Consider the following 72,089-nt stretch of genomic DNA (forward strand, 5'->3'; position numbering starts at 1 on the left):
CAGAAACTCAAAAGTTTACAAATCAGCTGTAAAGACAGTACTAAAAATCCTACCAGTTGTCTGTCAGGATCTTCAAGCATCTTTAAAAATGTGGCTCTTGAAAATTCACCAATGAAGCCTGAACCAAATCTCCACAGGTCACTGTTTCCCTTGCACTACTCTGTTGTGAGAAGAAAATGCATGAAATGTTTGGAAAATAGCATAGCATTTAGATTCACAGAGTATGTTCCCCTGAAATTGCCTGGATAAAGGCAGGGCAGCAAGAAAGCCACAGCCACAGCAAGGAGGCTGAGGTCTCTCTTCTGAGAAGGAAGACAGCTTGAATTTTAAAGGGACTTCAGATAAAACAAGCAATAAAATAAAGTAATGATTCCTTGCCACTTCTCTGGCTGATGAGTGAGCAGGGAAGGGGCAGGGAGGGCAGCCTATGTAGGGGTACTTAGTCCAGAAGGTCTGGAGGGAGGATGCCCCGTAACATCCACGAGGGGCTTTCTGCGTGCCACAAACGATTTGATGGAAGTTTTATACTGGAATAACAAATTCAGAGTTGAACATATATTAAAAAGAAACCCTCTTCCTTTTAGTGGAACAGTGGAATAGTCTCTCCCCAAGGCAGAGAGGTCAGAAAAGCAGTGCCTGGTGGTTTGCTGATGGGAACAAGTGCTTGGGGCAGGGAAAGAGCAGTTGGATGGGGGGGCAGCAGGCTCTTCTTTGTACCACTTCTTTTGTACCTTATGGAAGGAGTCTTTATTCTTCTCTGAGAAGTTTTTAGCTTTTGTGGTATTTGGAGAGAACAGTTAACCCATAACCGCTGGCAGCAACTGACCACGAAGGGGCTGTGTTAAAGGGGAACCGCTGAGAACTCTCTAAATTGCATTTCCTCAAAATGAAACAGGATGGGATTACAACATCTCCTTGGCATGGGCCTAAAACCAAAATGATTCTTCACTGACTAAATAATTTAATGTGCTGGTTAGACTACAGCCTGCAGCCTGAGATGGAAAGGAGGCTGGCTTTTCCTTAAGTTCTGTCCCTTGCTCTCACAAGAGCTTGGAACAGGGCTAACACAAAGTAATTCCTTCCATTGCCACCCTTGGACTCCAGTTTGATTACTCACTGCATTAGTTCAGCAATTCAGTAATTTGAACCCATTGGTTTATTGATTTAGGCTTAATTGGAACCCAGATGCAATCACTGTGTCATTCCATTTTTAATTAACTTAGCAAAATTGTAGCAGATTAACCCGTGCTGCCTTATGAGTAAACTCTCTTGCTCCATTTTGATAAAATCCATCACACCAGGTTACTCTGTCAGACTGCTCCGTGGGTCAGGAGCCCAAGTACACATATAATTTAGAATAAGGTATTTCCAGGCTACTCGATTCTTCCTTCAGGTTAGTATGAATCCCTCCTATAATACTTTGAGAGTGAGAGCAGCACAGAAAGGAGCACGGAAAACAAAGCTGAACAGAGGGAAAACACCTGTTTTCTCATACTACTTATTTTTCCAGAAACACAGTATAGAATCACGTAATTATTTCTAACTTAACTACTGACAGGTAGAAAAGGTTCAGAAATATGAGTTAGGCATGGACAAAATAACTGTTCTTACTGGTAGATGAATTTCCAGGTGTCAGACTATTCACTAGGGTGGTCATAGTTCATATTTGTATGGTACCTTACAGTCAGCTCTGCCTTCTGTCACGTTTGATAAGGAAATAACCTACTTACTGTATTGAAATTTCAACTGCGAGCCTCTGTAGAGAGTAATCATACATTTTTAGGGCATTTTCCATTCTGGCTAGCTGGTGCCAGTATTGAACGTTTCAACTAGTTGCCCATGCTTTTTGCAGCATGATCATACCTTTTATTTCTTTCCCAGCACGTTTTCCATTAGCTGTTGCTCACGGAAATCTCCAATACTGGATGCCCAGGTACAAAATAAGGCTGCAGAGTCCAGACCCACGGACCTCTTTTCTCACTGTCCCCACTTGTAAACAGGGAGCTCCTATGCTGGGCGCACCCTTCGGGCACTGTCTTCTCCTTCAGTTTCCCTGGCCCTACGAGTACTATATTTACATCTGGTACTCCTGTTTGTATGAACCAGAGCCAAAACAACTCACCATAGGCTGAATACATGCTTTTGCAGGTGAAAAGCTCTCTGAATTGGTTCTCAAATTTTATTTCTGAATTGAACAATGCATAGAAAGAAGGAGGATAATGGGTGTATTGTTTGCCTAGAAAATGTAGGATGTCTATAAATGAAAAGATGGGTAAGAAACAACCAGAAATTACCAGTGTGTTGATACAGCTGTATGTCAATCTCTAAAACTACAAGCAATAAAATGAACTACGTCTCAGTGACTTGTAACAGAAACCGGGGCATTGACTACAATGAGCTTGAAGCTGCTCTAATGAAATCATGCCATCAGATGTGTGCACACAGCTGGAAGAGGAAAATGGCTGGTGTAAAGACCCTCGGATAAATTGCTCACCAAAGTAATAGAAACTGCAGAAAAATGTCAAATCCTTTCAAGTTTCTGGGAGAAAAGACAGCTGCTGACCACACTGGTGCAAAGGAAAAGTTGGCTGCCAAAAAAAATCAAAGGTTATGAGCCATGAAACGTCCACGACATCAACAGAAGAGGTCCTCTCTTCTCAGCAGCTCTCACCAGGACTTTAGCCACTTCTGGGATTTCATAGAATGGAGGAAAACCAGTGGCTGGAGGTTTCACCAAGCTGGTCCTGCACGTTCACACAGAAGGGAGCCTCCACTGATGATAAGCCTGCTCCAAGCAAGCTCCTGCTGGTCCTGTTGTTGCAGCTGAGATGCACTGGAGGCTCCTGTGACCTGCCCTGGGACCCTGCCAGGACAGAGGATGACAGGGAAGGAAGGTGGCTTTGATCAGCCCATGTCACAGTTTGCCAGAAGCTGGCGCAGCAGCCCCAAGGCATTTATTTTCCTGTATTTGATGTGTTATTGTAATGCTGTCAATATTTGAGCTAATTTTTGATGCAGAACGAGTCCATCTGCTCTCTGCTAATGGAAATATTTCATTTATCGTCATGCTTTTTCTAGTTTTCAAACTTAGGCTGCTGAGAGAGCTCAAAGGTAATCCCGTGCATCTTGTGAGTGGGATAGAGCAAACAGGCCACAGCACTGCCGGCTCACCCACTCATCCCTTCACAAATCCATGCTTTCCTGATAAAGTGCTTTACAAACTAATATTATACACCAAAAAGATTAAGCTTTTGAAATGAAGGAGGCAGCTGGGTCACAGCTTGGTGTGCAGTGGGTGAACAGTGACTGGAAAAAAGCCTGCTAAATATCAAATACAATGGGAAATTTACAGCATGTTGTAGGAGGCAATTGGTTATTTAAAATCTTATACAGTGGACTACCCTCACTCTATCCACACACACACAAATTAGACAACACTTAATTTTCTGTATCTCCCATGGAAGAGTAAAAGGCTGGGTCAACTCAGCCAGAAGAAACGTCATTCCAGAGAGTCCCCACAGTTTCAGTTCAAAGCTCAGATCAATAAGGTGTTCCTGTGCCTTAGAATAAAGACTTGTAAATATGTACTTGCCACCTGATTGTCTTTGTAATATAACCAGGAGGTATGTCTCAACAAGTGATAATTGGAAAACAACCACATGTGAGAAATCACCTTCCTTCAGAAAGGAGACAGCCAAAAATAGAACCGAGCAGATCACAGCCCAGGCCGCTCCAGGAGCTTTCCACATGAATGAGAGAAAGTGGAAATGAAATGGCAAAATCAGAGCTGATGACAGCCAGCCTGCCTGCTAGATGTGACCTGCAAATGGATTTTAAACCATCTCCAACTACTATCACAATTCAGTCTGCAGATCCTCGTTACCTGCACACAGAGGGACCTTTTAGAGGGAAACGGGTGGCTTTTTTTTTTTTTCTGGCTGTACCTCTTGGTAGGTGGGGTATCCCCAGACTCCTTGCCTTGGTCTGTGATATGAGATATGCATCCTTTGGTGCCAAGCGCTCCCATTTCAAGTTCAGCAAATCATTTTAGGAATAATGAAACTGCCGTTTCCATCAGACGTGAACGCTGTGCCAGCCCTGGCTTCACGCTAGGAGGCAGGGTCCAGCACGGGTGGAGGGTCAGACGAGGAGGCTCCAGCTCCAACGCCAGCTAAAGCGAGAAGACAGCACGTAAGTTAACTGACCAAATGGGCTAACGGCCTCATAAAGATAACGTTTGAATGTTAATTGTGTTCTCTCACCATAAGGAATATTCACCAGTTCCCTTAATCCTGACAAATCAGCTTTTCAGTTTCTGACAGTGTCATTTATTAGTCTTGCTTTAAACCATCAGGTTTAAAAATAGGCTTTGAAGGGGGAGCATTGGATCTCGCCTGGGAATGGGTGACAGGGTGAGATTATTAAGCCTCCTCTGGCACCAGGAGGAATAAGGAGAGAGTGAGGGGGCAGCTGATGCCAGCCCAGTGCAGCCCCCTGGTGTGAGGGCAGCACGCGGTCACAGAGGGTCACATCTGCCCGCATCCTCTTCCCATGGGGTGATGAAGACCATTGTTCTACAACACTGTTTCTGTTTGTTACAGCACCTGGTGGCAAGCAAGAGAGAGCAGTGACACAGCGTTGGCTCCTGTGGGACATGGTCACCAAGGCTATGGTCCCAAACTCCAGGGCCAAAACTCTGACTTCACTGAAATCCATGGGGAAATTTCCACTCTCTTCGACAGCACTGGCATTTCAGCCCATTTTTGCTTCATGTGACAAGGTGCCACACTTTTCCAGAGTGGTGGGTTTTTGTCCATGTAGCAAAGTTTCCACTAGAATTGGATAGGCTTTCACCTGCCTTTGGCCTAGAGCAGGTGAGGTCTCCATACCTGGGTGAAAAGAATGAAACATTTATCCTGTAGTTTGAATTTAATAAAGGAAAAGAAAATGGAAAAGAAAATGAAATAAAAGAAGACAGAGCCACAGCTGAGGAGGCTAGGACACTTGAAATGAGAAAGTTCCAAGGAGATGAAGTATTACAAAGACAATAGGTCAAAGCAGCACAACGGATTTATCACAAGGCTCTGTTATTTTTGACATAGTTGTGTCATCCATCACGGGGGTGTTTTTCGCTAAGTCAGTGCAGTACACAGCAAGCTGCCCTTACAGTTACGTGCATATACAGGAGTAAAATACCTCATCATATTGTTTGCCAGAAATTTCTGATTATGCTAAGAACACAAGGAGATATTTTTTTCTGATTCCATTTACTGTAGGAACATTCTTTTCCCTTGTTTTATAATAATCCTGCTCCGAAGGTGGGACATCACTTGGATTCATTGTACTTCATTTATCAAGTTTGCAAAGATACACAGAAGACATCCCTCGAGGGAAGAGAAGTTCTGATACTTAGAGAAATAAAATTTAATATCTACTTTGCTGGTGTAATGGAAAATTTTATTACTTTCAGAAATATATTTCAAGTTGAGAGACAAAGGTTTTAGGCAGATCATTCAGAGAAAATTGTGTTTTATTGAAAATGGATATAAAAGTAGATTAAGTCTCTTCCCATACATTAATGCAACATATTTTAGTCTGCTTCAAGAAGTCTGACCAGCTTGTGAAAAATGTGAGCTTGAATAACTGATAGTCAAGTTTATCAGGGGACATCTTACAGATAAGCCCAGTGTTTACATGAAGGCATCCTGAGCAGTGGGAAGTGTCTGTAAAACCAGACAAAAGAAAACAGAATAGACAATTAGAAAATCCATTGTAATTGAAAAAATACATATGACAAACACCTGGGCAAAAATCTCAAAAGCTGTAAAATAATGTAGCAGCAGTAAGTCCGGCAGACAAACTGGAATTGGTGTTTTGGAGACATAAGCACAGTTTTGTCTTCTGCTCTTCTGTCAGTGCCTGGATAATCAGCTAAAATTTGATATTGTTGCCTGAAAGTTAGTTCATGTCTCAGAGAAAAACGCCATTCTCTGGTGTGAATGCTCTTTGTACTTGCCAGTAGACTTCCAAAGCAGAGAGGGCAGGACATGACCATGACTCACCACTCAGCTGTGGTGAGTCTCTTACTTAGATGGGACTCTCAGCACCAGGAGAGTCTGAGGTATCCATCTCAGTGCCACAAAGGGATGTGAAGGTAGGTCCAGTGCAACCCTCTGATGGGCTGCAAGTGCCACCACGGCTAAGGAGGCTGGCTGTCCTGGATGCCACTCTGGGGTGGCAACAAAGTGTATCAGACCTGCCTGAGTCTCCGGTAACAAACTGGTTGAGAAATGACAGCCTCCAGAAAAAGAAAATAGTCTCTTTCTGAAGGATATCAGAGAGCGCTACTGTTGTTAAATTGGTGCCATAAAAAAAAAAGACCTTGACTACAGGAAAATTGTTGTTCCTCCCAAAAATTCTTCTGAACATATCTGTTCCGCTGCACGTTTCCAGTGCTCACCAATACAATCTCCTCTGCACAATTGCCCAGTGTAGAGAGTGATGTACACAGTCCCAGTGTACATCAATGCCATTGTCCTTGTTTCCATCCTTCAGGACAGTAAACTTCTTCCTATACTTCATAGGTGGACAGTGAATGAATGGCTCCTTGCCCAAGAGGTTTCCCAACAGAGCTGTATCAGAGTGAGCCATCTTCCATCCTGCTTTTTCTCTTAGGACCAAAAGCACCAAGTTCTTTCACATGTCCCTACGTTCCAGCCAACCAATAGCGTTTTGCACCAGGGAATAGGCCACACATGGACCTAGATTCGCCGACAACACCCTTGTACACTTTCAACTTGATGGACAATCTGAAAAACTGGCATGTCATTTGAACACTGCTTCCATTGCATCTACAAGAGAAAACTAGAAACAAAGTGATTCATATGGGGAAAATGCAGGAGGGAACTCCTTTATGCTACTGGAGCTGGATTTGTGAGGCTTCACTAAACTAAGCATTGCTGTTGATAGCAGATCTGTGCCAGGAATGCCCTGGAATGGGAATTTATGGGAGAGAAGAGACAGCAATTGCCAGAAAGGGTGGAAATAATAGTCCTTCAAGGACTTTCTTGTGAAAAATATTCCCTGCTGGGCTGTTTCCTAACTGGATAATTTGAAATGAGTTTTTATACTCTCTGTCCAGGATATTTAGCTCCTATGGGTTGTTTTTATCCGTTCAGTAGTTTGGGTAATTTCCTTTGCTACCTGTGATTATCTCCAGAGTGGCTGGCTTGTCCTTTCCTGGGAGGTTTGTGCTCCAGTGCTGATGTTACAGAATCATCATAGAATCATAGAACGGTTTGAGTTAGAAGCAACCTTAAAGATCACCTAGTTCCAGCCCCCACTGCCATGGGCAAGGACACCTTCCACTAGATCAGGTTGCTCAAAGCCTCATTCAACCTGGCCTTGAACAATTCCAGGGAGGTAAGTGCTAGTTTTAGCTACCTCAAGCCTTCTAAAACCTTCTCGGATATCCTCTTGCTCAGGAGCAGTCCTTCCCTGTCTGACCTGACTGTAAGTGCCACCCTGAGAAGCGCAGCTCCTTGAATAGTTGCCACCACTTTCTGAGCGTGTGGATGACCTTGGCCTCTGGGATTTCAAATGAAGGCTCCAGAAAAGCTAGTTAACCTAAATCCAAATCAAGAAGGAAGTGGACAATTCCTTTTTAAGTTTTGCCACGTATCTAAATTACGTGAGAGCAATGTTAAGATGTGATATGGTTCTAACTAGCAGGGTGAAGTGATCCAAGAAGCCTCTTCTGCCTAGAAGACCCTTCAGATTTGAGGATAGAAGAGGAAGGGGATAGAAAGAGTCTCAAAATCTGTTTTCTATACAACTAGACTTCTCCATAGCAAAGAAAGCATATGGTATGAATGCAGAAACTCATTAGTGCAGACCTTTGGGAGACACCACGATTAAGCAAAACAGAGCCAGATGAACATTTGAGAGAAACAACAAATTGCCAGTGCTGGAGAAAAATAACTGAGAGCCAAGTGACTATAGCTGCAGATTCATGAAAAGAATATTCAAGAATGTGATTTCTGAGAAAGACTTTTTCCGAGAAAGGTTTATGGCTCTGAGAGACCAATCTGGGCATGGAGGGAGTAGATTAGTTCAGTCCTCAGTGGCCGTGCGGACAGATATTTAGGTTGGTAGGAGATAGCTGATGACATTTTTCTGTGGACTGTTTCCACCTGATAGTACTTTCAATATTTCAAGAATTTAAGATCCTTACCTGGACTTAGATTAGATTAGATTCTTGGCCCTTTTTTCACAATGAGGTCCTGTAAAATTAAAACATCAGTGCAGAAATGCCGTGAAGACAAGTTTTCTTCCCCTTCCAGAAGGAAATAAGGAGTCACAATGGAAGATAAATAAGTGTGACCTCACACACATCCTTCAGTCAGCAGGAAATTAACTCCTTTAAATCTTCTTTTCTTGGCCTTTTGCCCACTGTTACATGACTTTCATCAAGAACTCATTGTGCTTCTAAACCCTAAGCTTGAAAAAGAAGATCTAATTTAGCTGACTGGAAGAAAAAAATATGGAGAAACTACAGTTTATAAGAGATTATTTTAAATGCTGGCTACTTCCACTGCATTTAATTGGGATAGAATCATAGAATCGTCTAGGTTGGAAGGGGCCTTTCAGATTATTGAGTCCAATCATCCTAACACTGCCAAAACCACCACTAAACCATGTCCCTCAGCACCACGTCTACCCGTCTTTTAAATACCTCCAGGGATGGCGATTCCACCGCTTCCCTGGGCCTCAGGGGCCACAGCAATGGAGAGGGGTTTTGAAGAAAGACCACAAGGACAACGTGTTCACGTTTGTACCCGGGGATCTTTTAAGCAGGCGGGTAACTTTGTCATATCCTTGTCCCAGCAGCTGAACTGCAGGCCCTGGCTCTCATCCTGCCAAATCCCCCTCCACAGCTGGCAGACCTTATGCCTCCACCCCCTGCGCAATGAAAACCCACAGCTCTCTCGCGTTCAGTTCAGCCTTGGGACTTCAGAGCCCCGTGGCTCCGCTGTACGTATTCCCAGCACATCCGGCTGGATTCGGTACCCGCAGTATCTCCCTTGGGGTGTGAACGATCTGCACATCACACCGAGCCAGAAGGGCCCTTTCCCAATGCAAACGGCGTTGCCGAGTCCTAAGAGCAAAGCCTGCTATAAATGCAGAATAGTTTTAGGTAAGGCTATATGCGTACCTATCCAGCTAAAAGTAACACTGCTCTCTGAGGCAGGCTCAGCCACCTCCTCCTCCGTGTTGGGAGAGACCTGCATCTGCCCCCCAGGGAACAGGGAACTCCCAGATCAGGACGGGGGGTCTGAGCTGCATCGAAAACTCCCCCCACAGCTGCAAGCACCAGAGCCTGAGCCGCTCGCTGGGTTGTGCCTCATCAAAAGCAGCCCCTTGGGAATCGGCAAAACCCGTCGAACATCTGCAGCAACCCGATGGTCACGTCACCCCTGCCGAGGGAACAGCACAGGCGAGACAGGGGAATGACGGTGGCTTTGCTGCTGACGTGAAGGATGGTTTCAGTATTCCTGACACATTCCTCTCGCACGCGGCGGGTCTGATCTTCTTGGGCTCAGCTTTCAACCTTTTTTAGTATGGGGGTATCTGCTCAGCTCCGAACAGAGCCTCCCTGTAATTCCACAGGCTCGGTGGCCAAGGCGACAGAGATCCCAGCCCCAATTCACACCGCAGGGAGCAGCCTGGCACAATTAACGAACTGGAACTACTTCTGACAGATGTGAAGATGAAACTTAGCACTGGAAGCACCCGGTGTCTTCCGCACTTATTTCAGTCTTGAGAAATGATCAAGGAAAACCTGCAGCTTGTGTTGCTAAGTGCCTGCCACCATAACAAACCCTTTTCATGGCTTTTCTGGCTCATTGCTGCCTCCCTCAGCATCATCGAGACTAGCTACAGGTTTGCATTCATGTAATTACAAAACACAAAATGGTACATTTATTTTATTTTCAGGGTCTCTCATCAGCTACTTGACCAATCAGAGAAACATTCCTAAGTTAAGCATCAAATCTGGCTTTTGAATCCAAACGCTAAGCTGCTTCTCCTTCTATTTTTTCTCACAATATTGACTGCGGTTTCTTATTCCTCAAATGTCAGCATTTCTTTTGTTTTGGAGATTAATGCCGTAGTCAAGGAATATGAGAAGCAGTTCAATTTGTACAGAAACAAGTTTAGCTGAGCTTTTCTGCAAAAATGCTCAGTGGTGGATGGGTTTATGGTATCCCCATCCCTTCGTTTCGGAGTTAAAATCCACTGCAATGTGTGGTACACGCTGCCTGTGAAGCGCACGTTGACGCCAATTCTGGCTTGCTCTCAAGTAACGCGAGGACTTGGAGATATTACCTTTCACAAAATGAGCAGAAAGCTAGCGCAGACACATCCGCTGGCACGGGCTGGACTCAAGCTCTGACACAGAAATACCCCATTTGAAGGAGAACATTCTACCTTGGAAAAGCAGAATATCAACACTGTTGTGCCAGTTGACAATAAACATGCCAGTACACCAGTTTTAGCCAATGCTGAGTTCAAACAGCATTATTGTGAATAATTTTCTTAGACTGATTTAACACACATGCAAAGCTGGCGCAGCCATCAGAAAAAGCAATCCTCACCCTTTCCCTTCTCTCTTCTCCTGCCTGGTGCTTCTTGTGTTGTGCTGGCACAAGTTCCTGTACGGCTGCCCAGTGCACAGGATATGGGAACCGATCCAGCAGGAGGGGAAAAAAAAAAAAAAAAAACAAACCCCTATTTCTTTTGGTAGTTTTTACCTTGAATCAGTTCCCACCATTCCCAAACCTAGAAAACTAAATTGCACAGATAATTGCCGTCACTGCAAGGCAGGGAAGGGGGACGTATTCCAAGAGGGTAGCAGTTCAATTTAGAGAGGAGTCCTTGCATGGAGACCGCTACTGGCTTTACACCCCCATCTGCTCTAGGAGGATGCTCAGTGTCAGGAGCAAACCTGTGTTTCTCATCACACATATTCCTGATCAACGTCAAACAGCATCTATAACCATCCATGATTAAAGGTCAACCACACAGTCCTCAATTATCTAGTGTTAGTTTCAGGGTATGTTATGATGTTTTTATTGAAAACAAAAGTTGGGCAAATGAGAAAAGCTGGGGGGGCTGGGGAGGGGAAAACATGTAGAGGCCGAGCTCATGACAGCCAAACTACTTCTTGTATCCTTCCTGGCTGCTGGGGAATAGCTGGGGCCAAGTGGAACGAGAGGGTGTGTTCTCCCAGAAAGTTTCTGGCACTTTATTCTGCTTATAACACAACATTAACATTAGTGTTTGGCCAATAGGAATAGTTTCTCCTAGCTGAGCTTTGGGATTTTTTTTGGACTCTGCATGAAAATGTTTTGAAATAAGACAAATGTAAAAACTGCTCCTGTGAGAATAATGAGGGAAAACCTTCCCTTTTTCTACCTCCTCTTTTTGTCTCTCCGGTGGCTTTATCAGACGTTCAGAGAGAAATGTCCTTTCTTCGTTGTGTGTTGGGACAACCCATTTCCTGGTCCTTCAGCTTTTCTACATCTTGCAGAAGTTCACGGTATAGAGCCAGCACATTCTTGTAGGTACAACAGAAAAAAAAAGTTTGAAAAAGCACAAGCAGGAACATGACAACCACTTGAGGAACTATGTTCCACAAGTAGTGGACACTGGAGAGCTTTAGAAACGGAAAAACTTACCAGAACCCCACTCCTCCCCAAAAAGGTCATCTGTTATGTACCAGCCCACAGACACACGCGTGGCCGTGGGATGAAAACAGGGAGTGGAGAATAAGCCTTTGAAGTTCGCCCTCCATTATTTGCAGGTGGAAAGACCAGAGCAGAAAAGGAAATCTAGTGTCTACAAAAGATAGGCCCAGCTCAACATCCCTAACACCATCTACTTGACCCTCCACCAAAGCCCCTGAAGCAAAGTTGCACGAGAGCTGCCAGTTAGGCTGCTGACCAAGTTGGTTTAAAATCCTTAAGTATGAGTTCCAGTGATAGCTAGAAGTATTGGCTGAAAGTAAGTTAGAACCTGTCTTAGAAAACATCTTGTGAATTATGAAGACTCCTCTACTCATAGCCTTCCCAGAAGCAAAGCACTATTTAACCTACAGATGTAGATAACATTGCCCACCTGACTTCTTCCCTTCTGCCCCAGGTGGAATGAGAGCAGAGCTCTCTCGGGGGAGAACAGGAGCAGTGTGTCTTCAAGGTGGTCACACGCGCAGGGCAGGAATTCATTCAACAACTGAATCTCCTTGCAGGAACATTTCCTCAGATTCATGAACTGTCTTCCTTTTCACCTACCAAAAAGGAGTAATTTGGAAAGCAGTTACTGATGTTAATATTTAAGATGTGCAAAACAGGAACAAACCTGCTGCCAGTAGGGAAGACGGAGCAGAGGCATTCACAGCAGCTCCTCCCGCGCTGGTGCAGTGCAACACTGCAGCCAAATGCACCAGGGAGGTTCCAGCCTGCACCATAAAGCACCAAGGAACACATTTCACAGTAATGTCACCCGTCACATCTAAATCCCTCACACGAAGATTGGTTTCTGAAAAGTAGACGGTGTTACTCACCGAACTGCTAGGAAAATGGCTTCTTATCTAGTAAAAACCAACTGAATGTTTATGGTTAATTCCTTTAAAACCATTTAGACATTTATTTGAAGAGGAACTCTAATAAAATGCAGATGCTGTACTTTTTTTAAGTACTCCAATATTTTTGTAAAGAACAGCAGTCATGGGGTAAACAGAATAAACGCTGTGCAACAGATAGACTATCTGCATCTCATCATCTGTCTGCACGGTAATACAGCAGGGAAATAGATACAGGAGATATAGGAGAAAGAGAGAGAGCAAATGGTTTGTTCGTCAACGTTCCTTGGACCGTACTCAACAGCTGATCTGTGTATTACTGGGCAGCCTGCTTGCCATGAAACCTAAGCCTGTTGGTACTACCTGCAGGCCATGTTACAAACTCCTGCACCTTATAATCAAAATCCTGTACGTTATAAAGCAGAGCTTGCATTCATTACCTTGGCTTATATTTAGTATCATAACGAGTATACATTTGTGCAAAATCTTGTCGTGCGTCCTGACCACAGTGGTTTAAGCGCAAAACTGATGACAAAAGTGTCCTAGACTATTGATATAAGAAAAAGGCAGAAGTGCTATCTTTCATTCTAGCGTGAGTACCTGAGCTCCCACACTTCTCTCCCTTACAGAGCTTTAACCAAAGGAATGAAAAAAATCAAGTCCTCCTAGCATATGCAGACACAAGCTAGCCTAACACTGGCCACCCTGCCTGCCACCAGACTCGCAGCACAAACAGAATCAGCCCAACTGCTTCCCCAGGTAGCTCAAGAGCAGTACAGTCACTCTTGTGTGGAGCACAGACAAAGGCAGCTTATTAAAACCAGGCTGGTTCTTCAGCTTCCAGAGACAGCCCGCGTCAACCCCATGCTCCACACAAGCTCTGCAGTTAACCCGAGTGACTCCACGATAGACACACCACTTCCACAGGCTTGGATCCAAGTGTCTGGATCTACCAGGAGCACCATGTAACTCAGCAGCTCTGACATACCCACGCGCAGAGGCAACTCTGAAAGCAAGGGAACAGCAGAGCTGCGAGAACTCAAGCTGGATACGTTCTGGCATTCAGAAGGGACTGGCTCGGAGACGAATCACATTTTATAGACAGTCTCCCCTGATTTTCCGCACAGACATTCCTAGCATAGAATGTTTGAACAAAACCACAGTAACACAATTCTTCCTTCCTAATGGCAAGAAATCTACATACATAGTCAAGTTTTAAATCTCCGAGAGCGCTAAATCTTGCACTTCCACTCCTAATAGCGAAACAAGCAACCTGTAAATGCTAGATCCCTGCTACAGAAATGAAAGGTGTTCAAACAAGATACAGAGCTAACACGTAACAGCTTATAACACAACTTTTATTAGAAAAGTTATACATAACAGCATCAACTATTTTCAAGAATATTAACCTTGAAAAGCAACAAAAACAGACTAAAAATGTGTAACAAGAAACTAATGACCTTCTCTATAATTAAACATTCAAGTTATCTACAATGTCTCTTTTTACAAAGGGGAAAATCATGGTTTTACAGGCACATCATGTTGAAAATAAAGCTGCAGTAACTTTATACAATTAACTTTTTCAAGGATTATTAAAACATGGTCATCATGTAGTCTCAGATTTTTTTTTTAAACATTCACATAATTTTACAGTTGAGTATACACTGAAATTTCAGAGTCCCAAAATTATTTCACAAAAGTGCCAACATTAAAACCAGAACCTTCAGTGTGAATAATTTTGCCCTAAAAAAAGTTAAGACAGGTTTCCATAATCAACATATTCACATAATTTCTGGTGCTACCTGGTCTAACAGTAAAGCTTCATTCTTTATAAGTAAAATCAAATGGGACTTCTTTTGCAAAACTGGTAAAATTTTTTGAACACAGGAGTGTGCATTATTGGAAAAATTGATACTAAAACCATAAATATATCCAAAGAGCCATTAATACACTACACAATTAAGTGGAACTGTGCCTCTTTGTACTGTATATTCAAGTTTGTTGCCCTTTCATTACAGGTGGTATCTAAATTTAGCATCTTTACAAAGGCAATCTGTTCAGCTTCTCTTATTCTTATCTTCATATGCCTGCTTAATAAAAATCAGATAATTTACAATCTAGAAGTCTGTTTTAAAAAGTCTGGAGTTTATATACAGCTCTAACAAACCTAAAGCATTTTGATATCTTAAAAGATTTAAATGAAATGACTAGAGTTTTTATTTGACGCTTATTAACAGTAATTAGCCATTATCAGTAGTGGACCGTAATGAGGTGCTAAGTGAAAAGGAATGTTTCGTCTAAAATGCTTAACACATGTTCCGTCCTTTCATGTACGTAATAGTATGACAGAGAGGAAGTGCTTTCCACAGACACCCGTTTCCCCTTAGCATCAAGGGCTACAAAAACCTGACTGCAAAAACGCAGTGACCAAGCAAGCTGACGGATCAGGCACCACCTTCCACATCGGCAGCTGTAAGAGACCCACAGTATGCACAGAGATCTAGGGAAGGGGAAAAAAACCACTACTATGAGAAGCAGACCAAACATTTTAGACTAGTTTGGCAAAAGTTTTTAATCAGACAATAGGTTGGCCATTCAGGTTTACTTGTATAGGTTAAAAATATCACTATTGAATCAACTAGTCAAATTATCATAAGACATTTTCATCAATACTCAACATTACATGCACCAATATTGCACACATCTGCTCCGAGTTGTTAAAACAATCTTCATCTGGGTCCTTGAGCTGTCTGGTTTCTGCAGTTGGTACTCAAGCCACCCACACCAGCAGTTTCACTAAAAATTTAAGTGGTAAATTTAAAATACAAAAGACAAAATAACCCAAAAAGAAAAACCAAGGACTTTATACAGACAATAAAATCTAAGTTTTCTGCAATGGTCTTGTGGGCCCTACAGATGGGGCAATACGTGTACACACTAGTGAAACGAACACTAGCTCTGCTGTATCTAACCATTCAAATAATATGAAATCTGGGACCAGGGGTTGCAATGATGTCACTGTAAGGCTCCTCCTGTGTCAGCTCGATAGCTTGCTGCTTTTTAAGTACCAGGAAACTGTAGAATTTTGCGGCTGCTTGTTTTCTATTCGTGTTTCTGCACAGCTCAAGCAAACTGATGGATTCCGCTCCAGTCTTCGCAAGAGCTCTCTGAAAAACACAAACATCGATACCACAAATTAAATAGAGAACTACAGACAAGCAAGAAAGTCCCTTGGCAAAATTCTGTTTGTTGTCACATCCAGGACACTGTGAGGGATTGGGAAAGACTCAACGTTGGAGGGGGACATTACAACATGTACATAAAAATTGCTATATGGATCTAATTTAAATGAAACCAAGTAGGCTTCCCAGATGTGTGAAAAAAAAAAGTCTTGAATCTGTGCAGCTTACATTCACATATTCCAGAAACACTGTAGTATACCACAAGATTTTCCTTCCGCACTAACAGTGTCTTTTGATTATGAGACAAATGTTTTTAAATAGGAACAAAAAAACCTGGTTTATTTCTCAAGATAAAAATAACTCCAAAAATAATCACGATTTATTGTTTAAAACAAAATTTCAAGAGCTAAGGTTCTTTAAAGATGCATAATTTTTCCAGGGTGAAAGCCTATTCCTAAAACTCCTCTTTTTGTCTGAAACTAAGTACCCAGAATCTCTTATATTTTTTTCAAAGCCTTGGCCAGAATATAAAAAAATTCAGGAAAATACATCTGTTTGCTGGCTAGAATAACAACTGACGTCTTCAATTTAAAACAGAACCGTCTGCTCTGGAATATCTACTAGATGAAAAGATATTAGGCTGGCCAAACCGAATTACTTTATATTAAACAGATCTTAACTTTGAATCTCATTACAGACTTAATGTTTCAGCCATTCAGTGTGATGCTCTTCTGGGCACATGGAAGAAAGAATTGTGAAAAAAAAGCGAGGTAGACACAGTCCAAAGAGAATTCTGAAACTACTCAGAAACTGATGAAACATTCAGAGTGCAAAATTTCACCAACTAAACATCAGTACACTTTAAAAATTATTTTAAGCAACAGTTGTACTGGTTTGGGCTGGGACAGAGTTATTTTTCTTCGCACACAGTGCTATGGTTTGGATTGGAGCAAATGTTTTCGTTTTGGAGCTAGGAGGCTGAGGGTACACAAGAAGCTGTGAGTGGACACAGCCGGGACAGCTGACCCCAACTGACCAAAGGGATATTCCACACCCCATACGTCATGCTCAGTAATAAAAGCTGGGGGAAAGAAGAGGGATGTGTGTGCATTTGGGGTTATGGCACTTCTCTTCCTAAGTTACCATTAGTATAACGATGCCCTACTTTCCTGGAAATGGCTAAATGTCTTCCTGCCAACGGGAAGTGGTGAATGAATTCCTTATGTTGCTTTGCTTGTGCACGCAGCTTTTGCTTCACCTATTAAAAGGTCTTTATTTCAACCCACAGGTTTCTTGCTTATACCCTTTCCAATTCTCCTCCTCATCCTACCAGGGGTAGTGAGTGAGCAGCTGTGTGGGGCTTTGCTAATTACCAGGGTTAAACCACAACAACAGTTTAAAACAATCTTAAACTAGTGGAATGCTTGCAGGTGTGCAAAAGAACTAACTTAAATCACATTAGTACACAATGCAATCTGAACTAAATTTAAGCAACATAAAGGCTCTCTAGGAGTTTAAAATTAAGATTTAGTTGTTTAGAGGTGTAAGCAGGAAATTCTTATGATATAACTCGTAACATTTTCCAGAAACAAAGCTTTTGCTTGATTATATCATTTTTGATAAATCTAATACAAAATACTACTAAAATTTCAGTTTACTGAAAACTCAACAGCACTCCCCGCTCCTCCCAAACCCACTACACTGGAAGTTCAGAGATACAATAATAACAGCTATAATAGCAGCTTTTATCAGTAGAGATGGAACCCATGAATTCCACAAAAAAGTGAGGATGACTTTGGAAAACAAAAACAGCTTAGAGAGATGGAACTGACAGACTTCAGTGACAGCAGAATCTCAGGAGCTACCAAAATGTTTAAGGGAACAATGTGGTAGGGAAGGCAAACTAGACTGAAAGGCAAAGGTAATCCAAGGATATATGAAGTAAAAGTAGAGAGACCTATATGCAAACAAACAGCAGTTTGCACTTAAGTTCAAGCATATACTAGGGGTGTTCAATTATCTTATAAGAAAAAAAGCTTTTGAGCTCTGGCAAGCAATAATCCATTCTACAAAGATTATTTGTCTGCGCAGACTGAAGCCACACACTGAAAAGTAATGTTGCACCTCAGCCAAGGTCAGATTCCCACAGTTGTTGTAGATTCAGCTTATCATAGCTCAGTTTTCAAACTAGCCTAGCTGGGAATAAGCATCCCTTAAAATGGTTTTATCCCTAGGCCTTGATTGGGTTTGCCTAGGGTCAGATAGCATAAAATCAGAGATGTTAAGGTTTCATTAAAGAAAAAAAAAACAACAAACAATCATACCCCATTATTTTTAAAATTTTAATTTCTGGGAGTCTTACTTGCACACCAAAATGGGAACATAAAGGTTGAAAAAGTTAAATGAAAAATTTAACATCAAATGTTCTTTTGATTAAAGTGTCAATTGTACTATGATTTTATCCATTACAACCTTTTTCCCCCCGCTAAGACAGAACTGGTATTTTAAGTCTATAACATGTACTGCAAGGAAAGCTTTTAACTCAGGTTAAAAGTGTCAGTAGGCACACTCAAAAGCTACTTTAAGAGAAAGCAAATTATCACACGTACCTGAAGTCCATGAAGCATTTGTTGAGTCCTCTTGTTCCATCTCCTTTCTTCTTGATCCTGATCACCCCCTGTGCCATCTTCCTCCTGCAAGCAGCCAAAATTCATGCATTTACAAAACAATAATCTTTTCATCCACTGAGTTATGAAATGAAAGAGAGATCTCTAGGTATCACTGCAGCTGCTTCTTTTCATCAAGCCAGAAGGTTCAGACAACTTGAGTCACAGGATACATCTAGTAGAGGCAGGATGTGGGATGGAGGAAGACACACATGTAAGCTGATGTACCAGAGTAAGGTTGCCTGACACACTAAATTATACCTCAAAATGTTATGCTGACAATTAGTAAAAAAAAAGTTCAGCCACAACAGCTGAATGAGAAAAGACATTTCAGTCTAACCTAGGAATGCTAGTACTGAACATGGTATTAACAATGCCTTTATTTTGTAAGCATTAATTAACACAGACATGTTCTTACTTCACTGTGGAAATGGAACCACTGAAAAGAAAAACAGGTTGTTGCTAAAAGCTGCAAAGGCTGGCTGTAACAACTCTGCTCCCCACGTCCTGTGGAGCACTCACCTACACAGAACAGTACTTGTTTGCAGAAGACGTTATATATGGCTTTTAAAGTCATAGCTTTATTTCAAACCAACAATTAAAAAAATCACGATGAAAGCGACACATGCAAAGTACTTTGTTTCTCATCTTAACTCATGAGCCTCAAGCTGTGCAGAAAAACTGTTTGGCCAATTATTATATTTCTCAAAAGTAAGTTGGCATGTATTTCTTCCTCTTCATTGTACTATAACATTTCTCTGCATCCAGCAACGTCCTCAAGTGGTCAGGCAATTGGACTAGATGATCGTTATAGGTCTCTTCCTTCCAAATGTAAATATTCTAACAGTTTTTTTTACATTGCTAGGAAAACCATCTTGACCGAAGTAATTCACATTTCTTTGTATGTGTGACTTGCTACAGAAGGAAAATTCATGTGTCCAGATACATGATTTTTCCAACAAAACAGTTTTTAAAATGCTAATTTAATGTTATGCATTCTAGGAGTAAAATAAAAAGAATCAATGAAATTTGGTTTGATATCCTCAGAATATAAAATATTGTATCCAAGAAACAACTTCAGTTATCATTTTTTAGGATATAGATGGTTGTACTGGGTTTGTGTGGCAAGGTTTTAGTGGGGGGGGTGGCTACAGTGGCAGCTTCTGCGAGAAGCTGCTAGAAGCTTCCCCTGTGTCTGATGGAGCCAATGCCAGCCGGCTCCAAGATGGACCCATCGCTGGCCAAGGCTGAGCCCATCAGCGACAGCAGTAGCGCCTCTGGGATAATGGATTTAAGAAGGGAGAAAAAAAACATGCAACGGCAACTGCAGCCAGAGACAAGTGAGAATACATGAGAGCAACAACTCTGCAGACAGGTCAGTGAAGACGATGCGGGGGGGGGGGGGGGGGGGGGGGGAGGTGCCCCAGGTGCCAGAGCAGATTCCCCTGCAGCTCATGGGGAAGACTATGGTGAGGCAGGCTGTCCCCCTGCAGCCCATGGAGGTCCATGGTGGAGCAGATATACACCTGCAGCCCATGAAGGACTCCACATCAGAGCAGGTGGATGTGCCTGAAGGAGGCTGGGATCCCGTGGGAAGATCGCGCTGGAGCAGGCTCCTGGCAGGACCTGTGGACCCCTGGAGAGAGGAGCCCAGGCTGGAGCAGGTTTGCTGGCAGGACTTGTGACCCCATGGGGGACCCACACTGGAGCAGTTCATGAAGAACTGCAGCCCACAGGAAGGACTTGTGTTGAAGAAGTTTGTGGAGAACTGTCTCCTATGGGAGGGACCACACGCTGGAGCAGGGGAAGAGCGGGATGAGTCCTCCCGCTGAGGGGGAAGGAGCAGCAGTGACAACATGTGATGAACTGACTGTAACCCCCATTGCCAATCCTTCTGTGCTGCTCAGGGGGAGGAGGTAGAGAAACCAGGAGTAAAGTTAATCCTGGGAAGATGGAAGGGGTGGAGGGAAGGTGTTTTAAGACTTAGTTTATATTTCTCATTATTCTGACTTGATTGGTAATAAATTGAACTATTTTCCCCAAGCTGAGTCTGTTTTGCCTGTGACAGTAATTGATGAGTGATATCCCTGTCTTTACCTTGACCCACAAGCCTTTCATTATTATATTTTCTCTCCCCTGTCCAGTTGACACGGGGAGTGACAGAGCAGCTTTGGCGGGCATCTGGCGTTCAGCCATGGTCAAACCATCACGACAGTTTTCTTACAAAAATCTACTTTTACCAAGTGGCATGAGCTATTTAAAATAGAATCATAAAATTAACTTCAAAACTTCTTATATAAGGCATCATAAATATATAGATTGGTTTAATCCAACCATATGTGTGAACAGGAGCACCCTCTAATTCAAAGCAGAATTTATATGCAATTTATAAAACGGTCATGGAATAGTTTTAAAATCTACATTTCCAAAGGTTATCATATTCCAAGTAAGGACCAAAGATTTCTTACACCATTTAATGAATCCAAAGACAAGCAGTGTTGGGGAACACACAAATCCTTTCTTCATAGCCTGCTTTGAACAGCTTAGTTCTTACCTCCTCTTCTTCCTCCTCCTCTTTCTCCTTTTCCTTCTCCTTCTCTTTTTCTGGAAGAAGTTCTAGCTCTGGTATTAGCTGACAGATGTTTTGGGGCTCCTCTGGAGGCATCTCTACAGGTGGTATTTCCAGCTGTTGTGATGGTGGATGCTTTAAAAGTACACAACACAGTTAAACAGATAACATCATTTTATCAGTGCTTTTTACAATAGAATGCTGATGCTACAAACCAGGGTCACAAAATCCAAGTCTCTAAATCTTAGCCGTTTGTCAGAATTTATTTTTGAAAAATGAAGAGCCTTCTTGTTTTGTTTTGCTGTACATACATGCATTTTTAATCCTTTAGAGTCTACTCAAACTAGAAATTATGATACCACTGTAAATAAAAAGTCTTTCCAATAACTTCACTTAGTCCACCATCCAAACAACTGACCTCATTTCTTGGATCAGAACATGCAACTTTAAAATCCCACATAACCAGACGCAGTGCTACATGAAGACGCTTTAACTTACTGGAACAAGACATCTTCAAAATATCAAAATGTTGTTCTTCGCAATATAAGCATGAAGGAATTACAACGTAGATACTTTGTAAAGTTTCCAAAAACGTATGGGTGACTTTGGTACTCAAATATCATTCTCAGAAGATGTTTGTATCATGAGGAAAATCCAGAAAACCCGTTTAGGAGGATTTACGCAGCCAGTTTTAATAAAATTATTATACAGTATTCACCCCCTGAATCTATACACAGTTAAGTGTTTGCCAATAAAGTTACCTTAACACCTGAAACTGTTTCTACACATACCCCAAAATAGCTCAAAATAACTTCTATTTCAATCATACAGCACATTATCACTACAGGTATGTTGCTAGAGGCCTGATCTGGTTGGCATGATAGCATTGACTTCAGCACAAACAATTGATGCCAGTTTCACCCAATAACATGGGCAAGAGGAGCAGCAGCTGCCACCCTTCTTAATAAGATAACGTACCATCTAAACAGTCTCATTCTACAGCCAACAACCCATTAGCTGAGAAACATGTGAAAAGTAGGGTTAAAAAAATGCACAAATATGAAAAAGACAGCATAAACCAGGGCTGTTCTCACCAGGTAAGCATTCAGAAAGAGAACACCCTTTTAATTTTGCCCGTTTCCTCTCCCCTTCACAAATATGGTTTCCTATCACACTGCATCACAGCTTTTACAGAAGAGGTAGATACCTTTATTTTCTAGTTTCCAAGTCTACTCATAACTAGGAAAGCTTTCCAGAAGATCAAAGTTTTTCTTTGAACCCTTAAACCTGGAACACAAGGACTATCTTAAACAGGAGGTTTGTGCAGCTAGCACAATCCTTTCTTCATCAAAGCTGTTCATACACACTTGCCAAGACAAAGCTATCAAGTTCCTTTGAAGTAATACACTTCACCCCTCAAAGACATTTTTTCTGGAGGAAACAGTGCCATTTCTTTATCCTACCCACATTTTAAATGTTTCAGTAAGCTTTCAATTTAAGAAAAACACCCACTAAAAAGACTACCCAGGGCCAAAGATTCTGATACCACTCCAGCATATCTCACACCACCACAGAAAGCTGGTTCCTCAAATCTGCTCAAAGACATCACCAACCTCTCATTCTCAAAAAAAAAAAAAAAAAGAAATCTTACTCACAGGTAACACCGGCTCTGGTTCTACTTGCTGCAGTTTGCGTTTAACACCTGTCTGAGGTGGTGGGGGTGGCATAACAGATTCATCCAGGTTGGTTCTGCTGCCTTCCATCATTGATTCTTGTACACGACTTGGTTCTTCCTGAATAGGTTCATCTAATTCCACAACAAACCCAGTTTTAGATACTTTGGTACTGTTTGAAATTACATTACTAAATCAAATCTGCTATTAGAATTGAGCACTCTTAACAGTCTGCATAGCCTTTACCATGACTTGAATAGAATTGGTACATATGTGTATAGAATCCAATCCAATACCCATTTAATCCAGTGGAGCAAACTGAATCTCTAAGTGTCTTCTATTTCTAGGAAAAAAGTGCTATTTTAAGTCACGGACTGTATATCAAGCTAAACAACCATTACAAAGCTGTTTGCTTCATTCATAATCTTTGGTGACTTAATATAAAGCACAAAGAAGAAAAATAAGCTCCGAAGGAAAGCAGAGCATCTTAACAAAACACAAACCAATGACATCTCGTTGCTGCTGTTGCTGCTGTTGTTGTTGCTCCTCTCTAGGAACCTCTGGGTTTTCAAAGTCTTTAAGGAACTCATCAAGGTTGTCAGCCTCTCCACCTTTCCTTCTCTTTCTTAGGTCTTCTGGTACCAGGGGTGTAAGACAACGAGTAAAGAGCTACGGGGGGGAAGGGTTACGTTATCCATTATTGTAGTTCTCAGCATCCTTAATTTCATATTTCAGACCAAGTAATTATGGACCATCTTCCTTTCCCACAGTACTAACATTTTAAGAAAATTTCTGTAACTGATAAATAATTTAAGCATTGGTGTTATTTTAGTTGTTTCAGTGAGGTTTTTTTTTTAAATGATGACTACTGCTGTTGCTATACTGCTATTCATATGCTGATGTTTACATATGAGGCACAATCCGGAATATAGTCCATTTAGAAATGAACTGGCACAAAAACATTACCTTCAGTAGCCTGTTATTCCACAAAGGCTGTGCAGGCAGAGAGAAGAGCTTTTCAACTCCACCAGTTTCCTTCCACATCATCAGTTTCTTAGTAGGAGGTGCCAAGTCCAAAGTAGTAACAATATCAGAGTAGTCACTCAATTGGGCTCGAATAGTCTTGCTATCCAGTTCTTTCACACTGTCCACAATCAGCTTTCTCTTCCTCTTTGCTTTGGTTTCCTTGACTGTTGAGATATTTAGCAAATAATGAAGGTTAGCTTAAACAGATACCACACTGTAGAATAATCTTGCAGGTTCTCTATAGGTCTTATTTGCCCATGTATAAAGCTGCCTGAAGAATCTAAGGCAATATTAGCTTTGGGAGAAGGAATGAAAAGCTATAAGCACTATAAAAGGTCAAACACTGTGAATACTGTCCCATTACTTACAAATTCTTCTGTGTATACTTGTAGTTCTACTGAATCTACCTAAGCCTCAATGTCCTCAGCTGCACATGCATCCCTCCCTCATGGCTTGCTTGTCAGGCTGGTGTTCTTCAGGAGCAAACCCCTGAGATGCAAGGTTCCTCTGACAAGGAGTCAATATCATACCAATTTTTCCCCTAAGCCCTATCTGAGCTTTGGTAGTGTTAATGTGGGTGATTATCCTACCTGTACCTCTCATCCTGCTCTAGAATGACTTTACTGTAAATTGCTTACAGCCTGGCACTCTGCAGCAGACCCTGAAGCTCTGGCAAACGCTGTCTTTGCTGGCCCCAGCTCATCAGCTAGGACCTCTGTTGCTAGCTTGCCACCAGAGGGCAGTGCTAGGGCTTGTTAATTGGCCAAGCAGCAAATCAGGGCCTGAAGTTCTGTCTGAAAACACAGGACAAACTACATTTTTTTGAGATCTTGATTTTTTTAATAAAGCAGGGATCTGTTTATAATGAGCCAAATGCAGTACCAGTTAAAATAAGAAAGTGTCTTGCATTAGAGAAAAAGACAAGGAATTTCACTATTTAGTAGAACTTCAAATACAAAGATGCATTTCCCGAATTCAGCAATTCATTAAAGCTATGAATCACTAGAAGATCGTTCAGCCTCAGTGTAAACAGTCACTTCTGGCCATCAAACAGTGTACTGAGAACTGTGCCGCACTGCAGATGCTGTATTAAAGACATGATGAGGTCTACTCCAACTCACTGTATTTTAACTAGCATGTTTATCAAAAGCTACAGTATCATGCTGCTATACATACTGACTGCAGAAACAAACTAGTATCCTCCTCCATCACCAGTCTAAGCTACCGACCTGGAACATACTCTTTCAACTGAGAAGTAGAGCCAGCAGCAGTGTCAGACATTCATTTCCCCTCCATCGAGCTAAGGTTGTCTCTGACAGCCCAAGTAAAATATCCCCAAATAGCTCACTCACCAGTTATGTCAATAGGCTCCAGAGCAAAAGCTTCCTCTTCATTGGGAACAAGCGTTGTCTGATCAGTCATAGTTGGTAACGGTTCAACTGGATCTACCGAGTCCGGGCTGTCTGGTCCGCCCACTGCCAATTAGAACAAGTATCTTGCACTATGTCAAAACATTAAGAAACTGTGCTACCCTTCCCAACCGCTCCTCCACATCTTAAAGTGGTTTACCACATTTTATACTTTTGAACTCAACATACTTTTAAGGAATGAAAACCGCAATTAAATTAGTTGAAACTAACTAATTCTAGATCTAGCCCTAGATCATACTCACTTGATACATTATCATCATCATCCATATCATCATGGGGAGGTTGCTCTGGTATCATTACTCCACTTTCTGAGAGTGCAGGTGGGTCATCAAAAATACCACCATCATTATTACTGAGAAGTTTGTCATCTGAAACAACCACATGAAAGAATCAGTTCTGCATCCACACACTCATGAAACAAGTACAGACAAATTTATGACAACACAAAAATAGTGCAAAGGTTAGAGAAACCTATACTTCCAATGCTGACACCAAAGCAATTAGTGCTTTTTCAAGGTGCATTTCAGACCAAATTTTGAGCTTACAGATAACCTTTATTACAATACAATTGTCACATATTTGCATTTTAGTAGGATCCTTAGTACTTCACAGAGAAGCAATCAATACAATTCTCAACATACTAAATAAACCCTTGGAAGGAGTCAAAGAAGAGCTGCATTATTGACATTTCTCTAAAGAACATTACGTACAGAATGGAAAAAACCCTGGATGATTTAATTTTACTTGATTTGAAATATGCCAACACTTAAAATGCTACATACACATCATCTATATTGCTGTAGCACTCACAAAATAGAATTCTACTGCTGAAGGTATAACTTAAGAGAGGGACCTTGGAAACAAAGGAAACAACCTCCCCCATTCCCTCAAGAAATAATTACTGAGGCAGAAGGTAGGGCAGAGGAAAAACAAATTCCTCATACTTACCCAATATTCCACCATCATTTCCTTCTCCAAAATTATCATCTTTGTATTGGTCTTCATATTCCAGGTGATTGGATTTCTCATTGAGGTGACTGGTACTCTGTTCAGGTTCCAGTAGGAGATTGGAAGCACTGGTGCTCACTAGCATGTCATCCTCAAATGCACTACCTTCTCTCATCATCTCACGATCATCCATCCCAAAGTCACCTGAAAGAATATGATTTCACTACTATAAAATGCTAAAGAACAAAGACACAAGACACCTAGCTAATCAATCAGCAAAGGCCCAGATGTAAGACCAAACTTCATTTCAAATTATCACAGAATTAATGACAAGATGTATTTATGCCCAGCAATACCATAATGAGATACTGGTCCAACAATTATAAAAATAACCATTGCCTTTCCAAAGCATTTTATTATACTCAAATTGAATTTAGCAGGATTCTACTAAGTTTTAGCTGCACTGAAACTGAAGAATTCCACGGAATTAAAGTAATACCTTATGCCTTGAGGTTGGTCTTCATGTACAGAGAGCAAACCAATACCAAATCAACACCACCATGGATACCCAGATTATACTTTCAAAAAGATATTAAATTATGGATTATATTATTGTACTCTGGAAACTAGATATTCAAATACAACTGTCTTCAGGCTTTGATTCATATCTTGGAACACTGTCCTTGAAAAGATACCAGAAGTAAACTAGTCACCACTGAGTGCTTCAGCTTTAGAAATCTCTTAACAGTTTGACTGAAAATACACCTGATTTAAAACGACAGCTGACTTCATATTCACACCACATTTTGAAAATTGTAATTGACATAGTACTTCACTAATTAACCTGACAATATTCTTCAGCTTTATACAAGCAGCTAGAAGCTTGCTAAATATTATAGAACAGGCTTTTTGGAAAAACGGACATGTACAAACTACCAATTAAATGTACGGAAACACAGCATGTTTGATATAATTTGTTTTGTACTTAGTAGTGGGAATTCTTTAGTAGTTACAAAACCATAACTTTAAAGTTACCAAAACTAGCTTAGTAACACATAATAATACATGAGATTTTTACCAAAGTCATTATCCTGGAGGATACTGATGTTGCCTACTTCTTCTCTCATTGTAATTTCTTCCACTCTACTCTGGTTCAAACTGAACTGCTGGGCCACATCAATATCACTTAAACAAACAGAAGGCAATTATTAAAAATCTCCATTTAAAAAAAATTAACAACAGATAAAGCCTGCTTAGATAAATGTGAAATTAGTTCCCAAAGTACACTACACACTTAAGTCAACTAATGAAAAAGCCGATGGTGAATACAGAATAGAAAACACTACTTAAAACAGTAAGACCATTCATGGTTAAAACCTATCATCCAAATTGCATTAGCTACTGGGAGACACGTCAGTAACCTTACTCCTTGCTATGTTGTGGTCACTAATTTTAAATGCCAAATTAATAACTAAGAACAGATTTACCCCCCTTCAACTTCAAAAGCTATTAATATAATTTATCAAAAAGTGTATCTAGTAAATGTACCAACTCAACACTTTGTGGTGTGTTAAAGTATATTTCTTAGAAGAACACCATTTTTTTATGCAGCTTCAAATTAGTATATACTCTACTTTGAATATAAACCAAATAGAATACCAAATAAAGCAAACTGTGTCCCAGAAATTCCATTATGTCTAATCTAAAAGGGTAACACCAATTTTTTGAAGATGAAGAACTATGTAAGTTGTATACTTGTTACGTTTACAAGTCACCCATTAGTATAAAAAAGTTTTAAGAACTAAAAGTGCCACTACAGAAGGTCAACAAGGATGCTTCCATAAAACCCATCTTGTCTAACCTTAGAACGTATGTGATGTAGAGAGCCTTGCATAGCACAAAAAAGAAAATGACAATACATATCTGAGCTTTTCAAAAGCTTCTGTAAGGACAGCTTTAACTTTAAAATTACATGCTACTATGAACTTAAAATCAATACAAAGATGATTGCATACTTGCTTTGCATAGTAAAAGACTTAAGAATACAAGTTACCTACAGGCTTTTATTTTAATTCCGCAATGAGTTTGCTGTTTAAAACCAGGTTCTCCTCAACTAAAACCAAACATCATTTGCATGGAAATAAAACAAACAAACAAACCAGGCTTACTCTAGGTCAGGAAGTGGTTGGTCAAAATCATGAAATTCCTCAGGTAAGGTAATAGCATTGTAAGCAGCCTCTCTGTTTTCCTCAGGCAAATCAACAACCCCTGCAGAGAAGAACAGTTAGACATGAGTTCCCATTCCTTACAAGGACAGCATTTTTCCCTGTGCCTTCAGCATTCTTCTCTCTGCGTGACCTTCTTGTCTTTAAATAGCTAAATTGAACCAATGCTAGACACCTATGAAGAAACCTTAAATAAGGTTGGTATTGAGATTCAGTCTAAATTCAAAATATATACCCTCAAACCCTTTTACTGTTTCTATAAACCTGGAAGCCTCACATCACTTGATGTTTGTATAGCACAATGCAGAGCTGTGCAGCTAACACAGGCTTTGTATGTCATCATAACATTATGTGGGTACCTGCTACAGAATCATTTTATCATGATGCTCTAGATGAGCTAGTTAGTCCTATATTTTGGTTTGGGTAAAGCAGTGCCAATACGGTATGACTACTTTGCTACCGGTCATTTAGTCGGTCCAATTAGCTCTCTAAATCGCAGCTCAGTAATGACTGTACTTGGGCCACACAAACTCAGGCTTCTGCATTTAGAAGAGCTGGATTATCTAAACCACATATAGACCTTCTTTTATCCTCGCAAGATGCTTAATCTGCCATTCCCAGAGCATGACTATCAGATTAGGCATCACACAAAACAGTGCCACTAGTTGGTGCCTCTTCTATTCAAAGGCTTAGAGGACAGGACACTTGAAAGTGCATGGGAAACCCAGGTTCAATTCCTTCTGTAATTTGCAGAAGATTTCAGCTCTATGTTTTGCCTTCTGACACACACAACACAGGAAATTATGAGGTACAGATACTTCAGAAAAACTCTGCCTGCTGTGTTCCCCTCCGCAATGAATAATCAAAGAACCACTGTCCAGAGAGACCAGGAACAAGCAGGAGTCTGCAGTTTACTGTACTCGGCTAAGCGTGAAGAAACCTAGTCCATCCTTTCAGGAACATCCAATGGTTTCACCTGTTGGCTGCTTAAAATAAAACATGTAAATGATTCTCAGAGCAGACAGGATCAAGACACTGCCTAAGCCACAAAGCTGATAAACTGAGAACAAAGACAAGTGCCACAAATTGTTTCAGGTCAACATTTTTTGTAAATCTTGTTATAAGGCGCTTCACCTTCTACATGAGCTCCGTTGGGAATGGGAGAATCGGGAAAACAGATTGCCTTATGAAACTAGACAAGTTTATGTATTCTCATCACCTAGGGAAGTTAAATGCAATTAGTAAACAAAAGGTTGGCAACAGTCAACAAATTGCCACTGAAAGCTACATAAAGTCCAGTGCATCACAATGTGAAGATCAGGCAATGAAGACAAAGGCATTATATACCCTAATTTTTCTCAAATATACGGCTGCACTGGCTTTCAAAAAAAAGTTCTTCCTTAAGTTCAGATTTTAAATCTATTACACACAAACTTAAAAAGGTAGAATATGATTCAGCATCTGAATATCAAGCACCATGACTGCCATAGCTACACTCCAGCCGGAAAAAAGTTTCCCAGGCCAGAATTAAAGAAACCTATCAACCATGTGCAAGCCAATTAATTAATTGCTGAATGGAAAGTCATTTCATGTATTAATGTTGCTCCCCATCTTCATGGAAAATCTTATTAAGTAAGCAACAGTAGTTGTGTCACACATAAGGGAAATTATCTTTGTTGCACGCATTACAGTTCACATCACTTCCAGAAACTAAAATGTGAAAGTGGTAAAAAAACCAGCTTACTTCTACGTTTCTTTTGTAACTCATGGCAAGGCAATTTTTACCCTCAATGGAAACAAGCTCACTTCTGTGCCTCTATTTAGTACATGCAATTGGCCTTTTTCATATTTCCATTTATCATAAAACACCAACAGCAGCCAAAATCATAATTGAGATTTTACTGAATCAGCATTAATAGGAAAAGTTTTCGTTCAAAATTCAGTTTGAAGATGTTTTTCAGCACACAACTCAGTCACACAGCCAGCCTGAAGCTGCACTAAAGAAAATAACTTCTCCTATGATCCTGTATAACTTCATGTAATTATTCTACAGAGATAAGAAGGTAGAATTGTATACTTTCTAAATAAATATCATTATATAAAACATAACTTTTCAGAGAGCGCTTAGATAAAGACAGATACCTGGACGAAAAGCCATCTTAATCTTAATGAAAGCCTCATTACAGTCTGCAAGAAGATATTTTGCTTTCCTGTGGTAGATTCTAACAACGCCTAGTAAAAGATGTCCTGAGGTTCGAAGTGCCATCTTCACCTGAAAACATATCGTACAATCAGTGAAGCAGATGTAGCCTTACTTTTTTTTCCTTTAATGAAATTTCATTCAGCTTCGCATGAGTTTTTTGATAACATCAAATATCCAAAACGTATAAAAATCAGCAGAAAAATAAATAAAGAAAGAAAGAATGCAAAGTCTACAGTTCAAGATCATACTCTACATATTATTTATGGATGACCTGGCAATTATCAGTAACTAAACAGCAGCTCACTCCAGAAATTCCCAAACACTGCTCTGTCTAGTTAAAAAAAAAAGACAAGACAAAACCCATTTACCACACCTTTTTTTATGTCTTTGTTACTTTAATTGTGAAAAAAGTGAAAAATACAGAAACTTGGACAGCCATAAATTATGATTAGGTTAAGTAAAGTTTGGTTAAAAACCGTTACTTGTTACCACTCCATCTTCTATCCTGCAGTTAAAGATAAAATCAGAGAGGAACAGTGGAAGATGTGAGGTGTCCATAAACAAGCAGTGCCACGTTAAAACAAGTTTAAGTTTCTTTCCTCTTTAACCTTACTCCTTTACTATGTAATTAAGTATCTGCTGTCGGAACAGAAAACCAATAAAAAAAATTTCACGAAGGGATTCTTCTTAAATACTGTAGTCTGAAAGAGCATGAGACTTGCGTTGAAGGGCACATGGAATAATTGTCTCCTAGAAAGATTAAGCCATACAGGGTTTAGCCTCAACCTCTAAGAATTGAAAAGTTTTATTGCATACAATGCCTTTCTAACATTCCAGCTGATGAAAGTGTTACCCAAAGTTACATATATGAAAGAATGCCTATCTATTTCTCTGTTTTCTAAAAGAACACTGCAGCTCACTAGTGAGTCCATGAACATTATCATCTTCTTTCTAAGTCCTTCCAGAGCTGACACTGAAGCAAACCACTGTTCTGGAACAGTAAATACCCATGTGACTGTACTATACGGTTTTTGCTTATACTTAACAGTTCTTCGAAAATCCAGAGTAGCATTATAGAAACATCGTTATACTTGTACAAACCAAAAGAAAAGATAAAAATGTTTCCTTTCTTTTTCAAATAGTTGCTTCTCCTGTAAGACATTCAGACATCTAAGTGACAAAAAGTCACAATCGTATCAGTCCACTAGTTCTTAAACGTAAAATTTCGTTTTCATGAGTAATAGAAGAAAAAAAAACCACAGTACATTTAAACACCCAAGTTCCTCAGAATTTCCTCTGGTTTCACAAGAGCAATCCAGAACTGTTATGTCCTTTCAGTGTTGCTGCTATCTATTCACTTCCCAGAAAACCAGAGACTAAAAGCTTCAGAAGCACAGCTTTTTCACCAGAGCGTAGTATTTTTATTATATGGAAAACTATCCTCATGTAACCAGTAACATTACAAGCTACTGCGATACTTCGGATCTTTTTATTGTAGCTAAGCAGAAACATGCTTTCAATTTAGGTCACAAGCATAAACAAGAATATCTTAGGTGTTATTTCTACAGCTCCTAGTAACAACAGCACTGAAAGAGTGTCATCATAAGGCCTTTAAAAGTTACTTCTAAGAAAGCCTGGGGTTTCCTCTCTTCCAAACATTTGCTTCTAAATGATGTATGGTACATCAAGATGCAAGTCCTCCATTTATACAGAGCAAAACATTTTGTAACTAAATTGCATAATACTTCAGTATTAAAAACTTCACAAGAAAATAGTCTTCAGAATCAGAGTCAATTGAGTATTTCACATCTGAACAGACCTTTCCACCCTTTAAAACAGCAACATTAAAAATTTCGTTTGTTTCCACGACCCAAATAGTAACTACCACCTGTACACACCATTTCTTTTCATTACAAGATAACATTACATAAAATAAAAAAAATAGATACCTTTGGTGAAATGATACTCTCCACACTGCTCTCCAGATTACATTCAAAAACATGGGCTTTGGTTAGCTTCTTATCCCAGTGGGCCGCCAGCCAGATTTTGGCCAGCGGCCCACGTTTGCTCAGGACAAAGTGAGCATAGAACATGGTCCCAGATGTCTTAAAACAAAGTGCAAACCTGTAAAGAGAAAGGCAAATTATTTTGGTTCCTAGAATTTTTTTAATGAGGAATATCCTTGTAAACATACCCTTTATCTGCAGTGAGCAAAGCACATGTTTGCTGTTCAATCATTAAGTCAGATTATTTATATAAAATATTTAAGAAGGCAACACTTAGAAGCATTGGCCATGTATATAGCATGTATATTTACTGCAGAGGAAATATAAAGCAGGAAGAACAGCAACCAATGACCATTTACATAATTTAAAAATGTTTACCATCCCATGAGGAAAAAAAGTCTTGAATATATTAAACTTTATGGTAATGATGCCAAACTCATAGAAAGCAAACACACACATCTCAGTTTTCAGTTCACAGTAGTTTTCTACCACATCCATTTCTTTCTACTCTTAATTCAGTAGCTACCACTATACTATACCAGTATATATTCTACATTATTTCAGTTAACCATTCAGCATTATATAAAAATACACAGCCCTAGACTTTTGGGACTTCACCATATCTTCTTAAACAGAAAGTACAATTATGTCTTCATTTCTGAACACACTGCTCTCCATTTCATAATCCTCTTAGTAACGCTTCGTATTTTTTATTCAAGCACTGATAAAAATGCATTATTCCAAACTTCCTGAACGCTTCATTTTCTTCTTTCTCCTTCCCCAGAAAAACTGATTTCCTTTTATCTGCTTATCTAGTAACTACCTTCCTCCACCTGATAAGATGCCAACATATCAAACCATGGAGAAGCAGAATAGCATGATGTCTTCTGATCTAAACATGCCAATTTCATGCATGAGGTAGGTAAGCATACGATTCAGTTCAACCACAAATTGAGAAAGCAGTTTGAGAAAAGTTTGCTTTAAAGAGGTAGAAGATTCTCCACAAACAACTTTTTATCCAGCAATATCCATAACTAGAGAAACAGAAATGAAAAAGGAGAACGGGAGAGATGCAGCAAGCACGTTTCAGTTTTTACCTCCTCCATTCCTACAGAAGAACTGCCAGGGGAAGCACAGCAACCTAACAGTAAAAGCAGAGCAGTTTAATCTGGCCACACACAGCCAGTGTGAAGAGCATCATTTTCTAGCCACAAAAAAGACCCCGGTGTTTCCCAAATGAATGCCAACACAACTTATAAGCAAAGAGGGAACACGGGGAAACACAAAGCATTGGTAAACATGACAGCCAGAGTTTCTCAGGAAGCCAATTCCTAAACCAATACCAATTTACTTGTAGGTAGAATAAACAAGTTTCAAAGCAGCTAGGGCAGAGCTGTTGATATTTATAGAGCATGCTCACCAAAAAAAAAGAGGGGGGGGGGGAAAGAGAGGAAACACAATTGTGATTGCTAGAAAAATAAATATAGGAGCAAGAAAAGCACTGGCATTACTGGATCAGTAGAAGCAAAGCCAACCGCTAGGTATCTGGATAAAAAATGAAAAATTGTAGATCCCTGAAAGTAATGGCAAATAATATTTTTTTTTCTTTTTTTTTTTTTTCCTGGCATTTGGTGATGGTGGGGAGGGTTGTTTTAATAAATGGGAGTTGAAGGGTAGGGTAAGTTATCTTTGCAGTGGTACCACACTCTGTACTTGTACACACTCATAGGTGTCATTCAACATGCAAGATGATGGAAGCTTCGCAGTTCAGCTGCATTAAACAGCACAGAGTTGTTTGGACAACAGAACAGATTAACAAGCTTATCTGTGTTAACGGCAGACGGGCCACTGATTCTGTTCATAACCAAGATCAGACACAGTGGAGAGGATTTAAAGAAAATGAAGGCTATGTTCAGCTTCAGTTCAAGTTAACACAGTAGAGAGAAAGGATCAAAACTATTCTTGGGAGTGAAGTTAATAGCTTTGAGGCATAACAAAGCTGCAGATTAATAAAAAGTCAAAATGTCATTTTTATTTGCTGAGATTGTGTGGGGGCTAAGGATAGCACTGCAAAAAGATAGACATGAGCAAGGTTTTCTAGGAAGCACAACTAAACAATTTTGGAAATCTCCTTGATCAATAAAAGTTACCTGAAGGAAGGTATTCTACTTCTTCCCCTCGCAGTGTTTTTTGAAAGACATCACATTGTCTCAAATGCCAGAAGACAATTCAATCCCTTGTGCATTTTCAAAGGCCCCACAGTATTTTTATATATGCAGAGACATAATTTTGCACCACAACATTTTGATATCTTGAGTTGCTACCATAACCATGCACTGTTCTGGTAACAGCGCACCTGTAAATTACCCCTAAATATGAGAAACAGGAGAAAATACAAACATACAGTTTAAAAACCCACTTGTATTACTCTGTTAAAAACTTCCAGCAAGAGTTGCAAAAGGATGTACTTTGAATCATGGGAGTTTAGCACAATTATTCACCAATGTTTACAACCATTAAAATACGTAACATGGGCTTCACAAAACTTCAAACATGCAGTTAACTGTAACCCTGAAAGTATACTGAAGATTTCCTGGTAAATGTGAAACATACTATTTGGACAAGTCAGATAGAAACAACTTACCACTTTAAATCCTGGATAGCAAGGGTAATGCAAGCATAAGACAAAAAAAAAAAAACACTATCTAAGATATCTAAAAGAAAGCAAGGTTCCCAAAAAAAACCTGAGGTGTTGGGATCACACCAAGGCTAATGGTTTCACCATTCTTTTTTTTTTTTTTTTTTTCCAACAGACATATCGTTACCTTCTTTCTGTCTTTTAAAAGACTGACAATCCAAGTTAAAGTGCTCTCGATAGCAGGGCTTAACATATGTAAATGGATTTCAAAATATATGTTTCATTAGCAATTAAATCAAAGAATAGAGGCTGAAAACCACTGCACCAAGGGAAGGTGCAGAAACAGTAAGTGGTCACCTGTGTTTGTGGTGCTCCCTAGGTTTGACTCAGTACTCAGTACTGGAGTTATGGATCAAACCTAAAACTTGCTTGTAAGACTAATGAGAAGATTACACTACACATACAGGGTACTTCAACTTTTGGAGTACATAAGAACCAAAAATAACTAGCTTCTGACAGAGGTCGCCTGTTTCTCTTCAGCCATTAACGAAGCCTTGCCACGGCAAAATGCATGAAGAGAAACAGTGACAATCAGACTACAGATAGTTTTAAAGTCTGCAGCAATTCCACTACTGTTGTCTAGAGCATCAGCACAACTGCCTAACGTAGGCCCAGATGGTCGCTCCAACCTTCTCCAGATTTATTTTTTTTCTTTCTTTTCAGATAATCCTTTTCCTTATTTCAGGCTTTTTCTTTGATCTTTAATTCATAGGGCAGTATGCTGATACAGTGGCATAAAAGAAGAACGAAGATTTTCTGGCATAACTCAAGACTGGGATGAATGTTAAAGGAACTAAGAGTTTCTTGGAGTGGCAGAGTGCTCATGTAGACACATACAACATATGTCATTGGCTGCAAAAGCAATTTGTAAGAATCCTCAAAAGAAAAAGGGGGGCTGATGGTTCTTAAAAAGCTTGAAAGGTAAAATATAGAATCATAGTTTGGGTTGGAAGGGATCTTTAAAGGTCATCTTGTCCAACCCCCCTGCAATGAGCAGGGACACCTTCAACTGCATCAGCACTGTTAATTAATATAACTGTTAATTTTTGAAATTGGTTGGATATGAACCAGGACCTTAAAACTTGTTCTAAGAACCTACTCATCTTTTCTGTCTTGCTTGCACTGCTCTGAGGCAAAAATAATATGTTCTCACAAAAGACCAGGTGGGACCAAATCCCAATCCTGCCAAAATGAGCTTTTAAAAGACTTTGAACTGGATTTTAATTAACTCCGAATTTGCTTCAATGTGCCACAACTGTCTTCAGGTTCTCTGGCTAAATTGGTCCTGAACAACTGCATAATCTTATTAATATTTTTCTTTCTGTAGAAGCATTAAAAAAGGCTATAATTCTATACACAAAGTAATTGAACATGTGAAGTGAAACTAATACAATACAGATAGTACACAGGGTCTGATCCAGAATCTGCCTGTTCTGTTCCCCTACAAGAGTATCTGGTAATTGATCTTCCCGAACAAGCAACAAGAAAATTGGGTAGATGCTACCTATGAACTTAATCTTAACCATCAACTCAAAAATATAAAGTCCTAAAATCCTTCTAGATGTTAGAATGGCTAAGTATTTAAATTCTGAAAAGCACTCCTGCACAGCTTGAGTCCCATCCTTCAAGACATTCAGAAACAAAATTAATGAAGAGTTGACAATAATATTGCAGACCACAGATACAATATTCACAATATTTTGACTGTGGTTCACTCCATTCCATTAAATCCACTTGTCTGTTACTCTACTAGTTCATAGGTTAAGTTCAGTCTTCAATTTGTTTTATTGTCACCTACTTTTGTTCCTGTTGTAAGGCTACTCCAGAACCACATTTACCCAGTTATCAGCAGACAACCTCCATACTACAGTTTAAAAACCAGCCAGTCATTTTAATTCATTTGTTCTTATGCCATCCTTCAATCTCTCTGCTGGTTCCCCCTACCATACACACACTTTCTTCCTACGCTGTCTGTTTTGCCAAGCCAGACCTGGATGATCTGGGAATGAGTGAGCTCACTCTGTGCACCTGCAGCAGTCTCAGTTGATCCTGCCAGATTTCAGAAGCCCACAAGGTTTAGCCTGACCCTGCAACTGTATTTGAGTTCTTCAGTTTCACCTCATAATCCTTCACCATACAGTCCTTCTTAAACATCTAAAACTTCCCTGCTGCAGGAACTTGCTAATGTTGTCTCACTAGCAGGTTTCATTAGTACACTGAACACCTGGTGCCACTAAAAAAAAATAAAAAATCATCACAGTACCAGTCTATAAACTCCACTAATAACTCCTTACTCCAATGCTTTTTTTCACTTTCAATTTCAGCACTACCTTATTTAATCTCCTTTTTCCAACCACCTTTATAATTCTCTGGTTAATCCACATTTCTCAGGATTTTAATATATTTCTTTGTGGCACCTGCTGCTTTACTGAAGTTCACTGACAAGTCACCTCAATCTCTTATGTCCACAAAATCCATTATTGAAAAGATGAAACTGAACTAGTCCAACTTGACATACCTGTGATAAATGCATAGAGCGTTTTCCATTTGTCTCCAGGTCTTGGTTTTTCCATCAACACTTTTTCTGAAATCCTACGGCTGAGGATGCACTACCAGGTCTGCAATTCCTCAAAACACACCTCTCCTTTACAGGAACTGCATTCACTGTTCTCCAAGTACAATATACTATGCAACTACATAATCAAGTTGCTAGAACCAGTGCCCTACTGAAGTTACTAATTCAAAAGGCAGATCACCCAAAACTACTGTACAGAGTTTGACATTATTGAACCCTATGAACACCGCCCCTCCCAACTCTATTTCCATATCTAAACCTCAGCAGCTACAGCTATCCTGCCCTTGCCCCTATGTTCCATCATCCAGTGGAAAAGAATCTTTTTAATTTTAGGCCCTATCTCGATTATCCCAACTTGCTTTGCACAATTCCAGTTTGAAGTCAAACGAATACACTTGTAGAAACTATGTATTAACACACTCCTTAAACGTACATAAGTTGTTTATCCAACTTATGAGAACAGAATTCCTTATGTTACTGTTTTTTGCATCAGTTATTCTTCTGCACTGTTCACCCAAAGAAAAAACCTAACTTTCTAACATTTTGCCTCACAGAAGTTAAACTCATGTATCAACTGAGGCAACTATTCTCATTTCTGTGGGAAATCCCATGATAACAGCAACCCTGATAGCGAGACAAGATTAATTAAATTGTGTGGCGATTTAAATTTATTGTAGGTCTCACTAACTTTTTGCTCCTCCTTTTAATCCCAATCACACTTACTTCCTCTCTAGTTAAAAACACTATATCAGCATGCTTTGTGTTTCCTAGTTTCACAAAAGTTAAAATATTTACAAATTAATCTTCCCAAAATAAAATGCAAGCCTGGCCCTACTAATGCTTTGGTGTTTTCCCACTTTTCATGTATCAAGTTTTACTAAGGAAGAGATTAATGAAAGCGCATGCTTATTGCACACATACACACAATACGCGCTTCAATGATAACTTCTCCAGATCTACAGTATTTTCTTCCATGCGCCTAAATTTAACAAAAAGCTATTTTCACTGAAACAGTGCCATGCCAATATCTCACAGTGACCCCAAACTTCCTTTGTTATTGATAAAAAACCAACACCTTGTTTTTTATTGAACAGAAGCCTTTCACTCAGGATCAGAAAGAAATCTTAAAAACTATAGGAAAATTTATGCTAGTGTCCACAGGAGCTGCAAGAGTAAGATCTTAACTATTCAAGATGTAGGTATTTTTAAAGGGGCCTTTTATTTGCAGATCAACAGTCACAGCGCCCATATGCTACTAGAGAGGCTTGCGAGAACATGCAATAGTCTGTTTTGTCCAAGTGGAACTTTAAATTACATTAGAAAATAACAGATAGGCAGATGAAACTTCGCTCCTCTCCCCTTCCCCAGACTGCAGCAGCCCCGGCCCTTTTGCCAACCCCTGCTGGGGTCTATTATTCCAGCCACCGGACTCCCGCACCTCGCTCTCTCGGCTGACCCCTTGGTCACTGCCCTCCTGCGTGTGACCGCTCCAGACTTACAGCCCATCTCCCCCACGGAGCGCACCCCCTCTGCCTCCCCTCCGCCCTGGGGTTCTGTCCGTGCCGCCGCCAGGCCGCAGAGGACGCCCCGAGGCACTCGACCCCACCGCAGCTCACGCCAAGCACCCGGCCCCGCGCCCCGGGACCTCGGCCCGGGCGCAAGGCCCCAGGGCGGCCCCGCTACCCTGCCCTTGCCGGCGCCGCGCACCGAGCTGCCAGTCGCCCGCTCCCGTCGGGAGAGCTCAGCCCAAGAGCCGGCGCGACCGTGCCCAGCCTCAGAGGGCCGTGAGCCGAGCCCGAGTAGGCCGGCAGCGCCCCGAGAGCAAGGCTGCGGCCGGGCCCACCCGCCATGCTCCTTCGGACGGCGGCAATGAGCCGGGGCCACGGAGGGCGGTTGCAGCCGCTCCTTACCCTGGTCCGGTGCAGGGGGAGGCTGGCGCGGCGGCTGGTGAGGCCGGGCTCGGTAACCGCTCCGCTCCTCCTCCTCCGAGCCGAGCCGCTCACTCAAACAAACAAGATGGCGGCCGCCGCCCTTCCTGCCGCCCAAACCGGCCGTTCAAACCGGCCGGATGTTTACTGTTAAACTGCCTCCTCTTCCCCCTCCCTCGCGCCGCCACCGCCCACTGCGCCTGCGCAAGAGGCGGGAGCCCCGCGGGAGCCGGACAACTGCGCATGCGCTCGCCTCCGGCAGGAGAAGGGGCGGGGCAGCGGGAATGACGCCGGGTCGGGTGAGTGACATCGGCACGCGTGCGTCGCGGAGGGGCGGGGCCACGGCGGGGCGTGGCGGTAACTGCGGCTGCAACTGCGGCTGCGCGGTTGGCCGCGCCCGGCAGCGCCATTCCGGGGGAGCGGCGAGAGGCGGAAGTGGCTCTTGGGTGGGCGCGCGCGGTTGCTATGGTGGCGGGGTCGCCCTGAGGCGGCGATGCGGCCTGTCACGGAGCCGCAGGTCACCGGGACGGGGCCTTGTCCGGGGCCTCGTCCTCCGTGGGGTCAGTTTGCCTGGCGGGTCGGGCAGACTGGCGGCGGTGTGCCAGCGTGCCTGAGCGGGGCCGTGCTCCCCGGGGTGCGGCGTGATCGGGCCCAGCCTGGGGACGCCTTTTGGTCGGGGATGGGTAGCACTGCCTTCGAGTCCAGCCCGGGCTGCAGCTGGGGACCAGCCTGGTTGCATGTGGTGGTTAGCTCTGGTTACCCTGCAAACAAAAAAGCACTGGCTTGAAAGTGACTCTGAATTTTTAGTTCACGTTTTAAAACAAAACAAAAAACCGCTCTACTTTAAAACAAACATCCTTTTTACAGCCTGAGTCCTTGAGGAGGTTAACACACCAGGTCTTTCTGAGCTTTGAGGCTTACTCCTGCTATCTGGGGCACTGCAGGTGTTTCTTTTATGCTGGCGTGGTGTTTGCTTACTACGTTGGGAACAACTGCTAACCTGTGATAGGCACCTGTGCTGTAACAGAGGGAACAGTGGCTATAACTGGACTTATACAGAAGGAGTAAGTGACTAGGTAAAAGGAAAGGAAAGGGAAAACCAGGAGGCTGGTTTTAGGTGTAGGATTTTTCTGGTTTTGTCTCTGAGGCATGAAGTCTGAAGCTACAAGTACATAAAATAACATTCTGGATTAACAACAAACAGTCTTTAGCCCAAAGAGACCCAAAATACAAAAACCTTATTAACATATCCTCTCAGAAATAATATTTTTGTGTAATGGGGCATCAGTTTACAAAAATAATGTTAGAATAACAAGAAAATCTGCCTACCAAGGGATTAAGAAGTCTTACTGCTATTTGTGACACTCAGATAATATATCTTCCTGGATGATAACATAAACAAATAATACAGAAAAACATCTAGGCTCAGTCTCCTCATTCCTCAGATTCAGTTTTGCAGATTTCAGCATTCATTTTTGTCCATAATGTCTCACTACAGCCTTTATTCAGAACAAACATTGATTCTCCATATGCCCTACAGGCAGTTCTGCTAGGTATAGTAATGTTTCAAGGGTGGGGTTTTTTTCTGCAAGAAAACATCTGCTGTATCACCACTATTTATTCCCTGCTTGGTGCCCGTACGAAATGAGTTAGTGGTCCAGGCGTTGAACCAGGGAGCATGTAGGCTATAGGCCGTTGGCCCACTGATTAGAAACTTAAATTAATTTAACAGTGGTAATATACTGGATTGCATCAAATCCACCAAAAGTGGGGACCAGCAAAGATGCATCGCTTGCTGCTATAGGAAAACAACCACTGACGGGGGAAGAAAAAAAGCCACAGCAGTGAAGTAATAGCACAACTGTGTGAGTCAAAAATCTAAACTCTTCATACCCCGACCCACATTATTACTGAAAAGTCTATAGCATAGCCTTGCCTTGGCTCTCACTGAAGTACTTATCTTAGTTGCATGCATTTTAATAAGAAATACTTCTTTCTCTATTTCAGCAGACACTAAGTATTAGTGGCCATTGGCCAAAATTGCTTTTCTAGCTAGTATTATCCAGTGTGTGCTAGTTGTCTGTCTAGAATCATTATATCAAATTGCCTTTGACTGATAGTAGAAATTAATGATGGGAGAGAATTATGATAATTTTTTTTAATTGTCACTACTACTACTTAATTATTGCCCATTTTTTTCATTAAATAATAAGAAATGGGTCTCAGATATTTTTTTTTCTTGTGCTCTATACTGGTTGAGCAAGCAATTCTGCCTATAAAATACATCCTTTTTGAAACCAAAACTAGGATGGTTAAAGTTAAGTTCTTGGTAATACCTACCACCTAATTAAAAGCACAAAGCTATTACATAGGTTCAGTCCTTTCCAGATGACTCTCTGTAGTCAGATTTTGCAATTTTTCCAAAATTTTGTTTCCAGTCTTTCCATACTTAGTTATTCTGGGGCTTTAAAAGTACATACTTCAAAGAAGCAAGTATATGCAAATCCCAGAGAGTTTATAGTCTAAATTTGGCTCAATTTAAATCTAAAGGATTTGAATTGTTATCACATCTGTTTCTCATGGCAGTGTGTGACTACTGTGAAGATCAGTCTGTAATCTTGTCCTCTAATTTATTCTAGAATGTATTCTAAAATGATGCCAGTCTAATTTAATATGGCTTATTTTTTCCAAGGTCTTTTAGTTTGATACTTTTCTGCTTCATCTAACAAGAATGCTTCCTTCCATCAAAATTAAAATCAGGACAGTTCTTTCACATGGTCCAAAACTAAGGTTAGTTGCCCAATATAAAAATGTTTAATTTTTACTGTGGAGATAAATGCACTTCCTGAGCAAGTTGGTATTTAAACTTTGGCATAATTTTCACATATTCTGCTAAAAATTAAAACAATTATAGTACAGTAAACAAGGAAGACCAAAATACAGTATATTGGAGTTCATGTCCATTGAGTTCCAACCACTGACCTGTCAGTTTTAAAGAACATAAATGAGTTCTCTTCATTATTAATAATATATTAAATTACCGCATGACTCCTTCAAATGCTTATGATTAAGTCAAATATTTTTCAACAGTAGCCTTTTGCACTTTGGTTCTCACAAAAATCAATTCTTTAAAAAAAAAATAAATATTCTCTATTACTAATGTTTGTTTGCAGTTTCCTTTTCACTAAGATGGGAAGGTGCCCTGAATGTCCTGGTGTGAGACAGATGGCGTAACTGCCCCATCTTCCTGCCCCAATTTTTCTTTTTTCTAAAGAACTACCACAAGAAAAGCAGCACACTGTTTGATTTGTATGCGGCACTCAGTACTTTGCTGAATTTCTCCTCTGGCTCTGCTCAGACACATGCATTCCAGATGGTACTTAAAAAAGCAAGTTTGTGACTATTATGTACAGGCTTGCTGGCATATAGCAGATCACATTATGCAGTGACATTTAGAAAGTAAAGCAAAAAGTGTATTTTCGTTTCCAGCTTCGGTCAAGTGTATCTATCAGGCAGCACACCCATGATTTTCAAGTGCAGAAGAACTTGGTTCATATACAAATAACTTCCTCTTAGAAGAAAGGACAACATGTTGTAATTCATTTTGAATAACTAAAGTAATCATTTTTCCCGGATAAACATTTTCCCTTGAAATTTGAGATCCAGATCCTCTCTTAAGTCACACACCCATCTTCTAGTTCCTTCCAATCTAAGCTATTTTGCCCATTTGCTTCAAAGTGCTAGCAACATGGTTGCCAGATAAGTTGCTTTTTTGAGCCATCAAAGAAGAAATTTGGGACAGTCAGAGTCATGCTTCTATCTTGTGAAGTAGAAGTGTACTCTGAAAACTTCAGCACTTCAAGGCAGATAATCCAAATTTTGTCCAGTATGTTGGACCTTCTCTGAGGAAGAATTTCCGGCTCTGATTTACAGCAAGTCAGCTCGGCTGGGGCTGTATGGAAGAGCGGGAGGTGCTGGAAAGGGGCCTCCTCCTGCAAGTGCACATGGACAGAAGTTGGCAACTGTAAGCCACCACTGCCTTTAGGTGGTCCATAGATGTAATGGTTTATGAAACGGGCATTTAGCTGCCGCCACCAAATCAGCACAGTGCCCTCTTCTAAGTATTAGAAGACAAACATTTGCACTCTAGCTGGTACTTAGACTTCCTATTTTCAGTAAGGGCCACCTGGCACAGATCCCATGCGAAATACTTGAAAGATGGGAATAACCAAAACATCGCATCCCTGCCAGTTCAGCTTCTTCTTCACAGTACATCCTTTTGCCAGTAGCTCCAGGCAGAAAGGTTTTATATTTGCTGGAAATTCTTTACATGGCAAGTTAAAGATGTTTCCTACCACTTTATTTAGTTTGAGGAACAAAAAGAGGTATAACCGAGGCCAAAAAAAAAAGTCTAGATTTGTGAAATTGCAATGGAAATTCTGCTCTTGACATTTGCTAATACTGGGTAGGTGGAATGTTGTTAAGATCTGACACAGCAAATCATACACCACATAATCAGTACAAATAAACTTGTTTGTATTGAGGTTTTCAAGATCTCCATAATTTTGTTTCTTAGAATGAAAAGGATTTTTTCCCAGCTCAGGAGAAATAGTATAAGAATTTCAAATTACTTACATACTCAGCCTTCTTGTACTGGCCTTTTTGAAGCCCACTTCTCCTGAACAACTTTTAAAATACTTAAGTTTGTTGTTATTTAAGAAGAAAACTTTGCAAGCATCCTCCCTTTCTCTTCCTAACACATTTTGTTTCCAGTAAACTGAAATATGCGTTTAGCCATTTATAATATTACTTTTAAGGAGAGGATTTTTTTTTAATTGCAGCTTATCAGATGAAATTTTTCTTGCATACTGGAGCTTAAGAGATTTCAAATGTTATCAATAAACACCAGTAATGCTTTCTTGGACCAGAAGGTTTCAACTTGCTGCTCTGTTGCAGCCTATTTTCTCTCCTGTCTTCTGTTGCACTCTTCCCACGCTTTTCTGCCTTTTTCCTCCCAACCTGCTAGCTGCAATTTGTGGTCATTTTAACTGCTAAATTTGATCGGAAGGGTGAAACTGTTGAGGAAGCTGGCTGGTAATGGACGGTCCAGGGAAAAGAACACAGGGATGGCTCTGCAGGAAAGGGAAAGGCTGAAGGCAAGCATCAGAAATACAAACAAACATTGATTTTTAAGTCTATTTTCATTCAAAACCACCAACTTCATATATACCTTGAGTGCAGATGCTCTACAGCATTTTAACTGAGAGTCTTACATTAATGTAAACTTTGTAGAAATGAAAGTATACATCGGATCTCTGTCAGGGTGGTCGTATTCATGTAATATTTGCCCTGGGAGTAGTTCAATACTAAAATGCTGTTAGGATCATTTTATCTGATTCATAGAACGAGAAAGGTGTATAATGCTGATGTATATGAAAATTATCTGTTATTGATAATGTCTGAAAGCATTCCCAAAATAACAATGCACAGGGAGTTATGTCATTTCTTACCCATTATAACCCACCATACGTTTCTCTAAATAGAGAACTTTTTTTTAAAAAGAGTACATAATTAAAATCATTAAGAAATCATGAAACCTTCTTTAGCTGTGGCTCTGAGACTAGTACATCTCTGAAAGATACAGTACAGATTAACTAGATGTTGGCACACTGTAGTAATTAAATGGATTAAAAGAATTTAGAATTCATAATGAGAGTGTTAAGCATGTCTTTTTGGTCCAGTTGTTGTTAGGCAATTTGATTTTACCTCCCTCCCTTTTATCTGACTTCTCAGGCTCCTGTGATGTCAATTGACGTAATTATTATTTTCCATGTGTTGACTTAAAAGGTGTGTTTATATCAAAACTGTTGTTTCACTTATCTACTCTACTTATAGCATACTTATACCATGTTGGTAGGCATAAGTCTTTTGAGTTAAAATTGTCAAAGAAGACAAATCTGATGCTTTGGCAAGTGTATCCTTGTAGGCTTTCCAAGTTATGCTTTCCTGCATTCCACCATTTGCTCAAACCGATAGCCATGGTGCAGGCAATGACCATACAGTGATCTTTCTGGTGATGTACACCAAGATGCAGCAAAACTGTTAACAGTCTTCTGGCAAGCCCTAAAACATGTGGGTATCTATTAAACAACGGCACTCGTCTCCATCACAAGATTTCTTGCTCTCTGTTCCTCATTGTAACTTCCCAGTAGCAATGCAAGGCGCTGAGCTTTCAGAGGAAAATAACCACACGTTTTAGTGCTCCTGAGGCAGGCTCTGCAGAGATCACCAGGGAAGTACCCACCTTCCTTCTGGTTAGATTACAGCTACAGGGCTGACTGTACCTAATATACCTAGTGGTGTTTTTCACAGGTCTGGAAACAGTTTTGCACAGAACAAAGCTGCTGCAACAGCCGTTCCCACTGTCGTCTGTCTCTCTCACTGCAGGGGTAAGATGTAGCTGCCGTATTGAAAAATACTGTCAGCGCTGTGCCTGGCCCCCAAGGGTACAGTCATCCAGTGATGACTTATCAAAGACAGAAGGTACAAGTTGTACCCTGCTCCCAAGCGCTGTCCTTGCAGCACGGAAGACTCTTTAGAAAGAGTATGGAAAATTATATCCAGATTATACCTTGATAAAATTATATTATCAGTGATGTCTGGAAACAAATCCTGCCACTTTAAAAATTTGATTCCATACTCAGAATTACATTGTCTTCAAACCTAAGTGGCTTTTGTTAAGTATCCTCCAGGCCTTCACAGAAGCTGTCCTCCAAAGCATAGTGTTTGAAAGATGAATGAAGAGAGCAACATGGTAAAGTAAAAGTCAGATCACTGAACATGGATGAAACATCCCCGTTAGTATGGCATGACTGTAATGAATTTTGTTACTGCAAGGTAATCTTAGAGGCAAGGCTGAAGTCTTGGGAAAAAAATGTGGAATAGAGATTTTGAGTCAAACTATGTAACATTCATAGATGTTGAGCAAGGTTGCCCAGTAGCATAAATCAGTCTGCCATTAAGTCAGTACTGAAGTCAGTAAAAACACAGTATTTCGTATAAGATGAGTATCAGGTCTTAAAATCTCTTACTTTTAGGAATGAAAAGGCATTTTTCTCACTGAATGAGCTTTTTCTTTAGTTATGCACTTTTCCTTTTTGAGTTCTTGTATTTCACAATTCCTGTTTGTGATTGCTTTGCACTTAAAGTGGTCGTTTAAATATTTTTCAGTACAAATTGTCTGGGAATATCTATCTGTTGGAATTTTCTTCTGGATATTTTACTGTTTTGTATAGGTACAGCTATATTTGTTTCTTTGAGCAACTAGAACAATTAATTAAACCATTTAAGTGGGCTACATGATCTATAGAGAATTATGATAGAAGTTAGAGCAACATGGTGGATCAAAATAGCTATTAAAGAATGAAGCCAAATGCTGTTCAGCAATAAAAAACTCTATATTTTATATATAGTATAATAGCTATGCTATCCAATTTCTAGTACTATTAAACATGTCAGCATAGTTTCTCTGTCTTTTTAATCATGAATGATTTTTACAGGATACTGTAATTTCATTCTGTTAATAATAAAGATCTGTTTTATATAATATAGCCCCCCAAACAATAAATTTCTGTAGATGAATGAATCATACTCTATATGAAGGGTACATTTATAAATACTTCATGTGAAATTAATGGATAATTGATAAATGTTACAAGTAAGTTACAGCTACATATAGATTAAGCTAAAGGTGCTGGAAGCATGTAACCGGACAACGTTAGAGATTTTCATGTACCAAGGTCATAACCAAGCTATATACATATTGGCTGTTACAGTGGTCTTGAAGAGTGACCAAGATGTAGTTTGATGTACATTTGTAGACTGATGAACCAGAAAAGTCTCCTCTGGTTGTCACTCTTCTGTGGACAAATGACATGACCTGGAACACATCAGGGATGATTATGGCAAGCTAGGGAGTGATGCTCAGGAAATGGAGCATCTCTTTCCATTTGTCCTCTACTCATTTAGCCTTCATTTACTTTCTCCGTTTACGCTCTGCTTAGCACTGGTGAGGTCACATTTCAAACACTTTATAAAGGCTGGGCCCTGCCCCATGCAAGGAGTTGTCAGCAGACTGCAGCAGGGGAACATGCTTTGGCAGGGGGGGTGGACTAGATGGTCTCCAAAGGTCCATTCCAACCCCTACCATTCTGTGATTGCTAAACCATTTCGTGAGGGAGTTGAAGTATATGGTGTACAAGGATAGGCAAAGCAAAGTGGACTTCAGCCTACAGAAGAGTGGGCTTTAAGAGCAGTCTTCCACTATTTAAAGGGGGTTTTGGAAAACACAGGGCTGGCATAGTGAAAGAACAAGAAGCAGCAGTTCCAGGCTACAGTGAGGGAAGTTTTGATTTGCACATAATAAAAACAAGCTTTACCACAAACATGGTTTAGCTGTGGAACAGGTTGCCCAAAGGTCTCTGAATCTTTGGCCTTGAGATTTCTAAAAATCAATTGGATGAGTAGGAAATAATGTTGCAACATTGTTACCAAATCTGTGTGAAAGACCCTGTGGATGTCAGGGCCCTGAGTGTCCAATAAGCCTTAATTGTCTTGATGAACCTCACTTGGGACCCCCACCCTCTTCCCGGGTGCCCTGGGGTCCCATTTCTGTTCAGTCCTGCCTGAGCTATGCCATGGGTAAGTGTTTGCCCAGCCCTGTCCCTTGCTGACTTGCCAATGGGACTTCCTGGGCTGATCTTGGACATGACCCATCATTTTGCATTCATCTGGTGGTCACTGGGCTGTCACCTGACCCTGTTCCTGTCAACCTGGCCCTGCTCACCTTGCTCAGGGGCAGTGGGAAGGTGCCACGTTGGTGAGGGCTCTGCCTTTGCCTGTGCGTGATCACCCTCAGCTCCCAGCTCGTCTCCCCTCGTGGAAGTGCATTCTTGCTGCCCCCTGGAAGGGGGACTGGAAGGTGATTTACTTTAAAACAATACTGATTTCACTCATGCTCTCTTACAGTTCTACAGACAAGCACCAGGACACGTGTTTCAAGATAGTCTGTCCAGCATGCAGGCATCTGGATGCTTGAATCCAGGTGGCCTGTTCAGGAGTCCTGTTGAAGAACAAGGATGCTGGCTATTGAGACCTCATCTTGTCTCCTGGTCTCTTCGGTCAGGAGCAATGTGCTGATTTGCACGTGCTTTTTGGTAGCCTTCAGGGCATCTCAGTGATGAGGTTCTCCATCCTATCGCACCTCTATGAGTTGTCAGCATTTACTTAACTGTTCTTTATCTCTGATCTGGGTGTCCTGAGAAGCTGATATCTATGTGCTAGGATCATGATGAACTGTTAATCTCTAGGTGCCTTCAATAGGAGGTGATTCCAATTGCTTTTCTCCTGCCTTTGATCCTTCCTGCTGCTGCTTCCACACCCCATGATCTGTCCCTGAAACTAGCCCTGCCTTGAGCAGCAAGGCTGGACTTGATGATCTGCAGTGGCTCCTGCAGTTTGCCTTTCTTATAATTCTGTGACATAGTCATAATAATATAATGCAGACAAGGTTTTTCTCTGTGGAAAAAAAATATTTTAGGATAACCAGCTCCTAGAAAACATTTATGATAACAGTACTGAGCACCAGGGATACTGGCCTTTTGGGAGTCTGTTATGTGAGTGAAGAAGTGAGAGGAATTACAAAGAGTGGAAGAGACATCTGTTTTTAGCACAAAGAAAACAAGATCTGATTAAAAAGTACACAAACAAATAAAAAAAAAGAATATGTCAAAGAGCAGGAAAACACTGCTCACTAGAAGAAAGTATTCATATTAATGAAAAAAAATATAAAAAGGTCTGTGTCGCATCTATCTGGGAAATTGGATATAATCGGTAAAAAGCAGTTGAAGTATCTGTACAGTAATTATAAGGGGCTTGCACAAAAGAAAGGAAAGAAATTAGAACAGCCAACACAGAATATGAAAATAGCTATTATACAAACAACTGGGACATAGTGAATAGCGATCATCTTTGCAAAGCATAAAATGTTCAGAAATAAGTAACTAGAAATCTCATCTTCAGAAAAAATGTTAAAGGCAGTTTGGAGGGAACAGATTGCTAAATGCTAGAGCCTATAAATGAGTATCCGCTATAAAAGGGGATACAAGGAGAAAAAAATTAGTTTTACTATCCCTTTTGATGATTGATTGTTAAAGAAAGACAGTTTCCTGAAGGGAGTGAATGAAGTTTGCCAGAGATTTCCCCTCAGGTTTCACTTTAGACATAGATGCAATTCACTTAAGTGTTAGTCTGCCATTCTGGTATAGATTGGAGAACAAATGGTAAAATTTAGATATTTCTGAGCCTGGTATCTGACAAGAACATGCACCAAACAGCCACAAAACCAATCAGAAATGGTACCATATTAGACTGGCTTTGTGATGTGAAGTTATTGAAAAGGTCGTCATCAAAAAAAACTTCAAAATGAGTGATCAGAGGTTAGTTCAACTATAATTAAATGACAGTGTAAATAAAAGCTTCTAAAGGCCTCAACTGCAAAAGGTCAGCTGATGTGATGGCATCCATCTAATGTCATGTCCATTAATTATGTGTCCATGAAAACAGAAAATGCAATCATCAGCTGTATCAAAGTGTCTCCAGTGGAGGTATTGACAGCATGTAAATGAAGTCTCATTAATGTCTGAAAATCTGTGGCTATATCTATATTAGCAAATAAATGGCTCAGGAGCTGAAATTGCATTCCTCCTTCCCAACTGCCAGGCATAAAAAGGAAGTCCAGGATTCATCTCAAAGCATCTACTGGGAACAGCCATGAACTTGCTCTGTCCCTTGAACCGTGTGTTGTCCGGAGGAATGCTGGATGGCGTGGGCTAAAGTTGTGCCAGGGAACAGGCTAGTGTTTTGATAGTATGGATGATCCTGTACTTGTGTCCTCATGCCCTGGTTTTTCATAAATTGTTATTGGTATCAATATTGTCTTTACAGTTTTCCATTCATAGAAACACAGACTTGACTTGCAGTATTGGGAGGTGGGAGTACTGAGAAAATCAGGAGAACGAGGAACCTGTTTATGTAAAGAGGATAAAAAGGATTGCTGTATTTAAGTTAACGAAACAAAAGCAGAGAGGGATATGATGGTTTTTTGGCAGGAGAGGTAAATGCCAGAGAAGGTGAAGATTCAGTTCAACCAATTGCAGTAATGTCTCAAGGACAAACATATATAACCTGTTCACAGGAAAACTGAGGCTAGAATTTAAAATTTCCAAACATCAGAAAACTATGGCTCTAAGATAGGAAATGCAAGAGTTAAAAGAACTCCCCAACTGTTTTTAATATAAAGCTTAGTTACTTTGTAAACGGGATAAAATAACATGATTGGCAGATTGTTTCCTGTTCGACATTCCTAAAACCTGTGATTTTATTTTCTAAATCTTTACAGATAATCTCTCTTCAAGAAGCACATTTCTGTTTCAAATAGAGATAGCTAAAATGTGTTTAAGCTATTTTGTTATCTTTTTTGTACAGAAAAGGCATTAGTAATTTTTCTGAGTTGTAACCTTTTCTAAACTCATATACTCTGGTGGACATGATTATATTTGTTCCCAAATTATACTATGATGGGCCTGGTTCTGAACCGCTTTCTCAATCACAGCTCCCCCTAAGCTGTGAGAATCTAGTCAGCAAAGGAGCAAAGCAATCAAACTGAGATCAAAAGACAGGAGGGGCTGGGTCTGAGTGGGAGTTAGGCAAGGCATACTGTAAGACAAGTGATAAAAGAGGAAAATACACACAATTAGCCTACCGGAGACCCAGGGTGCCAGGAAACAGGTTTTTAATGCCTCCAGCCACTATCCAGAAAGATCAATGGAAAAAGTCTTATTTACATCTTTGGGATTTGAAGTTTCCAGTGGAGTTTATTTTGCTTAAGCTGTCCCAGTCTAATTTAGTAGACTAGGCCTTCTAGCCTTAAAGAAGGTAAATAAATGGGTGAGACTGAGAAGGAGATGAGAATGTAGCCTGCCTCTAGTTTGTAATAGGCTGCAAAGTTTAGCAACTAGCAAAAGCTTACAGTGGAACCTGCAATGCAATTAGAAGGCAATATTTATAAAATTAATAAAAGAAAACATGAGGCATCTAATGCAAGACTGACCCATGGCACTCATGGTCAGACTCAGATCAAGGGCTTAAGTGAGGTATGTAAAAAACTTGATATTTATGTAGATAATATGCTCACATTTAGACTGAATTATCTCCAGTAATATAAACCCTGTATGTCATTGCATAAAGCCTCTACTGTTGTGTTAAGAAAACAAGGGAACATTTTCTCCTCTTTTCAGGTTGTTTCCAAAATGCCTGCCCCGTAATTGTTAACTACAAGGCTTCTAGCATTTTCTATTGACATCTCTTACTCGTCAATGCTTTTTTTCTGTGATACTACAACACATTTTGATATAGAATATACATTGTCCAATAAAAATAGCAGCAGCATTAAAGCACTAGGAGAAATTAAGATACAGTTCACAATAATAAAAGATGCAGTAAAATAAATTGGCATTGTACCGGTTTCCCTTCTTTATAGGTCTGCAAACTTATCTGTTACTTTACAGAACATTTTTCAAGCTCACCTATTGAGGTGGCGCAAAAGATAAAGGAATTCTTGACTCTGATAAGGTATTTTAGAATCAGTTTTAATTTGCTGGAAGAGCTCACCATATTAGGTATATCAAAAAAGCCTGAAGTATTTCAAATCTAAATACTGCACACAAAAATTTCATCTTACAGTTAGGAAAGAAAAAGAGAATTTTCACTTTTTATTGTTGTTCTTCCCTTTACCTAAAGTGCCCTTCTTGTTGCCACTAGAAATATCTTTATGTACCTGAGGTTCAGATAAAGGGGGTTAATCAGATCTAAATACATAGAGATATATATTTATATATACATATCACAATTTTTGTGACCTTCTTGGCAAAGGTCAGTTCAGCAAAAAGGCTTATATGTGATACCACAATGATTATGTTTAATAAGCAGGAAGCCACTTGAGCAGCAGAACTATTTAAATCTCATTTCCTATCAATTTGTGTCTGTTACTACATATTCCCTCTGCCCTCACCTGGGAGAGCAGTGTCCTCCCTCACAGCCACTAACACTTTGCCTTTTTCCTCTCTGTGTCCCTTAAGTCTTTTTTTTCCCCACTTTGTCCTCAGCTTCCTCCCATGGGCAAGGCAAGAGAAAGCATGTGCTGTGGCTGGTCCTGAACTGCTGGGATGCTAATTCCCTGGATGTTCCAGGATACTTATTCTCTGTCTGTACAGCTGCTGAGGAACTGCCTGGCAGACCAAGCACAACAGGTAACTTGAGCTCACTTGTCTTCTCCTCTGGTATGCAGTATTTAGTTCTTCCTTCTTTTTGTATTTGCTTCTTTTCTGAAAGCTTTCAGGAACTTCAGGCTGCAGAGACTTCAGTCCCCTTATTATTATTTTTTTCTTTTCAAACTGGCCATCTGGTTCAAAAGTTATTAGGGAAGGATTGACAGAGACCTTAATTGAATAAGCCTCATTTCCTTTCAAATTCAGGCTAACAGCTTGCTCTGCTGCAGGCAGCATTTCACAGAGAAAGCCAAAGACAGATCAGTAGGATCATGCTTGTATTATGCCAGGCTCCAAATTCCTACTTCAAGGCGTTGGAAACCTAAAGCTGCTAAACCCATCTAAATTGTTTAACATGGGATAAATAACCGTTTTTCCTATCTTGCTGCTCCTTCTGTTCCAAGAAAGAGATGAATTGCCTTTGGTTGAAATTTGGAAGCAATACTAGTAGATAATCACGTATGCACTTACTTACCTATGTACTAGTTTCAATCTGACAGATCCTGCTTATCTTTAACTCCGATATATAACAATCTCCACATCAGGAGCTGTTTTTTCAGCTAGTAACTATATTTGCTAGTGTGAACAGTTAGCAGGATAACTGGGGCACAACAATCCCAGTTTTTTGTTGCCTTTATCACTATAGTGTTTTGAGGATGAAAGCCATACATGTATACACACCCCCTCACATCCTATTCTGAGGACTTTATGTAGCCTCAGAATAAGGTTTTGCATAAACCTTATACAATCTTTCAGCACAGCAGAGAAGTTCACCTAGTCAGCACATTATTTTTTATAAACATTAAGTTTTTCTCATGTAGGAACAAGCCAGTACTACTTGCCTGTAGCATGATAATATTTATTTCATGATAAAAGTGATATCACTGAAGCCAACATGAGTTCTGATTCAAAATCTAAATATTCCCAGAGGTGTCATAACTAATATGCAGAAATCCCTTAGCTCTGAGCTTTCCAGTAAACTTCCTGTATATAATATCCTCAACTCCCAGCAGTTAAACACCTCATGCTGTTATAAATTTGGTTTTAATGCTCCTTCAAAGTAAGGTAAGTTTGCATTCATATTGTTACCTTAGCATATTGTTACCTTAGGAAAAAAATAAGACTGTTGGAAAACTTGAAAATCACTGGTGATGGGAAAATGTCCACAGTAACCCAGGGAGAGCCCCAAAGTCAATTTATATGCATTTGTAAGGATATTATTTCGAAGCATAGAAATCTTGTTCCGTGTATAGGGAGAAAAGTAGCTTTTAGTCTGATTCATTTGTATGAATTACACTAATTCATATTCATAATTTCTCTTTATGTATTATTTGCTTATGTTTTCCTCAGATGTCAGTAGAATCCTGTTTTTACCTTACTGATGAAAGGGGACAAATGAACAGGGAAGTGCCTTGCAGTGAGCAAGGAGATGCAGTCGAAGGAGAAAGAGAAGGAGAAGGAAGAGGAGAAGGAGGAGACGGAGGAGAGGAGGAGGAGGAGTATCTGATTTTAACTAATGAGGTTTGTAGAGCTGAGCTGGAGGATTGGACTAATCTGGCCTTGGGTCTTCACATGGTGGAGGCCAGCCTAGTTTAGCAGCAGCATTTGCTTTCCTGTTCTGTGATCCAACAGGACTGAGCTAACAGCAGTGAAACTAGCAATAGCAGAAATAACCAAGGAGTTGTACTTCAGAGTAGGACCTAGACTAGGGGAGACAGCAAAAGAAAGGTATTTCTGCTGTCAGATGAGTCTGCTGACCCCTGAGAGTAGTGCTACAGGTGAGCACAGTTTGTGGGGTGGACAAGAGCCGTAACATGAAGTGATGGGGTTAGCCAGACTCCTGGTGTGCTGATTTGGATACTTCGCTTGGGTACTTGACTTTGATACTTTCCAGGACAAGCGTTGGGCCAGAAACACGTCAGCAGCTTTTGTCTGACACACAAGCTCTGTGCATATCTCCACACACCACACTACTGCAGGCAGAAACACTGGGCAATATGGTGCACAGACCTCTGAATGGCAAAAAACAAAGCTAAAATGGCTCTGCACTGAAATTAATAAACATAGCAGGAGACCACTTGGCTCCAATACTTCATGCTGGTTGATGTTTTTAAGCTGCCACTTAAAAATAAGCAGAAGTGTAGCCGTTAAGGACAAATTCTCTCTTTGGACATATACAGATTACATAGCAGAATCTGTGCTAACAGCTGAAATTCTATTGTATTACGATTTTTAAAACAGTTTATCATATCCATAAAGTCAACATCTGGTTTGCTCTGCTATAAAAAACTCTCTAAGAGCTACTATTTCAGACAACTATGGATTTGCCTTATTATTGGGTACTGTTTATCTTACAGCAAAGTATGACATTGCAGTTAACACTCCTCCCTACAGATGTGACCGCTTTACGTTTTTCCGTTTCCGACCCTCTAAGGGGGCAAATAATGAAATTGGCTGCCCTTGGTTGTTATAGCAATAAGTATAAGCAAGGGCCTCTCTGCATACCGTTCCTTGGCATGGAGCACAAACATTGGGCTTATCATTCTGAGAACGAGCAGTTTTCTCCACAATATGCCGTTAATTTCAGAGAGTTAGAAGAGGCCTAGCTAAGATGTAAAATTACAGAACAGAAAATTGGTTCGGTTTTACTTCAAACCGGGACATTGCTGTACAGTAAATGTTAGCCCATGTTAACTGCTTGTCCAGGTTGCCTGAAATGGAAAATACTCACTCTTGGCTCCTGCTAGAGTCTCTCAACAGATATTAGGTGGCCTGAATAGACTTTGAGAGTGCCTTTGTCATGTTCTTCTGTGCAGCTCACTCTCAGAATGCGCCTGTCATTCTCCAGTCTCTACAGAAGGTCCCTCAGGCAAGCGACTCCTCCCGTAGATGCTTTGGAAATGTATCTAAAGAAAGGTGGAGTGAATCTGAGCCTTACAACAGCCCCACTGCAACAGTACATTCGTGGTGAGTTTCATCTCACTGATCTTCAGTCATGTAAAAGTCAAGATTGTCTAAGCTATCTGTCTTCAGGTTTAGTGGGCTGACACAGGTATGTCCAGAGGGCAGTTCCTTATATTGGTGGCAAACACACATCTTGAGATGTGTATCTTTGCCCATTTAAGATATGTCTCCCTCCATTGACTGAAGAGGTTTCCTGGACAACTGGTTTGAACCTGAGGTCCAACTTTTAGATAACAAATGTGAAGATAAATGCACCCTGGATGACCAGATAAAGGTCCCTTTGGAATGTTTGGGGAGACATTACCACTGATAGCACTGGGTGCAGACTTACATTTTAGGAACAGATCTGCATGACAGACAATCAAAATGTTGTAACTGAGAAAGATTGTCCAATGTTGAAAGGGACTTTTCTTATAGCAGCTTTATTTCCTTCAGCTAGATCTTGATTTGAACATCTACCAGAAAAGACATGTAACTACAGAAGAGAACTTTAATGTTTTGGGTCCTTAAGTAAGGTCCTAATGTTTTGGGTCCCATAAAGTATAGCTTTATGAAAAAGTATATCTCTACAGTTTGTTTACTGTGGCATTTTTTTGTATCTTAAGTTTTGTTTTTTAACTTGTCTTCCTAGGACAATGTAGCACAACTTTTCAGATTGTCATTGAAAATAAACTAGTATCTGACTCCAGCTCAGATGATTCCTAAAACTTTACTGTGATAGTATGTTACATGATAAAAGAATTTCTCCCTGCCATGGTATTATATAGCTAAGACGTCTTTCACATATAGCAGAAACAGAGCAGAGAGAAGACATGAGACAGAAAGGATTTAATGGAAGAAAATGCAGCAGAATCCTTTTACAGAAAACTGCAGGTTTTTAAAGGTGACTGGCAGAGAATTTTTTAAATGTTGTTTGTATCCTGTTTGTGTTTCCTTACAATTTGCAAAGAAAGCTTGAAATATGTTATTTTTCTCAAAGCCAGTAACAATTTCAAAAAGGAAGTGTCTTTTCAAAGAGTAAATTTTGTGCCTGCCATGGAAAACGTAACAGCTGTGAGAAACACATACCTGGCTCCAAAAACCTCTTTATACCAGCAGTATGTACTTCCAGCTCACTCATCAGTTTAACCACAACCATTCAGGCATCAGTGTATGTTTGTTCAGGGAGAGGGGCCCTTATAGTTGTGTGTGTGTATAAAATAGGCTACTATTCTGCAGCATGAATAAGAATAATGTTTTCACTAAGCATCTACCTGTTTTTCATAGAACTTAGCTTTAGGAAACAATTAATATCCAAGGCTATACCTGCATATCTTTTTAGAAACCAGGAGAAAACTGTAAAGTTTGGGGCTGGAAGGAGGCATGAAGGCAGTTTAAAAGGTCTGTTTTGTGCAAAGAGAAGCGGAGGATAGGAGAGAAGAGGGAAGAGCAACACATAATACCTGTCTGGGGTGTGCTGCTGAGGACAGCACATGTACAGTGGTCACATCACCTGCTCACTGGCCTTGCTTCCTGGGAATCGTGAGCCACTGCTGTAGACTTATTGATAGGGCCTTTGCTAGTGATTGAGTTCAAGTCCTGACAGAGAGGTTCAATGCATTTTCTTCAGTAGTGCTGCTCCCAGTCACGAGTCAAATCACCTTAAGAATAAGATTACATCCAAATTAACCTCTCCAACACCTCCTATTTCTTTTCAAAGTCTTCACTGAGGAGGCTTTTCTTCACACAGCTAAAATTTTGGAGGATAGTTTATTTGGAGTTCATTTTGTTGTTGAGATTACTGTGTAATCTTCTGATCAAAGAAGCAACAAATATCACAAAAGCTGAACACACAGCCTTTTCTGCTCCCTAGGGCACCTATCCAAAATGAATTTGCCTCTGGAGATAAGAGAGACAAGAAATAAGTAACAGATACACTGATTTATTTTCTTCTGTGCTAAAGCTCAGGTCTGGCGATTCAAACACAGAGGTTGGAGGCTTGGTTCTCTATTATATCAGTTTTACACTGGAGTAAAACTGATACAGTGGAGTAAAGGAGCAGGCCCAGTGTACATCACACATGCCAGACTGATGCCAAGGGTATCAAGAATGTTTTAGCCATTCCTGATGAAAGAAGTTCTAGGGAATCCCTGTAGAGTTGAAAGGAAATGGTAACTATTTAATGTTGAAGATTATGATAATGTTAAGAGATTAATGTCAGATCTTATGCTTTAAATCCTTGCATAGTGGGACAAGGTTGTTTTTAAAACTTCTTTGGTCAGTGGGTGGCTGTACAGCATTACAGTGAGATTGTCTTCATCCACACAGTATCTTCACATTCCAACTCGCCGGGCTGCTGAAAGCTCAGCAAAGCTCACCCATCTCTGGTCATAATATCCTGTGCATGCACCCATGGAGTGCACATTGCACACTACTAGCTCTACCCTGAATCTTCTTGGGAATAAGTGACCTTGGTCCCAGCTCTGTGATGCTGATACCCAAGTGCAGCCGTTCTCCGTGATGAACCTCGGCTTCATGACCCTCCAGATTCCAGGCTTGGCTAGTCCACAGTGTTTCTGTGTTTTCTGTCCTGTACTGGCTAGGGATGGGGGAGGAAAAACCCCACATCACCTATGTCCACTGAGCAGTCACACTCTGAAGGAGAGTTTTGTGTAAAACCATTTCAACTATCCTTGCAGAAGGTGTTTGTCTGGCATTTGCTGTCCTCCCGCTAGAGGCCTCTGTTAGCATAACTAAACTGACACAAGCCTTTCAGTTGTGATGGGCAACAAATGTGCAGTGGGAGGGGTGATTCTGAATTTTTATCCATTAAGCAACAGCTTCAGGATTATTAGATGCCCGTACTTGTATGGTATCCTCACTCCTGTTTTTTCGCCCAGCGCTGCACTGCTCTGCCTAGTCCTTCCTCCTGTCCTCAAGGCCTGCTAGGGGTATTGCAGTGTCTGTCTGTCTGTCTGGGGCTCCGGGGCTACCCTCTCCTTCTCCTCCCTCCTCAGTGAGGCTCTGGTGAGAATTGCACTGGTGTAATGTCTTCAGTACTGAGGTGAAGTGGGGCAGGGCAAGGAAGGGGAGCTCCAGTGCCACCTTACAGGCTGAAATACCCCTGGGACAGCTCCTAAATCCATCCAGGTCAGGACAGTTTGAAGAAAGGGTTAGTAACAGGAAAGAAATTATAAGCGTGAAGTACAAATTTGTAGATCACACAAAAATTATGGTGCTAAAAATAAATATATCGCTTTTTTTTTATGTGTATAATTAGACTTAAATAGAATTCTAGCAGTTTTAAAGTAAATGAAATGTAAATCCCCAAATCCTGAGTTCCATTTGTTCTCCCTAGGTTTATTTCTTCTCATTTATAAAATTATCATTTGCATAGTTTTGTCACTTAGCTGCTACTTAAAGGTACCAGCAGAAGAATGTTGAACAGTGAAATCCTATGATGGTTCACAGAACAAATACAATGAAAGTTTCAAAATTGCAAGCTACCATGCACCATCAGTACAGGTGCCCTAGTAATATTTTAAGTAAGAAAATGTTTCAGCCTTATAGCCACGTGGTTCTTAGCTCCTAAAGGGCCCCCATCACACACCGTTGACTACATGGTCAAATGTCTTGCTGGCTTTTTCATGCAAGAATAAACTCACAAGGACTTGCAATTGGACCACAGCTGATTTTCTACCAAACAGCCAACCATTATTAATGAATACTAGTCACTAAAACACAACCTGGAGTTGTCCTGGACTTCTGGTGCCCAGGATATCTTTCAGCTGTGATGACTGGTTTCTGAATCATGGGAAAAACTATGGGTTTGTGAGTTGTTGTATGCAATGCACCTTCTCTCTACATTTCTGATGTGTCTAAGGGTGCCATGTCTTTTCATCAGTCATGTATGCTTTTGGTTTTCAAGCATTTTGTGCCAAATCTCATCTGCCAGATTTTATCATCCTCTCATACTTCCTTTAACTTTTCTCAGAGTGAAGATTTCAAAAGCAAGTTAGAAGTTCTGTCAACATCTACAAGAGAGACAAAATTAGGGAAATTATATCTTTATTTCTCCCTAGAATCGACTAGTGAAAATGAGATAGACATTTTCTGGAAAGAGATTCCCAATCTCTTTCTGACAAGAAGTTTTACCATAATTCTTGCCTCTTATTGGATATAAGTGGATCTGAGTTGTGAGAAATTCACTTGCTATTAATCATCAGATGTATTAATGTATAGATTTTCATAGATTCTCTGAAATTACTGTCAACCCAGCTTCTCAATGAGGCTAGGCAACCTCTGTACTTAAGCCATAAAGAGTACGTAATCTTTGAAAAAAAGACAACCTGAAAGCATCTTCCTACCATGCCATTTTTAAATAGAAAGCTGACAACTGTGTTGCTGATTTTGTGTGACATAAAAAGTTCATTTTCAAAGCAGATGAAATTCAGTCTTTTTGTTTGTGTGATTTGAAGGGTGATCACTTTTTTAAAATGTATTGCTTGTTTAACATCTTTACCAAGATCAGCCTGCAATAGGTCCTGTAGAAGAGAGAAATCATTGCCCTACTAAATGAACTTAATTATGCTAAGGCATGCAATGGCAGGTGGCCTTCTTTAGCAGCATTTTTTATTCTTATATCATTTATTATTTGGTACTCTTCTACACAAGGAAGAGGGAAAAATATATTTAGAAACCTCTTTTTACAATTTCTTTGTCTTGTCCTGTTTCAGGGAAGTTAGGTGTCATTTTCTTCACGGTGAGGGTGACAGAGCACTGGAACAGGCTGCCCAGGGAGGTTGTGGAGTCCCCTTCTTTAGAGATTTTCAAGACCCGCCTGGATGCAGTCCTGAGTAACATGCTCTAACATGCTCTGGGCAATCCTGCTTCAGCAGGGGAGTTGGACTAGATGATCTTTATGGTCCCTTCCAACTCTAAAAATTCAGTGAAATTCAGTGAAATCTGCAAGGTTATATTCCATGTTGGTTATAGGGACAGTGCCCTAGCGTTTTCAATGTTGGATACATAAAGTCACTTTTACATTTCAGATTAAGACATGAGCCAGCCTGACAACCTTAGTCAGTGGTTTACTGTAGGTCAACAACTTATTCTATACTCAACTAATGCAACGCTGTTAGCACAGCTAACGCTTCACCGCATATGATGAGGATGTGACAAAGAGCAGCTACATACTGTGCTGTCACTGAAGTGATGGATATTTTAGTGTCTGAGGCAAACTAATTGAATTTGTTAGGGGGGTGTAGCCTTCACGGAGGTAGGGGTATAGTACCAAAGTACCAGTAGGGCACACTACATCATTGTTGCACCTCACCTTGGAACCAGGGCATAAATAGTTGGTGCCAAGGTGCAAGTAGAGCCTGTCTCATCAGCAGCCCTTCTGAGCAATATAAATGGTTCCTTAAGCCACAAGTAGCTTGGAAAATGGGAGTTGGCCTCCTTTGCCACAATTATTTAATGACTGTAAAACTATGACAGATCCATGCTGACTTCCTAAACTAATCATCTAGGCACAAGTTCTCCTCTCAGACCATGCCAGGTAAGCCAATCTTATAGTTACTGAGAGAAATCAAAAGCAGCCTACCTTTATACTTCAGCCTCAAGGCCAATGTGGCCTCAGTAGTCTCTGTAGTCTCATCAGAAAGACTGAAGATAGGGGTCCCCACAGATTTTTATTCTGTAATTCAGGGCCTGTAAATCTATTAATCAACCCTAATGATTCTCCAAAATATTTTCACCTCAATGCTAGTGGCTTGATTGCCCCATAACTGAGACAGATTTTATGATATTTTTTCTAGTTCTATTGTACTTTCAGTGGCTGGAAAGCATCCATATAAGTTAATCTCTTGTCTCTCCTTCAGGAAACGAGGTCAACTATGGCATCAGTTTAAAATATGGCACTACATCTGAGACTTCTGGATCTTGCAGGGGACAGTTTCAAAGTGTGCAATCCTTTGCTAATATTAAATAGCAAAATCCCCTTAAAGACAATTAAAACTACTTTGATTTTTCTACCTCTTCCGTTTGTCTCTCAATTAAATGCAACCTCCTCTTGCTTTCTGTGCCCTGGAGGGTAAGATTTCTGTGGCATTACCTCTCTATTCGCTGTGTGACACAGTCCTACTGCCCCTTGTCCTCTATTCCTCAGCCTTTTCTCTGCTGCCCTGCCTCAGTTCTCTGGCTTCTTTCAGTCAGCCTGGAAACATGGTTGCACTTTCAGCCCTGAGCTTTTCCCACACCCAATTAGACTTCCAGACATTCGTTCCAGCTAGCATTTATCAGACTTTCTTTATTATCTGGTTTTAGTATGCGCTGAGACCCCCTTCACCGACGTTCTTTCCTAGCCAAGCCAAAGGGCTTCTTCCCATTCAGATCCTCCTTAATGTGGCTTTTAGGACCACTGGCACTTGTCCACATCTTCTTTTCCACCTTATCCTTTAGCGAGCCTGTGCTCTCTGCTTTCTACTTTTACCTCAAACACTGTTCTCTTAGCACCTCCTCTGCTAGATCCTCCCACTCCCTCTCCACTATCTGTTGGCACCCTTCAGATTTTCACCCTCAGTCCTCCTCCTTTTATCTATATAGTCTCTATTTTGACTAACTCATCCTCCCCAACAATTTCTGTTACTTACAACTTTTTTTTCTTGTTGTGAATTTTTGCCCCCATCATACTTTCTTCGATATTACCATGCCATCTCAAACTCCCTTCTGATAAGACTTTCTTAGCTATCCCAAGGATGCTCTTTTCTCCCTTGTTTGTTTATTCAAAATTTTACTGTCCTCCTTCTCTTGTAGCCTTAATGTCACCTTTGATTTCTCATTCTCCCTTTGCCTCTCCATCTACCCACTTATTAAATCAAGTAATTTTATTCCACGTGACATTAGCAAGCCTATCTATGGCAATTTATCTTCATTGCTAAGTTACTCGTCCATTTCTGCCCTGATTTCCAAACATCCTTTAGCTGTTCTCTAAAACTAATTTGCTAAACTCATCTTCACCTTCTCTTTTCTAACCACATTTTCCTCCAATCAGCATAATTTCACCTGCTTCTTGAGTTTTAATCTGTAATCCTTTTGAATGCCTTGGATAATCTATCCCTCCAAGAACCTCTCTGAGTTTATCTATAATCCCCCCTGCTTTTTTGACTGCCAGGGTCTTCATTTCATCATTGCCCTTTCTTTCCAGGCTCCTTGCCATTTGGGGAGAGGTAAATATCCTGGCTCCTGTTTCTTCATCCTATCTCTGACATTAGCAGGCAGATTAATGCCTTTAATGCTGTCATGATGCTCACACCTGACACCAGCACAAACATACTATAGGGACTACAGATATATATGCTATGGGGTGAGGCTTCTGAACTGAACTATGTCACTGATTCCAATATTTATTTAGATTGCTTTCCAAAAAATCTCATGTCAGTGCTAGTGATCTGCAATTAGCATCCTTTTTTCTCACCAGCCCAAGGAGATGGGGAGCAAAAAGGTAATAGGGACGCAGTTTTTCTGTGCTTCCTACATGAGTCATGTTGGATGAAGCACTAATCACATTCCTTTGTGAGAAAAAGTGTTTTTCTGTGTTTCTTATATGAATCGTGTTAGATGAAGCGATAGTCACATTCCTTTGTGAGGAAAAGTAAGCACTCCCTTGCAGAAAACAGCTGGGAACATTAAAATAGTGCAATGGGAACACGTAGCCAGAATTTTAGCCCTGAAATAAGCAGTGTGACAAGTAATGTCTTTGTCTTTTTATGTACTGTTTTATAGGATTGTCCTTTGCTTTATCTTATAGCAATAATGTTCATGGCATTCCACCAAAAATGGCTTTTGCAGTTATTAAAATGCTGAGGTGTTTACTCTCAAATTCTATGTTGCAGCATTTTTTTTCTCTTGGGCACCAATCTTTAAAGAGATACATCAACAAAATTCAATGGTAGTGACTTAATTCTGTCTCTTTACAATTGTAATCGCTCAAGTTGGTGTAATATCCTGCAGACAAAGCTTCAACTGCATTTTCAAGGACCTTGTGAACTAGCACCTTTGGTAGGTATCACCCTGGCAGCCTTGGAGGATGAAGTCGAGGTTTTTACCATGGAATATGCACAGTATAGATTTCCTGATATTGTTTTACCTCTGGCCTGCAAATGCTGCCACCAGAGGCTAATGCAATAGTCATTGGATTTGCTGCTGATTGCCAACCAGGCAACTGATAAGTTTTGTGATATACATATCAGTATGCTTTAAACAACACTAAAACCGTTGCACTCACTTCTTGTCAGACATCAAGTAACCAGCAGAAGATAATTTCCATTAACAATTAGTCCGTTCTGGAATTTAATTGGGGAACTTTGATGGAGGAACACTGTCATGTGAGCTCTCTGGCTCTATAATGTCTCCATCCTCAACTGCATTAAATGCTTCCAAAGTCATACTTGATTTGGTAATGGGACTGTGTTTTGCACAGCAAGTTGACATAGCATAAGGGGATTATTGATACATTTTCATAACTTGTAACTAAACGACTTTATAGAATGACAGTGAAAGAAAAACTGAATAATGTAATATTAGCAAGATGCCTCCCACCTACCAGCCTGCAATAATTGAAATCCTTTTCTTTCACCTTTGGGGGGAAAATAGCTTCCATTTGCTGGATTTATATTGAAAATTTAAATGGCTGTTTCCTGTTCTGTGTCTGTAAAATGCCTAGTACGACCCAGCAGGATTACAGCCCAGCAAAAATCCCTACAGTAAAAATAACCAGCGATTGAAATTTACTGGAGAACAGACAATGGAAATTGTTAGCATTCGAGTTTGAAAAGTTCACCCAATTTTTAAATTTATCATATGCACAAATGTTAATTACATTTTTAAACGCCTGAAGTCTGCAGATTTTAAGAGCACAAAAGGAACTATAGTAACCTGTTAGACACTTGTCCTTTCCTTAGACTTTTCTTTGGCACCCTCGATAAGTGGGTGCTAATAGAAAGGCTGACAACACAAGTGCATTTCTGATGCAAAACACCAAGGACAGGATGAACGGTCAAACCTTTAAGAAAAGAATGGGGCCTTTTTGTTGTGGAAATGAAGCTGCGATAATGTTCCCAGACTATAAACTGGCAGTCTGGAATAGCAAAAACCATAGGAGCTTTTTCAAATTCTCTATCAATGTCAGCAGATTTTTTTTTCTTCCTGTTGGGATTTTAGCTAAGAAAAATGTGAAAATTTATGTGAACAGTTTGTTACTGTATATAGCTCTTAGCAACAGGGCTGGAGACCATAAAGGCAAACATTTTATTGTCCATTCAGGAGCCAATTAACACTATTAATGACAGAAAAATTCTGTGGACTGAGGTGTTCTGTTTCCAGAAACTAAACTGCATTCAAAAATGAGTTAGTCTCTGCAAAAAGTCATCTGTGGACAGAAATACTTGGTAATCTTTACATACTACCCACTTATATCTGCTTTACTTGCTGAATGAGAGGCAGAACAGCCTGTAGCACTGTCCATCTAAGGACCTTGGTAATTTAATGCCACCATTATTGTTAACACATGTATCCTATTTCTGTCAGTACCTAGATGTCATGAGTGACCTCAGTTAGCCCAAGATACCTGGGGTATGTTGCTGGCCTCTCTTTCCCAGCCCTTGTAGCAGCCTGCCTCTCTCCTGCCTCCCCCCATACAGCATTATCCCTTCCTCCCCATCCCCTACAGGGACAGTGTGGCATCTTCTTTGCGTTTCCTCCTTGTCTATAACCATGGGGGAGAAGGAGTTAGATTTTCCAGAGAGGGGAACCAATCAGGGAGAGATACAGACTACCACCAATATTTATTGGAACACATTATATGAATTAAGCTGTTATTAATAATAGAATCAAGCTGTTACTACTAATATCAAGTTAACTATTGGTACTGTCCATTCAGTTATCCCCCTCAGTCCTTCATTTTACCCAGCTAGAGCAACAGCAGGGAGGCCAGCCCTGGGTGTTTACTGAGAAGGAGAGGGCCATACTGATGCACCAATGGTTTTTAGGCAGGTGTTCAGAAGTCCCTTCTTTCCCCAGGCCTATATAAACTCTGTAGCCTGTGATCTGTGTCTGCATATAGCAGCCACCACCTCCTTGACTGTGGTCTGAGTTATAAAACCTGGTGTTGATGCTCTTTTGTGCTGGTGGCCTTGGATACAGTCCACAGATTCTTGCTGTTCTGAGTTTATCAGCTATCTCGGATTCAACAGGACCACAAGCCTCCTCCAGAGCATATCAGCTTTCGGGATTTCATAGAATCATAGAATGGTTTGGATTGGAAGGGACCTTAAAGATCATCTCGTTCCAACCCCCCTGCTGACCTGCTGGCCACGCTTCTTTTGATGCAGCCCAGGATGCGGTTGGCTTTCTGGGCTGCAAGTGCACATTGACGGCTCATGTTGAGCTGTTCATCAGCCAACACCCCCAAGTCCTTCTCCTCAGGGTTGCTTTCAATCCATTCTACGCCCAGTCTGTACTTGTGCCTGAGGTTGTTGCAACCCACATACAGGACCTTGCACTTGGCCTTGTTGAACTTAATGAGGGATGATGCACAGGCCCACCTCTCAAGCCTGCCCAGGTACCTCTGGATGGCATCCCTCCCCTCTAGTGTGTCAACCGCCCCATGCAGCATCAGCAAACTTGCTGAGGGTGCACTCAATCCCACTGTCCATGTCATTGATGCTTCCTCTCCATGAGCGCCTTTTATCTTGCTGTTTTCTGGTAATTGTTTCTGTATGCACACAGGTATCTGTCTACAGAGCCCATTCACACCAATTTACCAAGAAGAGGGGCTTGTGACGAAGATCAATAAAGAATAAGGAGCCCCTCCTATGCCCCCTGCAGCATGAGGTGGATACTCTGTTTGCACCATCCCTGTAGAAAATTCCTGTACGTGGATAAATCTATGCTGCATATTGCATCATGGCTTGGAGGTAGCTCAGCCATCAAAAGTATCTTCACCAGGTCAGCACGGACCTTCGTGCATCTCAGAGAAGCCTAGTGACTGCCCATACAAATGTCCTCTTTAATGAGGCATATCATTTAAAGCTAACACAGACGACTCTGTCCTGCACTGCTGCTTTCACTGTACACGTACAGTCAGATAGAGCATTTGCCCTGAAGACTGCAGGATTATAGCCAGTACATAGAAAAGACAAATGGCAAAATGCATATAAAGAAAGACTAAATACACCGAAGGTTTCCTAACCCAGCCTGCAACATGACCCTACAGATCATGCTGCAGTGAATCAAACCTCCCCGTTTTCTTAATATTTTGATTATTGCAGATTTTTTTACTTCAAAAAATAAAACAGACCCACAAGATATAATCAAGAAGTCAATGACAGATCTGGGCAAAAAGCCCAGAAATGCCTTGTGCCCAGTTGCCTGCCCTGCGCATTAAAAATTCTTTATTCTTTTTCATTCCTTTCTTCTGAAACGAAAACTGCTCTTAAATTCAACATAACAGAAGCTTCATTGCTAAAAACTTCTGACTCAATTCAGCTGAGGCAAGGCACAGTCTTTACACAGAAGGTCTGAATTTGGTCTTTCCCCTTCCCTTTGATGAGTTCTTTTTCCAGAAAGGCCAGCATACATCCACTCCATGAAATAAGAGACACAAACTACAGATTTTTCAGCACTAATTATCCAACCAATCTTACCAAGTCTACTGAGGCACTACCCTGCAAGTGTTTGGAGACAAGATCAAACCCCTAGGCGGTCAAGAGGATGGAAATGTAACTAATTTGCACTCATCTAATATCGCCAATTGAAGGATAAAGTAGCTCTTCATGCATTTTGGCACTGGAGATTGACAAGAATTGATAAAAAATGTATTTTGCTAGAAATTTTATGCAAGCTTTGCAGGTACGGTAAGGCAAAAGAACAAAAATACCCAGAAGAGATAAAAAAGCATCTCTCCCATTCTGTAGCTACACACAACCCTTCTCTGAATCTGCTTTTTGGGGACTAAAATGAACAGTATAACAAAACCCTCTGTTCTCCCACCTCTGCCTATGAATAGTCATATTTTTCACTTACACTGGTATTTGTAACATTTTTGACCTAATCATCAAGCAATATATATGCAAGGAAGATAAAACACAATATCCTCTTGCTGACCTTTCAGTCCCTTAACTTATAAATCATTTAACAAAACCTGCTGAATATTTTCTTATCTTCTGTCATCGGAAATTTCATGCTCCCGATGGGACTCGGTAGGATGTTTAATATAGACACTGCGTGGTGTGCTGATTGATGGGACACGCTGCAACCCCAACAGCTTTCTGTGATTTAAAACAAAACAAATAAAAAAAACCCCAACCCCAACAACCACACAACATTTCAGAAGCGCACATTTTTGGAACCATGTTTCCACCCCGTGATGTCCTGGCCTCCCCTGGGGGTGATTTCAGCAGAGGGAGGAGGGCTGGGCAAGGTCCCTCCCCAGTCACCAAGCAGCAGGTCCCCATTCCTATCCCTCAGGGCCAGGGCTTCAACCTGTTAATACTTCTGCTTAATCCTTTGCGTGTATTATGCAGAGGCGAGATGAGAGCAAAGGAACTGTACACTGTAAATGCTGGTCTCCAGGGCCATATTCTGGTGTGGTATAAAAACTATCCAAGCCAAGCTGTAAATGAGGGAGGCCAAGTGCTGGAAGCAAACTGGTTGTAGTAGCACTGTGTTTTGCCTCAGCAGTCTTGAGTAAAATTAATCCATATGGAGCTCTTTTATAATGCAGCAGTATGCCTTCTCCTACCCATATATTTTTTATTTAAAAGTAGTTCAGGTATCTGCATGTCCCTGTAGCAAGGAGCGCTGGTGTGTGCGGTGGAACAGCACTAGGTCTATGCAGGCTGCTTCAGTTAATGGAAGGGAGGGACTGGATTTAGCAGCAGATGAAGTCTGACTTAAGCTGTGGCATCCCCACTGATCGTGTAGTTAGTTTAAGCTATAACAAATTTCATCCATCTCCTATTAGCAAAAATCATTGTCAGGTGATGTTTTGACTTCAAGGTAGCTCAGCTGTTAAGAAAAGCTCAATCCTACCCAGCAGATGCAGTGAGAAAAATGTTGAGATTACAAGAAGTCACTAATGCTAAATCAAACCATTTTGGTAATCATCTTACTTTAAGCAAACTGATGGGCTTATCTCAGTACTTGTGAGCTAGGCAGAGCTAGGGTGAAAAAATACTGCCCAGGTGCAGAAAAGAGGTTTGGTTAGAGTAGAAGCATCTGATGAAGGAACTGCTGTGCTAGCACTGCTTCCCGGGTTTCAGCCCCTCAGCCCAAGCAAACGCCCTGGGACCTCCCCCTCAGGGACAGTTCAAGCTGAGATGCTGAGGAGTTCAGCACAGGCAGCAAAGTCCATCACAGCGTGGTGAGGGCCCTGTGAGTAGCTCTGAACATGCCCCGGGGGGCTTGCCAAGGCTCCTCTTCCAGCACACTCTTTCTTTTCCATCTGCCTGAAGCAATGATGGCCAGAGGCAGCTCTTGTTTGAAGACTCTTGGTATGAGAAGGTTGGCTTCTACGCTGCTGGTGCTCATAAATGGAACCCTCCACCAGGCGATACTATATCTGCTTATTTCATGTATTCTATATTTGCTTGGTGATTATTTTTTTTTAAATAATCTACTCCATGTAAAACATAGGAAGGAGTTAACACTGACCCTTTGAAAGTCTTGTTTCTTTTTCCACTATGTCAGTGAATGCTAAATCTCCAATATATCTCTCTACTCCTAACTTTCCTTTTAACAACATTCTGAGAAATTGAAATGTCCACAGCTTTGTCATATTTTAAAAAGAATTTAAATTTAATTTGAAGCAATTATTCAAAGAAAAGTTCTAATAAAAAAGTTATACACTCCAATTAAACATTGATAATATTCAATATATATTAAAATACTGACAATGCCTTATACTCTGTCATAAAATAGAAAGTATGCCAAGGAGCATCCCTTTTTACAGTCAATTTCATAAATCTACATCAGAGAAAAGCACATTCCTAGTCCAATTAAATGTGTGTAATTAAATATTTACATGCAATTCATGACTTTGGGTTATAGAATTGTTAAGAGTTAAATCCAAAACTGGGACTGTATTTCCAGTACATATATTTTATTAATTGTGCCTACAAATGCTGTGTACTTTCAGAAAGCTACTTTCAAAAGTTAGGATGGGAAAATGAACACAGAATTTAGGAAAAAGCAAAACCAGGACTTTTTGATCCTTAAAAGTTAGAGATATAATTTGTTTGCCCTGATTATGATACATGTGATACGCTCTCACAAATTAATGCTCTTAGTGTTGCCAGCGGGTCAAGGGAGGTGATTCTAACCCTCTACTCAGTGCTGGTGAGGCCACACCTGGAGTACTATGTCCAGTGCTGTGCTCTCCAGTACAAGAGAGACATGGACATACTAGAGAGTCCAATGAAGGGCCACAAAGATGATTACGGGACTAGAAAGGAAAGGCTGAGAGAGCTGGGACTGTGTAGCCTGGAGAAGAGAAAGCTCAGGGAGGTATCTTATCAATGTATATAAGCCCCAGAAGGAAGGATGCAAAGAGGATGGAGCCAGGCTTTATTCAGTGATACAGAGTGACAGGACCAGAGACAATGGACACAAACTGGAACACAGGGGGTTCCCTCCAAACATGAAGAACCACTTTTCTCTGAGCAGTAGGAGATGGTTTTCCAGGGAGGTCATGGAGTCTCCCATCTTGTAGAAACCAAAAAACATTCGGATGTGGCTCTGGGCAACCAGCTCTAAATGACCATGCTTGAGCAGGGGGGTTGGACCAGGTGACCTCCAAAGGTCCCTTCCAACCTTAACCATCCTGTGATTCTGTGAAAGGGACAGGAGCCGAATCAGTTACTCCTGTGCTCCAAAAGACCCAAATTAAATGAGTTTTCTCTGTTCTTCTTGTAGCCATATGCTAATCTCTGGTGATTCTCCTCGCAGATGAAAGTGGTGGTCAGTTCAGGCAACTGTCATGTGTTCATGTAGTTACAGCCTTTCAGGCTATGGTTGTTGTTGCCCATGTCATTCACATCAAACCCATTTGCAGGGAGACACTTCAAGATAACAGGGATGGCACCGTTAAGGCTCATCTGTCCAGCACCACATCTTTTCCTGAGCAGCAATTTATAAGGAACAATCTTAATGTTCACATTTCCAAACTTGGAATACTCAGTCTTACACACAATTTATTCTTCTAACACTTAAAAAAATGTCTTTAAAAATGTCAATAAATTATTTTACCACATCTAATTCCATTTAGTAGATTCACAAAGGACAGTCAGTAGCGCTGATCTAAAGACATTTAGTTACACAGCCCAGATTTCCACTAGATGAATTCAAGAAGTAGCTGGTAACACTTATACAGACCAGCCATCTGGCAAAGGTTTGAAGGACACCTTGGAGGTTGCTGAGTTCAGTGTGTTAATCACAGGACAGCAACGTAGATCATAAACTGTGGGTTCAGTTCTTGGTTCTTGAGGTAAATCTTACTCTGATTTTTAGTTAGGCGTGTAGTGCATTTGAGGTGTTAAGTTACCAATTTAGCGATGTGGGCCAATTTCTGTTGGAATACATGGTACTGAGTGAACTCTTTCCAACGGAGGAATAAACGGAGCTGGCTGCTGCAGTTCTGCACTGGCCTTCTGGGAACCACCCAGGACTGGTGTGGGCTGGCAAACCCCAGCAGGTCAGGACAGAAGGAGGGGGATTACAGAACCAGAGCAGCAAATTCACTAGAACTAAGAAGGTTTCCCCTCTGCCTGCACTTCAACTGTTTATTTTCCCTGGTCGAAGGGTGATTTCTGCAGTGAAAATTCACTCAGAGTTATGAATCTTTTGTGGATGATATACTTGCTATACCTGGTATTTATAAGTTGTTTCAGGAAGGACAAAGCATGCTCAGTGCAGTTGGGATGCCCAGTGATATT

General features: G+C 40.7%; 1 protein-coding gene across 1 annotated transcript; it reads right to left on the minus strand.

Moving 5' to 3' along the window:
• Nucleotides 1-13,978: 13,978 nt before the first annotated feature.
• Nucleotides 13,979-39,949, minus strand: RAD21 (RAD21 cohesin complex component). Its single transcript, XM_074144936.1, has 14 exons — nucleotides 39,752-39,949; nucleotides 32,512-32,686; nucleotides 30,502-30,631; nucleotides 28,303-28,402; nucleotides 27,213-27,319; nucleotides 26,135-26,338; nucleotides 25,429-25,554; nucleotides 25,109-25,231; nucleotides 23,697-23,920; nucleotides 23,234-23,399; nucleotides 22,713-22,864; nucleotides 21,043-21,192; nucleotides 18,432-18,515; nucleotides 13,979-15,807 (listed from the first exon to the last, which is right to left on the minus strand). The coding sequence occupies exons 2-14, from the start codon at nucleotides 32,653-32,655 to the stop codon at nucleotides 15,616-15,618; spliced, it is 1,902 nt and encodes a 633-aa protein (XP_074001037.1). The 5' UTR covers nucleotides 32,656-32,686; nucleotides 39,752-39,949; the 3' UTR covers nucleotides 13,979-15,615.
• Between the last annotated feature and the right edge of the window lie 32,140 nt (nucleotides 39,950-72,089).

The sequence above is a fragment of the Numenius arquata genome, chromosome 3, assembly GCF_964106895.1.
Source record: "Numenius arquata chromosome 3, bNumArq3.hap1.1, whole genome shotgun sequence".
NCBI lineage: Eukaryota > Metazoa > Chordata > Aves > Charadriiformes > Scolopacidae > Numenius > Numenius arquata.

Excerpts from the sequence above, each read along its gene's own strand:
- RAD21 (XM_074144936.1), bottom strand. The coding sequence starts at position 32,655 with ATGTTCTATGCTCACTTTGTCCTGAGCAAACGTGGGCCGCTGGCCAAA. Across the intron at positions 25,555-26,134 it reads AAATGATGGTGGAATATTGG|ATGACAAACTTCTCAGTAAT; the intron begins GTAAGTATGAGG and ends TGGTTGTTTCAG. Across the intron at positions 18,516-21,042 it reads AGGAGGAGGAAGAAGAGGAG|GAGGAAGATGGCACAGGGGG; the intron begins GTAAGAACTAAG and ends GGCTGCTTGCAG.